The sequence below is a fragment of the Nelumbo nucifera genome, chromosome 2 (genome assembly GCF_055504915.1).
Source record: "Nelumbo nucifera cultivar China Antique chromosome 2, China Antique-T2T, whole genome shotgun sequence".
NCBI classification, from domain to species: Eukaryota; Viridiplantae; Streptophyta; class Magnoliopsida; order Proteales; family Nelumbonaceae; genus Nelumbo; species Nelumbo nucifera.
Window position 1 is genome coordinate 111,923,701 of NC_142650.1, and position 72,089 is coordinate 111,995,789.

At 34.8% G+C, this 72,089-nt stretch overlaps 1 protein-coding gene and 1 pseudogene across 6 annotated transcripts; one reads left to right on the plus strand and one right to left on the minus strand.

Annotated features, from left to right (window-relative positions):
* Positions 1-18,123: 18,123 nt before the first annotated feature.
* LOC148802818 (putative disease resistance RPP13-like protein 1) lies at positions 18,124-41,842 on the minus strand. Of its 6 annotated transcripts, none has more exons than XM_088899204.1 (8): positions 41,719-41,842; positions 31,967-31,999; positions 31,338-31,889; positions 24,369-24,531; positions 24,151-24,276; positions 21,257-24,062; positions 20,980-21,145; positions 18,124-18,727 (listed from the first exon to the last, which is right to left on the minus strand). In XM_088899204.1, exon 6 carries the CDS (start codon positions 23,952-23,954, stop codon positions 22,914-22,916), a length of 1,041 nt encoding a protein of 346 aa, XP_088755330.1. In that variant the 5' UTR covers positions 23,955-24,062; positions 24,151-24,276; positions 24,369-24,531; positions 31,338-31,889; positions 31,967-31,999; positions 41,719-41,842; the 3' UTR covers positions 18,124-18,727; positions 20,980-21,145; positions 21,257-22,913. The 6 variants fall into 6 exon arrangements, with proteins under 6 accessions (XP_088755330.1, XP_088755329.1, XP_088755326.1 ...); XM_088899203.1 differs by lacking the exon at positions 41,719-41,842 and adding an exon at positions 33,890-34,587 and having other exon boundaries at positions 20,980-21,139; XM_088899200.1 differs by lacking the exon at positions 41,719-41,842 and adding an exon at positions 33,890-34,587.
* LOC148802819 (ABC transporter G family member 26-like) lies at positions 28,011-31,827 on the plus strand (annotated as a pseudogene).
* Positions 41,843-72,089: the final 30,247 nt, after the last annotated feature.

Genomic DNA, 72,089 nt, shown 5'->3' on the forward strand with positions numbered 1-72,089 from the left:
GCCCGGTTGCTACAATGACCAGGCTTGCTTAACACAATCCATATCGTGCTGGGTCATACTAGCCCACGGGTGGCACAGCCCACTTTAATTGGTATTTGCCACAGATGAATATTTGGGAAGTTAAGTGTTACTACCACTAGGGTACATAGTGGCGATCTGTAATTTATCCACGTATAAATGATCCATAGGATATGTGACACTACACCATATACCACACATCTCAATTTGGCATGCACAAGTGGCATCAAAGTCCAAACACAACCCCCCCTACGGAAAGAAAATAAAATTTAAGTTAAAGTGAATTAATCTTGCCAAACAAGAAAAGAAAAAGTAGGGCTGAAACGGATTGGATCGGATTCGGCAAAGGGTATATTTGATCCGATCCAATGAGAAATCTGAATGATCCAATTCCGGTAACAATCCATAGGATTTTCAAGAACATGATTCGAATTCGGAATTGGATACCTTATCAGATATCCAATTCGAATCCGATCTGATTAGAATTGTAATAAAAAATTTTGTGATATAATATGAATACTATATTATAATATATATATATATATATAATTATATAAATAATATGTAAAATATATATGTCATATACATATAATATATAATATTTTATAACTAACAGATTGGATCAGGGTATATCTGAATTCGATCTGTTAACTAAATAAATCAAATTTTCCAGTCTGATCTGATTTGTTAGGATCAATGGACGTATCCAAATTCGGCTCTTATTGGATCAGATTCAGATTCAAATTGGATCTGATCCGACTTATTTGCTTTCCTACATATATATATATATATATATATGTAGGGCTGCAAGTCGGTCTAGGTTAGGTCAGGTCAGGTTGGGGCCAACCCTAGCCTAACCCTAAGTTCTAAATCCCAACCCAAACCCTAATCCAACCCGATATATCTAACCCTAACCCTAACTAAGTTCCTTCAACCCTAATCCAACCCAACCCAAAATTCAGCTTGGGTTGGCTCGGGTTGGGCCCAACCCAACCTTCTTTCCATTTCTTAAAATCTTGTAGAACTTGTCAATCGCATATTTTAACTCAAATTTCACTACATATATTGATCTATGTTTTATTAGTGTTTGTTTGTTGATGTTTTTATTAGTTCTTTTAGTAAAAAAAAAAAAAAAAACAGAAAAGTAAGCATTTGAAATGACTAGTTTATTATGAGTTATGACTTATAGGTGGCAAAGGGCTGAGAGGAGAGGAAGAATAAAATATGTTATTAGGGTTTTAGTCTTTTGGATTGGGATTAAGTTAAGTGATTATCTTTAAGACATGATAGTATGTGATGGGGCTAAACAACTATTATGCATCTAAGCAAATCTGTGTATGGTATATCATATATAATATATGTATCTATATATGACATGTATTATAGAGTTTGGTTCAGGTTGCCCAAGGGGTCAACCCTAATTCAACTCAAAGTAAAGTTGGGTTCATGAATTTCAACCCTAGCCCTAACCCGAACATCAGCCTGGCTCAAATCAACCTGACTTCTAAGTTGCAGCCTTATATATGTGTTGTATGGGATAAAATTCTAAAACATAATATTGTATTTGGTTTGATAAAAGAAAGAAAGAAATAGAAATTTGAAGTAAAGATCATAAGAATTTTGTGAAAGTTTTAACCTCCATGTTCTGTTTTTCTCTTATTTCCTATCAAACCAAACATAATCTAAAGGCTTATATAGCGAAAAGCAATGGATAAAACAGAAATTCTTATTAAAATACATATAATCCTCCAACACCCAGTCCCATAGTACCGGTAGATTTTATCTCGGTATTCCAACTCTCCATTTTACTTCAAACAGTTCAACAGTAAAAAAAAATAGATTGGAAACCTTCAAAAAATAATTTAATATCACACACATAGAAACCAACCCTTCCGGAAGAAGAAAACCCTACCTGGAGGGAAATCTCTCTCCTCCCCCACGCCTCCCAACAGAGAGAAAAGTGAACCGATCACTCAAAAAACATAATAAAATTTGGACTCACATAACTACTGTGGTCCCCAACTCCTATCTAACAACTAACATAAAACATCTACTCAGAAAATATCATAAAACTAATTGATCTTCAACAGTTTTCAATAGTTATTGGAATAATATTTTTGTTGAAAATTGTATTAATTTTAAAAAGTATTTCTTAAAATTTAATAACTTATATTTTATTGTCCACTAAAAGTTAATCACAATTCATTTTCTTTTATTTTCAAATATAAATTAATCAATAATTTTCTAAAAATGTTATACTTTATCAAGAATTTTATGAAAGTGAAATAGTTTATCTTTTTTTTCAACAATTTTCTAAAAATGTAATAATTTTTTGACAACTGAATTATTGATATTTTATTTTTCAATATAAATTAATGAATAAATTAGTCAAAAAAATAATTATGTTTTAATTTTTGGTAAATTATTAATTTGTCATAATTAATCAATATTAATTTACAGAAATTATTTTTAATTAAATTGATAAAATTAATAATTTTCAATAAATTGTAATAATTAACCAATATTAATTTACCAAAATTAATCTTTTTGGTAAATTACAATTTTTTATTAATTAAATTTTTGTTAAATTAATTTTACAGAATTACCGAAACTAATCTACAAACTTTAGTTACCAAGTTTACCTTGAATAGTATTTCTAAATTAGTTACGAAACTGAAAAAAAAGAGCTTACCACAATTAATTACAAACCTATCAAAATTAATTTTTCCAAATTCACCAATATTAATTTTGTAAATTAACAAAATTGTATTATATTTGTTTTCTCTAAGATTACCAAAATTAATAAAATAATGGTTTTACAAAACTATCAAATTTATTGATAATAAGATCTTGAACGCCTTCCCCATCCATTACTTCTAACTTGGTCAAAGAACACCGATAATTAAGGACCAAAGTTTGAACCTTTCAGTTCAGGTGTGTTTGGTTTGTTATAGAGTTCTGTTTTCTTAGCATCTATCCATTGCAAAGAATCAACAAATTATCTCTCTCTCTCTCTCTCTCTCTCTCTCCTCAATCGACGCATCAAGCCTTAAGGCCCTTAACACCAAAGGTAGGGAACCATTGAAATTTCTCACCACGATTCCACTCTCATCTTTCATGTCCATTCATCGTAGGTAAGGCCAAAAGCTCTAGGTCCATCCTATCTTTCTTTACCAACTAAATTCTATTGTTCTACTATTACTATTTTTCCTTTATGTATGAATTGCAAATTCTATAATGTATTATTTTAATGTGCTTTTGCTATTATTCTAAACTAATATATTGTTTGCAACTCTGTCTAGACTTTTTTGTTCATAAAGCTAAATTTAGATGATTCATGTCATGAATATGAAGCAATTACTCTTCTTGATGCACTTTAAGTTATATTTGGTTTGATAGGTAATAAGAAGGAAACAAAAAACTGAGAGACATCATAAGCATTCAATCACTAGAGAGAGAGAGAAAAAAAAGCCGATGCAAATAAATATTTTATGGATTTTTAATAATAAATTTGTCATTCTCAATATAGATCTTTCTTCCCATCCTCACACAGACACCATCATCATGGCACCACACAAAAATCTATCTATGTATCTATTCCAAAATTTATGATAGCTGAAAGACAAGGTATTGAATATGCTTCGACCAATCAAATTGTCCCCTTTAACATTAATCTACATGAGACTCCAAAATCCTCATTGTAATTTTAATATTTATTTTATTTTATTATTTTAATTCCCTAATTAACGATACCATCTCATTGAATCACTCGTAAAACCTGGCCCTTTCCTAAAATTTCTCTTATACTATCTCTTCCACATATTTTTTTTCTAAAGCATCTCTTAAATATTATCTTACATCCCCAATGGACTATCTAACCTCTCTCTCTCTCTCAATCTCTTTCCACTAGGGATTCGAGCTAACCCAAGTCGAATATCTGGCTATTCGAGCTCAGCTCGGTCATAAATTATCAGGCTGAAGCTTGGTTAGAACTAGCGACTTGAGCTCGAGCTTGGCTCGAGTCAAAAGGTAGGAAGTTCAAGCTCGAGCTCGGTTGCCTCTGATTGTAAAGCCGAGGTGTTGATATGAGCTGCCAAGCCGAGGTCTCCCACAGCTGATGAGGTACCGAGCCGAGGTCTCCCTTAGTTGTCGAGGTACCAAGCCGAGGTCTCCCTTAGTTTTTGAGGTACTGAGCTGAGGTCTCCCGGAGTTGCCAAGGTGCCGAACCGAGGTCTCCCATAGTAGCTGAGGTGCCGAGCTGAGGTCTCTCCTTCAGTAGCTGAGCCGAGGTGACACCTTATGTACATGTACTCGACTAGGCTCACGAGCCTTACGAGCCGAGCTATATTAAGCTCGAGCTCGGCTCGATTAGCAAACAAGCCCATATGGTAGGCTCGAATTCAGCTTGAAGCTCGGTTTAGACCAAGCTCAGCAAATCTTTTCATGAGCCGAGCTCGAACAGCTCGTGAACAGCTCGGCTCGTGGCCACCCCTACTTTCCACCTTCCCAGTACAGTGTATAATTTAAACTATAAAAATTTAAATAAGATAAATCAAACATATCTTATATGCTAATAAGAAAAAGTAGATAATAAAATAAGATAGATCATAAAAGCAAAGTAATTAATTAAAATAGCGGTAAAAGGCTTAAACGTAATAGGTCTTTTATCCTTCATTTTCTTCCAAATTTTCAAAATATACCTTATGTAAATCGGTAATTTACCCAGGTAAAAGTTAGTAATTGATTATAAAATCTTATTATAATTAAAATAGCGGTAAAAGGCTTAAACGTAATAGGTCTTTTATCCTTCATTTTCTTCCAAATTTTCAAAATATACCTTGAAAACTCATGTGGATTATTAGCATACTAGTAAAAAATGCCGAACAAAATTTCTAATCTAGCTCAATCTTATTAATGGCAACGGGTGATGGACTACAAAGAGTAAAGGTATATAAGACTAGGGGTGTAAATGGATCGGATCACGATTTGATCCGATCCAAAATCTGATCTTATTTTGATGGATTGAGATATACCTTGAAAACTCATGTGGATTATTAGCATACTAGTAAAAAATGCCGAACAAAATTTCTAATCTAGCTCAATCTTATTAATGGCAACGGGTGATGGACTACAAAGAGTAAAGGCATATAAGACTAGGGGTGTAAATGGATCGGATCACGATTTGATCCGATCCAAAATCTGATCTTATTTTGATGGATTGAGATATACCCTCATTGGATTTTCAAATCAGAATTGCCCCCATCCAATCCAAATAGATTCAAATCTGATCTTATTTTGCAAAAGCAAAAGCCAAGAAGAAAGACAAGAAATTAGCACATGTTTCTCACTCATTGTCCAAAGATGAAGTTTTTGAAGGACCTAGAAATGGAAGACCTGATACCAGTCTAGACCATCTAATGTGAGTTCTTGTACCAATGAACTTATTCGTGCAAAACAAATTGCCATTAAGAGATTTAAAGCACAATGTGAGATGGTCATTGACAGTCTTCATTGGCTGATTACTGCATGGGAAGAATGGAAAGAATTAGTAGTTGTTGTGGGTGTTCACTTAAGCCTCAACTTTGTAGTGAGTAGATATCATTGGAAATAAATAACCCTTCCCTCATCTCTCACTATTTACCATCATACTTGTATTAAACTAAGATTCAATAACTCTTATTCTACTTATTCAATGACTTAAACATTAAACATAAACACACTATAACTAGACAAATTAGACCCTACCATTGGACTCCATAGGAAAATACAAGCATATCCCCAATGCCCAAAAATACAAAAACACAAAATTTCACAAAATCCCAATTCTGACTCTTCAGCTTCTACATTAGACCAACTCCTTTGGTACAAACTGATAGGACTGGTCATTTTTTATTTGTTTAAAAGAAATATAAAGTAGAATTTGATTAAATCTGAATCCGATCTAGTTTTGCATGATCTGAACCTAAGCAGATAACCTATATCTGATTGGCTGGATTCAAATTTCAATTTATGTGGCTGGACCCAATTTGAATCTGACCCGATAAAACCATAGACCCAAGTATAAGTCTATGAAGAATGAACTAATGATGGGATAGGAAAAGTTTAAGGAATATTTTAGGACTACAAAAAGTGTTAAGAGGGGTTAGAAAGGTTTTTGTGTGAAAATAAAAGAGATCTAAAACAAATTGACAGAAACCAAACGTCAGTTCTTGGTGGTGGCTTTCTTCTCCCATTGATGGGTCCAATGTCTAATCCTTTTCCTTGGAAGATAATTTGAATAGAGCCTAGGTTCCATCTAAGATCTCCTTTTTCTTGTAGACTGTGATTTCTGGCAGGATTCTAATGATTGACCATCTCATTCATAGAGGGATGGCTATTGATTATGTTTGTTTGCTATGCAACCAAGCAGGGAAGTCAATCAACCACATATTCATACAAAATGATCCATCTTGGGGTGCATGGGTGTACATTCTAAGTCTTTTTAGTAGGGTTTGGGTGATCCTAGAAGATTACATATGCTTTTATCTTGTAGGTAGGTGAAAGGTTTCAGTGTGAAGCGAAATCTTTTGGAAATCAGAAAGTACTCCCTTTTGCTATATGCTGGTCATTCCAGGAGAGTGGAGGGTCTTTAAACATAAGGTTTTAGGTCTCATTGGATAGATTATTGAATAACCTATAAAGACACTAAAATAACACAAAATAATTTTGAAAATAGGATGAAAAAAAATGTAACATAGTTACAATGGGCCCCTACAAGTGGTTTTAGGCCTTTATGTGCTTGTAGTAAACTATTATGATTATTAATTCTTTAGAGTGGTTTAAGGAGTGTATTAGTAAATTCTTGAGGTTGAATCTATAGCCATTTCATTCTCATTCTATTATGTATTTTTAGGTGATAACTATGATCCCATCCTATTATTTTGTGATTGAAGATGCACTGAGATCAAGGTCAAGATTGTTATATGGTCAGGTTCAACTTCTATTTGAAGCAATTCACAGAATGTGGCAATTGCATTTTGGGAATTTTTGCTCTCGACATGCACAACCATCATAGTATTCCACATAGAAATGTTGCTCTTATGGAATAACTCACCCAGCTATTAAAGTATTCAATGAAACCACTTTCCTTATTGCCATCTTATGGAATAACTCAAGGGAAGAAGAAAATTGTTCACAATCACAATAGCAAGTTAATAGTGAATTTAATATATTATTTAATTATTTCTTTTACAAAAAGATCCCCATTTCCTATTCAACCAAAGGTGTTAACATTTCACAGGCCTTCCTCCCTCCAACTTAGCTATTGTTAGATTTTAGAGAAGACTAATAAAACATTGCATTGTTTGAACATTGTAATTACATCATATTTATAGACTAAAATAGACCAAACCTATTCAAACTCATACTTAAACTCTTAGACTCCACATAGGACTCTATGTAGTCTATCTCAATCCATCTCAAACTCTATCATAACATAACAAACCCAATCCATATCCTTAATAATCCCCCTCAAACACATGGGGATCAATGATCATCATGTGTTTGACCAAAAAATATTGTAAGTTGATGATGATGGCTTCCAACCCTTCAAGTCTTGATGTAATTCAAAGGATGTTTAAAATACAACATTATTTCAACCTTGCTGCAATGATGATGATGTGTTTGCATCTCCCAACTATAATATGATGTGGTAAGGAGCTGATGATGTGCATATATTCAAAATTTGAAGTTGTAGTGATGACAATGTGGAAAGCGGTCCAGTTGTGAAAATGGTGTGGCAAGTAATGGATGACTGGTTATGACAATCGCATATCATAATGACAAAAACCTATTGCTTCTTCAAAATGAAAAGAGCCTCTATGGGATTGTATTGGTATGAAATTGGGACAATATAGGCCAGATTGAAGTTAGGCCAAAACAAGCTACCAATAGACCTCATTGGGTCAACTAAGATGCCTCAACAAGTTGGCTTTTGGAGTGTATCTAAAATGGGCCAACAATGGCCATATATGAATAGAAATAGAGAGGTAGACAAGTATAAGTGAGAGAAGAGAGAGGTAAAGAAGGTAAATTATGTAGAAAGAAGTCCAATAAGAGAGTAGATAAGAGGTATATACACGAGGATGAATCATCAATGAAACAGTAGGAGTGTAAGAAAGGGCAGGAGAAGGGGTAAATCTATTTTTGAGGATGATATGATTGAAGATCCCAGTAGCAAAGAGTCGATGAGGGTAATATCAGATGCAGAAGGTGTCCGAACCAATAAGATCTAAAGTTATGTTGGAATAAGGGCTTGAAATCTGATAAGTGAGTTTGTCTTTAAAGTCTATAAATGGAAAGATGGGAGAAACTGAAAGTAAAACTAAAAATAGAACTAGAAGAATAAGGATAGCAACAATATTAAGAATAAAGGAAACTAAAAAAAGTGACTGAATGGGAAACATAACAAGTAAACAGAGAGAGTAGACCTGGAGGGTGGCTAAGATTCCGACCACCCACCGGAAACATAGGATGCATGGTGGGAGGCCTCTAGGTTCAGACCTTTGTTTTTGATACCATGTTAGACTTCAGAGAAGACCAATAAAATATTGCATTGTTTGAATGTAGTAATTACATCATATTTATAGACTAAAACAGACCAAACCTATTCAAACTCATACTTAAACTCTACCTACAACTCTATGTATTCTATCTCAATCCATCTCAAACTCTATCACAACATAACAAACCCAATTCATATCCTTAATAGCTACAAATGACCACCGTCTCCTGTAAGGTTACACTAGTCTGGTTAGTTGTCCTTCCCCCATATCCCTCTCATCTTCCTTTTCTTTCTCTTCTCCCCTTTTTTTTCTCTTCTTCCACTCCCTCTTCTTTCTCTCCCTCTTCCTCCTCCCTTCTCTTCTTTCTTCCCTTCATCATCATCATCATCATCATCATGTTCTTCTTCTTCTTCTTCTTCTTCTTCTTATTCTTCTTCTTCTAATAATAATAATAATAATAATAAGGGCAAAATTATAAATTTTGACTGACTCCAAATCCTGCTTCTAGTTGAACCAAACAATAATCCAATTCTGATTCTTAGTAGAACCAAACAAGCTTCAAGAATAGGTGATTCTACTTTTGATTGTGGGGATTTTGATTCCAATCATAGGCACAAACCAAATAGACCTGTAGGACTGCAGTCAAGTCAATTATTTTAACTTCAGATAAGTCCACGAGGAAAGGTCTATTATTCAAAGTTGAAAGTGATGCTAAAGTAATAGTAGACCATGATAATTAATGTGTAGAAAATAACTTGAATAACGGGTAGTATTGGATTCAACCATTTTTCTTTGGAATGGGTCCATGTGGAATTGCTAATGGGGATCAGAATTATAATTTGGGGTTTTCCTCCATCTCATAAATTCTTATTGGTGTGTATGGTTGTAAACAGTGTTAGGTGAGGAAATGTATCACAAAAGGGAGTAGTGGGGGTTTAGGATAATGCATTCAAAAATCAATAAAAAATTATAAGTGGGAGCAAATCATAAATTTCTCTTATAAATTTTGAGAGGGGTCATATGACCATTAATAAACACCAATAAACCAGATCGATATTGCTGAATTTAGCTTCTATCAGGGCAAGTCGGTGCTCGCACCCTTCGAGCAGCCCCTTGCAACCTTGCATCGAGAATATTTCCCATGAAAAAAATCACATAACTATGGAGACATTCCCAATGCAAGGCTATAAAGGCTGTTGGAACGGGCTTTGCTCTGACTGAAGCTAGTCTCGAAATTGCTTCTTTATTATTTACCTTCTTATGATCACTTGTTCTAAAAAATCCTAGAGTTTTATTTCATAATTTCATCCAAACAATCCATATAATGTCTCTGTTTTTGGTAAATAATAGATGATATAATATCAAGTCCCTCTAATGTACAAACCTTGAAAAAACTCCTTAATTGTGCATCAGATAAATTAAAAAAAAATGGTAACTTGTAGATTGCCACCCAATATTAGGCTTATGTTCGGTCCTCAAAATTTATTTTGCAGCTAGACCCCTTTGGACTTATGGATTTCTGCACATTGCCCACTATCGGTGAATGGTGAGGTTGTAGGAAAGATAAAATTACTAAATTTCCCATCCATGATTGAATAGGCTGAGATTAAAAGCTATCAAAATGATGAAAATGGGCATTTTTTTGGTAAAAAATGGACATGCTCAAAAAAAAAGTTGTAATTCCAAACCTTTGTCAATGATTTCAGCACTATGCTTCCAAACCCTTGTTAATGAAGAAATAGAATTTAAGATCAAGGGTTTAAAAGCACAGCAACCAAATTCAAAAGAAATATGGTGCTTTAGCATGCCCATTTTCATCATTTTATAGTTTTTCTGTCAGTCCATCAAGGCAATTTCATACATTGACATTCCATGATTCCATCAAACCAGTTAATGGAGTAGGGGCATCTGCTGAAATCCAAAATCTCAAGCTTGTCGCTAAGCAAGGTTCGGAGTGCTAAGTTTCAACAGCCCCAAAGTCAAGGGTTACAGTCTTTAATTTACCTAAAAAAAAATCCTTAATACTACAGGGACATTGCACACAAAGGTAGTAACCTAAATTTATATCACTTCTCCATTTGTTACGGTTGTGTTTGATTTGAAGGAAAAGGTAGGGAAAGGAAGGGAAAGGTAAGGAACCTATACAAGTTTTGTAAAGGTTTTCCTACCTTTCCCTACATTTTCCTTCAAACCAAGCACAACCTACAAGAAAAATAATATTTTTTCCTGACTGTCATGGCCTACTGGTATATGCATTCCAAAATTTAGCCAACATAACCTAAACTAGCCAACATAGTCCTCAGCCTTTATATTAAAGACTAAATTTCATTAAATAAAAGCTAAACACCAGATTATAAAAAGATAAGTATGTTTAACAACGAAAGAGTACAAGGGTAAACTAGGATTATTGTTTCCAGAGAAAGGCTCAAAGCTAATAATCTTGGATGACCAGATGGAGGCAAAAGCAAGTAAATATGGGTAGGTGGGCCAAAATATGTGAGCTTTAAATGGATATTGTGGGGAGGAAAACCATTCACCTTTCAAGCAGTTAGTCATAGCTAAAAAGTTGGCTATTGTATTAGTTTAGCTTCCTTGTCAAATGAGAGAAATAAAACAGAAATGGTTGTTTCTCACTTAAGATATCATTCTTCTACTCGTTGTGGTATTATTATTTTGGAAGAAAACTCCAAGTTCTTTAAAGGGGTTTCATGTTCTAGTCTCCAAACTCAGAGATCAGCTATCTTTTCAGAAGTTCAAGCTCTTCTCATGGGGATACATCTAGGAAAAAAGATGAGTGAGAATCAAATTATAGTGAAATCTGATTATGTGCAGCTAGTAAACATGAAACCACTACACACAAGTAGATATTATCGCAATTTTATCTTTTCATGTAATTTTACATGTTAGATTGATCATATCACACCATATGATTTACATGAGGTTACAATACAATAAACCCAACTTTATTGCTACGATTAACCCTGGCATGTATGGTGGATTCAAGCTGTCATGGTGGCAAGATGCTGCAGCCATGAGAATCACATTGTATTGTGAACTTTTAGATCTGTAATGGAGGGTATGAGGTTCTAGACCTCATGCAAATCAGGCCCAACTCAATTAAGGTTATAACATGATAGGCCTATCTTAAGTTGTCCATGTTTTGGGCTGAATTGCATTTTGCAATTGGGCTCAACTCAACACATGGGATGGCATTAAGTCATAAGAATGTTATGTCACTAAGTTATTTATTGGGCCCATTGTGTTATAGTGGTAATTAAGTCGAGCCCATTTACTTTTATGATATGTTATGTTGTTTAATTTGTTAAACTTGCTGAATATGTTGAATTTGTGACATGGGCCATAAGCAATTGACTATGTCAAGACTTAATGTGATTATCCTATGTATCATGGATGGATGTACATCTTTACCATGATAATTTTAAGATAATTGAATGATATCCCATGATGAATTGGCCTTTTATTAGATTCCTCCCCAAGAGGGATCCTCTCATTGCCACTTACCTTTTGAACCAATCGGAAATCTAATTGGGAGTCACTAAGGCTAACTGAACCCTAGATCCACTTAGGATTGAATTAAGTTCCATCATATGTTTATTAGACTATCTTTGAAGGCCTTTCATCAATAGTTTAAAGGTGAATTGATGTGGTAAATGGAGATGCACCTTAAAATGTGGCTATCTACTTGATCATCAATGCTCTTTGATCACTTCATTGGATGATAGGGATGTTATAGACTATTCGAAGTGGCCTACATAAAATGGAAAACACTCTCACAAAACCTTGCATCACCGATTTGATAGATTACACTTACTATTGGAAAGGTTCAACCAATAAATGGCAATGGATCTTTTCTGATAGAAGCCAAAGAGGGTATCTATTACATAAATGGATAACAAGTATTCTTCATAAAAATTGATGGGATTATGCAGTTGAAACAATTGGCCCCATGGACCTATGTGACTTTTCACATTTTAAGGTGTGAAAACACCTCTATCTCTAGATCTAAGGGAATTTTCAAAGATGAACAAATGTAAATAGAATATAGATGAAAACTCTTCTATGTAGAGACACATGAAATAATGTTGTGGGATAACTAATGCAATTTGGAATTATAGAAAACACAAATGAATCTTTTGCCAAACTTCTCAACTATAACAAGCTTAAAGGGCATAATTATGTTGATTGGAGACTGTTACCTCAAAATCGTTCTCACATTTAAGAAATTGGATAAGTTCACTTAGAATACACTAGAAGCACTTAGGAATTGAAACTTTAAAGAATAAATAAGAGAACATAATGATTGATAGGATAAGAATTCTCTTGCCAAATGTTATATTCTTTCTTCCCTACACAACTCCATCCAAAAACAGTATGAAAATGTCTACCTATAAAGAAATTATAGAATGATTGAAGTCTTTATATGAAGAACAAAATCATTCTTGTTGGATGAGTTATAAATCAGATTAGATATGGCCGAACTAAATCTATTGGCTTGCCAAAATTTTAAATATTTTCTAACCAAACCTAGGAACCGATTTCTTGATGATTTTGAAATTAAAAATTTCGAGATGGATCTTGTAGTAAACCCGACCAGATTTGAAATCTAAATTTAAATTTGATTATACCTGATATGGAATCCACAAGTGAAGTCGATTTAGCAATGTAGTTTCTACACTTTGAACTTCTAATCTTCTTGGGACTGATGTAATAGTGTGAGCCTTCTTAGGATTGATTTTTTTTCTAAAAACACAATTAGGAATAGAGGAAAAATATCCCTACTAGGGCTAGAATGGACTAGGCTTTTATGGGAGAAAGGGAGGTAAGAGAGAGAAAGAGAGCTGGAAAGAACTTATGATAGAATGGTTTGCCCATCCCTCTCTTCACCTATATAGAGCACTCTTCTAGTCCTACTAGGAGCTGAATTCAAATTAAATTTGGATTAAGGTTTATCATTATGGATAAACTCTATCTTATTAAAATAATGGGTGCTCCATACCAATATCCATAACTTAAATTCACCCCATGTCACATTAAGTTGTCATGTGCCTATTTAATTAATCACATTAGTAATGGGCCCATTTTTAATGGATCACTTTCCTATGAATTGCAGGGCCATGTAGACCTGAACAATGTATGGTGTGGGACCTACAAAGGTTTCAAGAAAGTCCATAGGGGTTCGATTGGGCTCAGTTGCGCCCAACATTTACATATAAATGATCATTGGATTCAACCACCCTATAAAGACCTAAGGACAATGGAGCTATGTAAGATGAAGCCCATCACCCTGTAATGGCCTCTTACACCTAACCTCATAACCCATGATAATCATAAAACTACTCACAAGGAAAGATCTTTCCCTTGACTGCAAAATGCAGTGTCACACTCTCTGCGTGTGTGGATATCACGAAGTGGAGGCAGACTTTTGAGAGATTGTAATGGGGACCTCTTATTGACTTTTGCAAGGGGAAATTTCCAACACAAGGGTTGAGGCACAGGCATGGCAATTCTTTATGGAGCTCAGATCTATTACCTAGGAATGGCAATAGGTAGGGTACCCGTGCAAATTGCCCTATCCATTCTCAAACCCACCAATGTATCCCTGATTTCAAACCCGTCTAACTTTTCCTCTCAATTTCCCAAACATGTCTAACTGCACATCCCCACCTTGTATTAGAAACATTTTCTATTAAAAAAAGTTTCTTAATGCTTATAGTGTGACTTGAACCCGAATTAATTAATGATATCATCAAATCCCTTAGCACTATTTTAAGCTACTAAGCCATCTTGCCTTTTTATGCTATTTAATGAAATAAAATAGATTTTATTAACTTTTGTGTTCATCAAAACAATAGATCCATATATATGATTAACAATTCCAACTAAAAAATAAAAGAAATAATATTTAAAATTAGCATTTTATAACTAAATAAAAAAAAAAAAATCTATCAAATGATGATTTTAATCCCAAAAATTTATACAAATAAAATATTAATAATAGAATAATTATCTTACTACTTAAAATTTATAAATTTGTGCATGATATATAATATAATAGGTTCATATTTATGCATCCCAGGAATCGGGTATCAAATACCCTAAACTCAAAACCCAAACCCTATTGGGTTTTAATTTAAAATCCCAAACCTTATAGGGCTTTAATCTAAAACCCCAAACCCTATATGGTTTTAATCAAAAATCCCAAACCCTATAAGGTTTCGATAAACAAGTCCTATTAAGGTCAGGACAGGTTAGATACCTGGAAATTCCCACGAAATTTCCATCCCTACTCAAATCCCAAGCTATTCCCACATCTCTACCCATGACACATTACAGCTATGCATTGAGAATATCTTCCTTGTCAATCATTCAAGGGGAGATGTTACCAATTTCACGTTTTGGCCAAGTGATCTAATTCCTAATGAGATGAAGATCGGGCCAAGAGAAGATAAAGTCGGCATTCAAAGTTTAGGTAGATATAGAAACAAAGAAAAAAAGAACAAAAAAAGCATGTCACTACTCATTATTTATAGAGAAAGGCAGAACCTGTGTAGGTACATAGGTGGTATTTGGTTTGTTTGGAGGGCAGTAGGGTATATGTTTCTCATTAATTAATTACCTATTCAATGCTTATGTATTTTGAGAGGGAAAGTAGCGAGTTCACATCTGCGCCCCAAAATGCCTCACAGCACATCCCCACCTTGTATTGGGAACATCTCCCAATAACAAGTATGGGAGATGATAGGACATCATTAGGGGATGTTCCTAATACAAGGTGGGGATGTGCTGTGGGACATAGTGGGGTGCGCCCTTCTGGGGCGCAGATGTGACGAGTCTTCAGAGTAGTTTTTTGTCGGGAAATGTTCACAGTGCAAGGTGGGGATGTGATGTGGGGCATTTTGGAGTGCGCCTTTGTGGGGCGCAGATGTTAACGAGTGTTCAGAGTAGTTTTTGTCATTCCGCTGTTTCACCCCATTTGTCATGGACCTTGAACCTCTGTTGGACTGTGTTGCCTTTCTCTTCTACCAAGTCCAAAAAGTATCTATGTGATCTGCACAGCTGAAATCAATGAGCGAACCACTCAGATAAACTGTAAAATCTATTACCCTTGTAGCTTTCTGGGTTGAACTCTGGTTCTGACAATGATAAAATTTCATCTCATGTAGATGAAGTATCCAAATATGTAAAAATGGAGTTCAGGCATTTTATTGTATTAATTTATGTATCCTTCATAATGACAGTCAAAACACATGAATGATTCATTGATTCCACACACATGTGAGGGATTGAGGTTTTGTTTTAAATATTTGGTTCAGCTCATTTGCAGAATTAACCCGTAATAGAAATTATGTTGTTAGCCAATTGTTTGGGACTTTGGGTGTTGCATTATATTATACGTAACACCATAAACTTGGCACTCTGTCCGTCTGGAGGACGTGATATTATGAGAAATGACAAATTCAATCAATATTTCTACCTATTTGGAGGACTTGTTAGTAGTGAATAAGAAAAGTTGAAAAGGAAAATTCTCTAATACATAAGTAGATTCTAGAAAAGTCGAAGGAAATTAGGTCGATTGGGATCAAGTGCAGGCCACCCAAGAAAGGGCATACGAATTTGGACAGAATCTGGTCTTTAGAACGCTGGCCATTCAGGTTCTCAGGCTCTGCAGGCCTGTCTTGGACATAAAACTAGGAAACAAGAAAACAAGAAAAGGAAACCAGCTCTAATTCCAATTTTCATTTTACAAAACATTTGGATCTAACTAACAATGCCTAATTCTTGGCAATCCCGATCTAACTAACAATGCTTCATGAGGGGGTTTGCGTTGATTGTAAAATACAATTTTCCATCCTCTTACGTCAATGTTTGCTAGAATATCCACAATTTGGTTGCCCTCTGTATATATGGCCAATCCCCACTTGGCCCTGTTACACATGAAAAGATACAGAAGGAACAAACAGCACAATACAAATACATTACATTGGTTGTTAAGAGAAGAAATGAATATGCTGCTGCCATGTGCCTATGGAATTTACTTTGCATGGTTCTATTTATAGAGGTCAACCTTGTCAATTTTTTTGTTTGTACCCTTTTCAAATTGAGACTAGCAGTTATTGATCTAATGTTGAAATAATAAAATCTGTTCACATGATAACATTTCTACACTATAAACAACAATGAGGTTTCAGAACTTTCTAAAACAATAGAGAGAAAAGCAAGTAAAGTGGACAAAATGAAGCCATTCACAAAATTAGATGATATATGAAGCTAGCACTTATGAGGAGTACAAATAAATGCTCATGTGCAGACCCAAAAAAACAAGCACAGAACTTGCATGTTGAATAACTTCCTACCATCATATTTATTAGAGTATTGACACAAGGAAAAACATTTCCAAAAGAGGGGAATGTAGAAGCTCAATGCAGGACTCATTATCATGCAATTCAAGCAGCAAACATGCTGAATATTTAGCTATTCTTAATCTGTTCAGACTTTCAATAATTAGGTATATTTTGAATGAGGCTGGAGAAATGTGTTGGACTGCTAGTGCATTAATGGAACACAAACAAGACTTAGAAGGGTGTTTGATTTAGTTGAAGTTTCTTATGGAAATATAGACTACAGTGAACTCATTCTGTAGCTACAATAACAGACTTCAAATGTGCCTATGACACTAAAATAAGCCCTATTTGTGGTTGCCTGGTCGGATAACTCCTTCTGGTAATTGATTGTAGTTTATAGTCCATTTAATTTGTTACAACAATTATACAAGAAGGGACAAAAAACCAAAATGCATCATAAAGTTTGAGAAGAAGGTCAACGAAATATTCTAGTTGATTAGTCAATGTAAATAGGTTTTACACATATTAACACCTTTGTTGCTTTATTGATAAAAGCAATACTCAATAGAGCAAAGAGAAGATTCATCTAATAAGCTGTTATTGAAGTTACTTAGGATATGAACCAATGAATTATATTCCATAGTATCATTTTTTTTTTCTCCTGACCCTGTTTCTTGGGTAAAACTGTAAGGTAAATTGTTAACATCCCCATAAAAGACAATAAAGAGTATAGGAATTAATAAATAATTAATTAACCAATGTTTAATTTGGTGTTCTTCTTTTGCTAGGATTGAAAAAGAAAGCAAACAGAATACAACTTGACTCATAAATTTCATACCATGAAATTATGAGCAATATGTGGCTGCATTCAATAAACCACTTGGCAAACTTGGGGTCATCAGATTTCGGCTTTACCTCCTTGCCTATGATGAATCCTAGCTTATCCCTTCCTCCCCTTCCTCCAATGGTAAGCTTCTCTGTTTGAGACCATTCTAAATAGTTTGTCCCATCAAATTTTACAGTGGCTATTATACCACTAGAAGCATGAACATTGGTCGAGAGCATCCCGGAAACAATTTATACCACAACACCTATCCCCTTAACCACCCCCCCCCCCCCAGCGGCCCTAGTCTCTGCTACAATAAGTCAGAGATCCTACGAACACCATTAGTTGGTACGAACAGGTAATTGTGAGATTATTTTATAAGAAAATGATTTCTAGTATTCCATTTCAAAATACAAAAGTAATAATCAAAGCATTTCTAGTATCATGTAATTCCCACATGTAAGCAAATCAAAACATCTATCTGGCTCACAAGCTTTTTTAAAAGAAAAGACTAGATTAGAAAAGGTTTCAAGGAGACCCAAATTCCTCCTAGACAGATTGCAAGTTTGCAACCAGACATAGGGGATTTGTACCTCCCCTGCCCATCTTCCAACCAAGAGCCAAGGCCAACTGGAGAAGGCTTAACAGGGACTCCACTTGAGGAGCCACTCCTAAATAACCCCTCCAACTGACCATGAACCTCCCCTTACCCCTTAACAATGAACAACCAGAAAACAAGAAAAAGGAAACCAGCTCTAGTTCCGATTTTTATTTCACAAAACATTTGGATCTAGTAAACAATGCCTAATTCTAGTTAGGCAATCTCAATAATCTTCTTTAACTGCAACACATGCCTCATGAGGGAGGTCTTGCATTGATTGCAAAATATAATCTCCATCCTCTCACATCAAAGCTTGCAAGAATATCCACAATTTGTGGTTGCCCTCTCTGTATTCGTGGAGAATTTCCACTTGGTCCTGTTACACATGAAAAGATACAGAAAGAGCAAAGAATATAAAATAAGTATATTGAATTGGTTAAGAGAAGAAATGAATTTAATCTATAATGTACCTGAATATGCTACTGCCATGATCCTATGAATGAACTTGACTCTATCTTATTTTCATCTGAAACATGCAAACTCATTTAATAGCTTGGTTTCTAAATTCTAAGTGGTCCACAGGAGTTCTGCAATTTTTAATGGGACTGAACCATGGTGTCAAGACAAAAATAAAAGGTATACCACATAAGAATAACTGCTGCTGCTATCCAGAATGCTGGTCCCTACATGATATAGACCTAACCTTTGGCAAATTTGCACAAGGTGGCTGCTCTCATATTTGAACCCATAGCCCATATTTCTCAACATGGGATTTTATCATTAAACGATGGTCCCTACATGATTCTTTAGATGTACAAGAAAGAATGTTACAGGCAAGATGTTCATCTCACACTAGTCAAATTTTGCCTTAACCTTACTTTATATATCTTTATAAGTTTATATATATATATATAGGGAAAATTCCCGATCAGTACCCTTTACTTTGGCTGAAGTGACAATTAGGTCTCCAAACTTCAAAATGCGACAATCTAGTACCCAAACTTTCAAAATGTGACAATCCAGTACTTTCCATTAACCAGTCCGCTAATCAGCTGTTAGGTGACATTTGAAAACTCAAAATTGCCCTAAGAATGCCATCTAATTTTCTTTATCAACCATCCAAAAATTGACAACAAAATGAACAGTCCCAAATTCTAGATTCTTCTAAACAGTCACCAACTTTGTTAAACAGAAGAGGCTAGGATTTGGGACTGTTCAGTTTTTTGTCAACATTTGGATGGTTGATAAAGAGAATTAGATCACATTTGAAGGGCATTTTTGACTTTTCAAATGCCACTTAACGGCTGATTAATGGACTGGTTAAAGGAAGGTACTAGATCATCACATTTTGAAAGTTTGGGTACTGGATTGTCGCATTTTAAAGTTCAGGGACCAAATTGTCACTCGAGCCAAAGTACAGGGTATTGATCGGGAATTTTCCCATATATATCTACATATCTACATATATATATCTACATATATATATATATATAGATAGATAGATAGATAGATAGATAGATAGATAGATAGATAGATAGATAGATAGATAGATAGATAGATATAGATATAGATATGTATGTGTGTGTGTGTGTGCATTGTTAGAAACCCAATGGTATAAACCCACCATGCATAAAATTTCAAAAATGAAAGTAGAATAGAAGACTGAAGATCCATAAAGGTCGACCTTGTCAGTTTTTTCTTTTTCCTTAGTACTCTTATCACATTAAGAACATCAGTAATTGATATAATTTTGAGATTCCGAAACCTATATTCATAATAACATTTCTACACTAAACAATGTGATGATAAAATTTTCTGAAACAATAAAGAGGGAAAATTGAATGGACAAAAAGAAGCTATGCAACAAACACAAAAAATAACACTTACAAGGAGTACAAAATAAATGTCCATATACAAACACAAATCACAAGCACAGAACTCATAAATTGAATAATTTCCTGCCATCATATTCATTCAAGTATTGGAGCAGAACAAAAAATTCCAACAGAGAGGAGTGTAAAAGCTCAATGCAAGGCTCTTCACTGTGCATTTCAAGCAGCAAACAGGCTTAATATTTTGCTATTATTTATCTGTTTGGACTTTTAATAATAAGGAAGCTTTTTGAAAAAGACTATACTGTTCCCACTTATTCTGTAGCTACGAATACAGACTTCAGATGTGTGCCTCTGACAATGACACCAAGATAGGCCCCATGTTTGGTTACCTGGTTAGATAACTCCTTCATTTAGTTGATGATGATCTATATTCCTTTTACTTTGCTATGACGTTTATAAGAGAAGAGGAAAAAAGCAAAATGCATCATCTAAGTCAGAACATTAAGGTTAACAAAATTCTAGTTGACTTTTCAATGTAATCGGATATTATAGCTGCTGTAATTCTTCAAATTACATAGGATACACACTAAAGAATTGTGTTGCATTACCCAAAAAATAATAATTAATTAATGTAACTTGGTGCTCCTCTTTTTGCCAAGAATGAAAACAAAAGCAAAAGACAGAATATATCCTTATTAATAAATTACATAGCACGAACCATTTATAAACAAGAGAAATTAATGAATAGAGCAATTAGTTTTTTTTTATAAGTATAGAGCAATTATTTTATTACCATGAAATATATCATCTGTTGTCACTTGATCTGCAAGGAATAAACTTGTTCAACTGGAACAAAGTGCAGTTGAACCCTAAAAGGTATTGCCCACAGAGTGGTTGAAATGAAATCACATAATTCTGAATTGGTAATAATAATGAGTGCACCTTGATTGAACCTGAAGCTACAGATAATACAAAAAAAAAAAAAAGAAGGCGTTAACATCAAGTCCAAAAATGAAGATAAAATAAGCCCATGGAATTGGCTATAAAGATGGAGTGAAATGATTACAAACCTGAAGAAATGGGTTGGCGTCAAGCTCAAGGACGTTGTGGATGGAACAGTGGTAAGGGATGATGACAGAATATGATGTTGAAAGTATGGGAATGTGAAAGTTGAGACTGTGTTTCCTTAATTAATTCTCTGTAGATCAGTAACACAACCATATATGAATATCTGGGACATGAGATATCTTAGCCCAATCTTCACCTGTATTGATTGAGCATCTTTCCTCTAATTGAGGACATTGCATAATTTGTAGATTTTGTAGTTCTGTTAGGTGCTGCATACCATCAGGTAAAGATGACACATTAGGACACCACCAAATAAGAAGCTGCCTAAGGGATTTGAGGTATCCCAGCTCCTCTGGCAGCCCAACCAACATCGGAACATGGTTAACCTCCAAATTTTCAAGGGATATAAGACCTCCAATGCCCTCCAATGAATGTAACCCTGTACAATATTCAATACATAGCGTAGACAGTTTTGTTAGACGATTCATCCCTTCAGGTAGAGATGACAGATTGGGACATGTAGATATATGAAGCTTTTCAAGGGATATGAGGTCTCCCAACTCCTCTGGCAGTCCAACTAATTATGGCATATCATCAATCTCCAAAACTTTTAGAGCGATAAGACCTCCAATGCCCTCCAACGAATGTAACTCTGGACAATTTACAAGTTGTAGTATTTGTAGTCCTGTTAGATTCCACATACCTTTAGGTAGAGATGACAGATTGGGACACTGCCGAATTTGAAAATCGCGAAGGGAATTGAGGTCTCCTAGCTCCTCTGGCAGCCCAACCAATTTCGGCATATCGTCAATCTTTAAAATGTTTAGGGCTATAAGACCTCTGATCCCCTCCAATGAATGTAATTCTGGACAATCTGCAATCTGAAGTGTCTGTAGTTCTGTTAGACACTGCATACCTTCAGGTAGAGATGACAGATTGGGACATTGCTGAATTTGAAGTTCTTGAAGGGAATTGAGGTCTGCCAACTCCTCTGGCAGCCCAACCAATTTTGGCATATTTCTAATCTTCAAAATTTTTAGTGCCATAAGGCTTCCAATTCCCTTCAATGAATGCAACTCTAGACAATCTGCAATCTGTAGTTTCTGTAGTTCTGTTAGACACTGCACACCTTTAGGTAGAGATGACAGATTGGAACACTGACTAAGACAAAGCTTCTGAAGTGATTTGAGCTCTCCCAGCTCCTCTGGTAGCTCAACTAACTTTGGCATACCTTCAATCTTCAAAACTTTTAGCATTACAAGGCCTCCAATGCCCTCCAATGAATGAAACTCTGGACAGTCCTTGATTTTTAGTTTCTCAAGATCAGTAAGGCACTGCATCACTGCTTGAGGACACAATGATGTCAAACTTACACTTTGAAATTTCTAAAATCCGGATACAACTCAAGCCATTCATCGCCTCCTCTGCAAAAGACTTTAGGTCTTCGCAGTGGGTAATTTGCAAAAGTGATCTCCTTACTTCAGGGCAAAAAGAAGTAGAAGAGGAATTTGTAATTGTTGCCGTTGGGATTTGATCTACTGTCCTGTTCTTCAGTATTAACTCTAATAGTTTGGCACTATAACCATCTAGTTTCACTTGTTCACCAGCTGGCATACCCCAAGGCTCTGCTGCATCATCATCATCATCTATTAATATTGATCAATTCTCCAAATTAGGCATGTCCATGAGTTGGAGATGCTTCAGGGATGGGAGGAATCCTTCTCCTTTTCTCAATTTACTGATAATATTCTTGAGGTTTTCCAATTTATCTAGCAATAGAACCTGGAGAAATGGGAATGGACCTAATAATTCAAGACATTCACACCTCAAACAGTCCTTTAACTCAACTTTCACTAAATTTGGGAGCAACGAGGATTTAATCATCCAAGAAGCATCTGGTTTCAGTTCTTGAACATTTGGGAGCGACAAAGATTTGATCATCCAAAAAGCATTCAGCTTCAGTTCTTCAACAGCAGGCATACCCCATGGAATACTTTCCAATTTAGGACAGTTTATTATGCTCCATTGCTTGGGAAGTAGAGGGAACAATGATAATGATTCTTGTGGCTCTGCTACACCATCATTAACATCATCTATTACTAATGACCAGTTCTCCAAATTAGGCATATGCATGAGTTCAAGATGCTGTAATGATGGGAAGAATGGTTCTCCTTTTCTCAATCTACTGATAATGTTCTTTAAGGATTCCAATCTAAATAGTCTTAGGACCTGGAGAAAAGGGAGTGGACCTGAGAAATCTAGAGATTTGCAGCTAGCACAATTCACTAAATCAACTTTCACTAGATTTGGGAGCAATGACGAATTAATCATCCAAGAAGCAAATTTCATCCCCCTATATCCCTCTATGATCAACTTCTTTATATTTTGATGTGGCTGCAATTGTTCCAATACATTTTCCTCCTCTATTGGTGCTACCTCATTATTCCCATACAAAACCCACAATGCTACCTCATCTGGAGCCACCGACGGTGTTATTACCCCATTATTCCAATCCGAGGGCCACCATGTTAATTTCAAGGATCGAAGATGTGGCTTATCCTTCAAGTTTGCTTCCTTGGAACCCATTCTATCTCTTACACGTCTAAGTCCCCAAATAGTAAACCCACCGATGAGTTGGTTCAGACCATGCAACTCCTTGATATGTTCCCCATGTAGCTCAAACCCACTGTCTGCTATCATCCTGATTATTGCAGTTACATTCACTTGGGAAGGATGGATCCTGAACAAAGAAATGGAAAAGAAAGCCACCCAAAAGCCCTGATCCGAATGTGCATATGTACCCTATTACTGCAATCATGAACATGTCAATTCATATGAGATAGTAGGCTTTAAGTACTCTTTACCATAAGATAAAATGGGTCAAGCGTAGTCAGACCTGCAGCAGTCTTAACTTTTGAAAAAGCCGTTGACACTAGAAAAGCCAAGGATATTTGCAAATTTACGAAGATGAAGAAGAAGGCAAACTGTATGCTGTAGTCATTGAGCGTGAAGAACTTTAACCCTGCGAGTTAAAGAAATCAGTACAACCTGAAAAGAAACCCAAGCAACAAATTAAAAATGAAAAAGGAAAATCCCCATCTGATTGCACTTTACCTATCAATGAACCAAAGATCACCAAACATAACATGTAAGCTGATGATATGAAAAGAAAATATGCATAAGAAATCATCCAATAGGGACCATCCCCAAGTCCATGCATTTTCATAATGATTCTTAGATTCAGTTCCTTCTTGTGAACAAGAGATGTCAATATTACCTACACCAAAAGGAAATCTTGAGAAGAAAATAACTTTTAAAAAACTTAAAAGGTTAAAAATAAACTGAAATGATGACAACTAATTTAGAATGAAAATACACCATAGAGTTTTAAAGTGTTGGAATTCACATATGGGTGGTGTATACTGATTGAAAGGGACTTGTATGCTGATTGGAATTCACATATTTGTAATCAGAAGATAAGCATTTTAATGTGTAACCCTACCTAGATTCAAATAGCAATCTAGACTAGATATGGAAAGTCAATCCATAATCCAACATGAATGGGAAATGATTGGATATCAATACACCCCCTGATCTGGATAGGATCTCAACCTGGATTCAACTAGGCTTTTTATATTTGGGTTTGGATACAGTTGCATCTGCTCAAGATCTAATCCATTTCATGTACTAGCAGCAATGCATATTTCTCAACCAAATTCAACAATTGTGATTATTTTTTGTACTGCAAATATGTACTGACCTCTCATAAATATATGTACTAACCACATATATTTAACATAAACATTTAATTCCTCACAGATCAGGACAGTTAAATAACCAATCAAGACAACAGTTGTACTAGGGGTGAAGTAAGATGTTTTAGACTTATCGATCAAAAATGGGAAAAAAAAAAGGCATACTTGAATATGGCAGGGGCTTCTCTATGTTTTCCCACCAGAATCCTGCTCATTATATGGGTGACATCAAGATAATCATCAGTCAGGGGCCCAATGTGAAGTTCACTGTTATCCTCTGAGGAGTAGACAAGGTAAGCCACACCGTCGTCATCTTTGAAAATCGTCCTGTCCCTTCTGTCAAAACCATGGGGCTGCATGCTGTAAAGGTACTCAAAAGGGCCTATTGGAGAATTGCTAACAGCAACACCCGCGGATGCTTTGGTGTAGTTGAGTGACTAAGTAATCATGCCCATATAAATCTCCACTCAAACCTTTCCCCAGATATCAGGCCACCGAGGCAAAATGAGGAACAGATTTCTCAGTTCAGCCCTCTGTGGCTTCTTATCTGTCCTTGTATTCTTCTCTGAACCCTCTCATCATCAACCACTTCCACCTCTCCCAAACCCAAGACTCCTGACTACCTACGCAGCTCTCCAGGCATGGAAACATGCAATTATGTCCGACCCAAAGAACTTCACTGCAAACTGGTGTGGTCCCCATGTCTACACCTACACCAGAGTGTACTGTGCACCGGCCCCAGATGACCCTCATCTATTCCTGCACTGGACTCATTTCAGACAATTATCCAACATTCCTTGCACTAAGAATGCACCCAGAGATCCAAACCTTCTTCTAATAACTAGCATTATATATGGTATTCAAAGGAAATAAGCACTTTACAAATCAAAATATAAGATAGAAGCATGAACAAAATCCCACAACATTTCTGCAAAAAGAAGCATGCTCTTCAGCTTCCTTAGTATTGGTCTTATGAGGGTCTGTAGATAAAATGTTCCAGAGATTTCAGTTTCGGGCATTCTGATATTCTTGTTTACTGCCTTTCTCTTTGACTGAGTCCATAGCCAAATTGGACATCCATGCTGTCATAAGAGAATATAAAGGAAAGTGTTCCAGTTGAAGGATGAGAGTTGGACATGAATGGTGTTTTTTATTACTGTTGATTTGATTAATTGTTTTAATCATCTTTCTTTTCTATTTATTCATTAGCAAGTACTGACAGTGGATGTGTAAAACAATTAGGAAAGTTGGTGGATGGTTGAGATGCTAGTGAGTAGCGACTGGCTTGAATTGCTGGCCTGCTTAGCAGGACTTGGTGGATGGGTTAATTTATCATGGCACAGGGATAAGGCCTCAACAAGTGTCTATAAACTGGTGATAAGGCTATTCCGTTCTAGGGTAGTAGACCAGACTCACCACCTATAGAAATTAGAACAAAACTTGTCAGTCTATAGTCAAACTATCAGCCTACAGAAATTGGTTCCTGTGTTCACTAGGGTCAGCAATGCTTAGTATATTTTCTATCTATGTTTAGCTGATATTAGCTATAATAAAAGTACTGATTTTTTAGATTGGTTAATATAAGTATATATTTGACTTGTGATTTTTTTCCTTTTAGCTAAAGGTGTACAATCCACTCAGAATTTAATCAATTATAATTATCCTTGAACACTAGAAATTTGTATTTGTGATAAAAGCTGGATTCTTGTTTTGATCAGCCACAATTAATTTTTTATATAATTATATATTGTATAACTATCATGTTCCAAGCACCCCTTGAGGGCAGATAGCCTTTTCTAGCCAAGCCACCACTAAGAATTACAAACTCCATCATTGGAGAATTAATCCTCAATACTTCTAAATTCTATTCACCCCTGCCTCAGTGAGGCTACTGGCATAACATGGTGTTCACTTGAACCAAGGGGACCAATTGGGAAAAAGGATCCATGTGGAAGAATGACAAAACTTCAGAAAGGGTACTGAGCTGACCTTGATGAGGACCATCATTTGGGGCTAGAACTAGCACCAATCCTATAGGGTGTATGCTTCACTAGTTCACTTCAGGTTTGAATTTCTGACACACCAACACTAATTCACGTTTGACTGGTTAGATATGCCTGACCACTGAGGCCTTTCTAGCCCAGCAGAGCTCAACTAGATTGGGGCCTCCTTGCCTCTATGTCCAGAGGCAAACAGGTGGAGTCTTTGCTATGTAACCTACTCCAGCCAATTTCCCAGTCAACTGACAACGACGACATTAGGCAAATATAACTTGTGATTCACAAATATTTACATAAAAGTACTGTTGTGATCAGGACTCAAGGGTCTTGATTCCAAATATATAACAAGGTGCCAAAAATGCTCAGACGGGCTATCCCATCAGTTGTCAGCAGTTGAGACTAATAGCTCTATACTTATTACACATAAAAATTTAGATGCAATTGTACGTTTTCAAATATTATTTCATGTCAATACTTCAAGTTGAAACTTGAAAGCTAAAACTCATTGCTTGTGTCGTGCCATGTGTGCTGCTATAATCGGCATACAAGTCAACTCAAATAATTGGCCTACTGTTGCATGAAAAGAAAAAAGCCATCGATGCAGAAGACTACTGAACCAGAAAATTGCTCAAACGCTTGCTTAGAAAACTATTCTCCATTTCTTTTTTCCTTAATGGATAAAAGAACAAAGTGATATTAGCTGTCCTTCTTATTTGATGGAGAGAGAGAGAGAGAGAGAAATCATACTTCAAATGGGGAAGTAATTTAATACCTAAATGTATTCACTTCATCTTACCTTATCAATATAACAAAATAAACAAAACTGGATGAAATACATACAAGTGAAATTTACAGAACCATTGGAAGACATAAAAATCAAAACTCCCCAAAGAAAAAGGTGATACAATATCATCCAGAAACCCTGTGAAGGCACACTTGAAGGTGTGGAATATAAGGTAAAAAACAGGCACACTTCCTCCAGAAACCCTGTGAAGGCTATGATGTCTCAGTTGAACTTGGTCCAAGAGAACTACAAGCACATTTTGAAGGGTGCAACAGGAAGCATAGGCCCTGGAGAAATCCTTGCTTTGATGTGACCTTCAGGTAGCGGAAAGACAACCTTCCATATAATCCGGCTCTTAAGAGGAGGTTAGCCAAATTAGAAATCTTGTCGCAGCTCAGGTCAATGATTTAATCTATTTTTCATGTGTATTAGTTTAATTCCAACCTTTGGGGTCTGTCCCAGATGAACTGATCCAGCTCAGCTATCAGCTTAGCTATATAATCACCATAATCTTTTATATGAAGACTGTATTTTATATAATACTGGAGAACACTTGAATTTACAGGATCGGATTTGTAACCCAAGATGATGTTGTCTTCCCTCAATTAAAAGTGGAAAAAACCTTGGTTTTTGCTGCATTTCTCAGACGTCCTAGCAACATGAGCCAACAACAGAAGTTTGCAAGAGTAGATATGATTGTGAAGGAACTAGGCCTTGAGAGGTTTGTATGAGGTTTCTAATGCAATTAGATCTAAATTTCTCCATTGAAAATTTGTGATGAACACTCATGTTATAAGGTCTAAGATTAATTAGATGAAAATGAGGCTTGAATGTGTATGAAGTGATTTACATGATTACAAGTTATAATGAGTAACTGTGATTGCCCTCTCTTTTTCATCATATATGTCGCCATGCAAGAATAGGAGGAGCATTTGTGAAAGGAATATCTGGAGGCGAAAGGAAAAGGACTAGTGTTGTTTATGAAATTCTTATGGATCCCTCATTGTTGTTGCTTGATGAACCCACTTCAGGCCTTGATTCCACCTCTGCAAATAAGCTTCTTCATATTCTTCAAGGAATTGCTAAGGTAACGTTTTCTCTTTTATACTTCCTAGAACTGAAGCTTGCTAGAGAGGAGGATGACTACTCTAATGGTTGCACTCAGTGGATCCATAGGCAGGAAAGACAATTATCATTACAATTCATCAACCTTCAAGTAGAATGTTCCACATGTTCAACAAGATTTTGCTCATATCAGAGGGATGTCCTCTGTATTATGGGAATGCTAGAGAATCCATGGAGTACTTCTCATCATTGAGGTTTGCACCTCAGATAGCCATGAACCCTGCAGAGTTCTTGCTAGACTTGGCAACTGGGCAAGTTAACGACATAAGTGTCCCAAAAGACTTGGTGACAATTTCTATAATATTTGGTTTTTCATTTCCATTTTATGAGTTACAACAGCAGTGACTAAAGGACATTAATGTTGCTTATCTTGTGATGAAATATCAATCTATCAGTATGTACAATTGAAGTACAAAGTCTGGGTGGAACCTAAAGAAAAAGCAGAGAACCAATGCCACGGAAAAGATACCACAGCACCTTCAGTTAGCTATTCAAGTTAAGGAGTGGACCATGAGTTGGTGGGAGCAGTTTATAATATTATCAAGGAGAACATTTAGAGAGAGATACAGAGGTTACTTTGATAAGCTAAGGTTTGTGCAGTCCCTTGCTTCTTCATGACAATATTCTCTCAGTACTATTGATTGTAGTATAACAAGCCAAGTAAGTAGAGAACCTACAAATAATTTAACTGGGTCGTCATCTGTCAAGTCAACAACTAATCTGATCTAATTCTGTACTTAGGGAGTAGGGGAACTCGTTGCTGATGCTGTTTTAAGCATCAAAAGAGCTCGGATGATTGCCTCTTTGGTCCTAATGTTGTTTCTCCTCACTGGAGGTTACTATGTCCAGGTACTCAATCATACTTGTATCAGCAACAGTAAATGAAAATTTCCTTAACAAAGAAATATAGAAAAACAGTGTTCCAGATAAGGAAATAAATACCTGGAGTTGACATTTTAGATTTTCACCAGCATTTCATTCAGACATTTTTTTTCTTTCTATTATTTATTTCATTTCTTTCTTCTGTGTCTTTTGATGCTTTTTATTTTGGTTAACAGTCACTCAAACCTATCATGTTTTTGGAAATATATGGACTAGGGAGAGGCTAGATAAATAATTTAAACCTGAATGAACTATATTCAATTACAACCCTGAATAAGAAGGAAATTAGAAAGGAAATAAATCTCTATAAAAGGTAAAGCTCTACCTCAGAAAGGCAAAATTTAGGTACAGCAGAATGGAAGAATAAAATTCAGGCTGCTGAACCCCGCTGATATAAGGAACCCAGACAACAATTACATTATGCCTTATAAGAGCTATAAATCTAGATCAAGTGCTTATTGAGAGGGTGTTCAACATCTAGGTCAGCTTTCAGTATTTTACTTCTAATAAAACAGGCCCACACATTCTTCAAAAACAGTGTTTTTTAAGGAAAGAGACATTTGGGAGAAACTAAGGCCATTTGGTAACTTTTACACTTTGCATTATACCAGCTTTTTTGTGAGGGAAAACTCTTTTCAATTTTTGAAAGATATCTTTATCATCTATGAGAAACTTCTCCAATGTGATCTTGTTTAACACTGCTTGTTCCAAGCCTCAAAGGAGGGGGGTTGTGTCAGCCTGTCGGGTTGAGGCTCATTCCAAAAGGTATATAAGGTAGTCTTGCCTTGAGTCTCAACTTTGAGGCTCATTCCGAAAAGTATAAATAACACACTTGCATCACTCTTTGGGGAACTGTTGAGAATGGCTAGACAGGGGTGTTTTGGTTTTGGGGGGTAAACAAGCCTTATACTAACAAGTAGTGATTTTCTTTTTCATGGAGTTACGAAATTCTCAATTCAATTTGGAATAAAAACTTCAACTCATATAAGAACAATTGCTTATGCAATTTGCATCATCATCTAGTGAAGTTTTTACTCCTGGTCCAAGGGTATTGCGACACTTGTCCTAGTGAAATCTCAATCATTCTAACATTTATCAATGACATACTAAAAATGATTGGTTAAGCACCAACTTTTACTTTTGTCACAAAAAACATGTTTGCTCTTCTACTCCAGGAATTAGACTCTTTAGGATGTTGTGGTTCTCAACATGGGATCCTAGTTAATGTAGCTCTATTGATGCCACAAGAAGTTGAATGAAAGCGGAAACCCCACACTTCAGCCCAAGTTCACAATTTGTTGGTATTTCAAAGGATCTTTAAAGATATGAGACAATGAAAGATACTCATAGTTATAATTATTTATATGGAAGAAATAGAGTTAAAATATTAATTATTAGTATAGATAAACAATGCATTGGTTCAGCGGAGTGCAAAAACTCTCGCAGGATTTTGGCAAAGGCTAAAATTAGATATCTAATTCAGGACTTCATATTCAAAGTTTAATCAAGATCAGGATTCTGCATTCGCGAAATTTACCTCGGGCCTGGTGGTGCTGACACCTCCAATTGCAAAGCTGGAGCTTGGATTCAGAGGTGACAAGCATCTTTGGCCGTGAGATGCATTATGTTACTTTGCAAATGCATCATACAAGAAATAAGGCTATAAAACACATCCACTCCAATTGTTTGTAGTAAAATCAAACTAAAACAATCAGCATTTAAGGTAAAGAGTTAGAAAATTATTGAGTGGAGTTCTCCACTCACTAAAACATTTTCTTATATAAAACTGCAACTCCAAATACCACCACACATGAAACAGTGATTACAGTTTTCACCATCGTCTTCCTCATCTCTTTTATCTCTTCGAGTATTTCTCTCATCAAATCCTTCAGTTCCCTAATTTCTCTCTTCACTTCCCCAATTTCTCTCTTCACTTCCCTGAGCAAATCCTCGTTTCCCTCCTTTATTTTGTTTTCAATGTACTCCATTTCTTTCATCGATGTTTTCCATGCAGCATATTGTCTCTTCTCAGCTTCTTCAACTGATTCTTTGACTTCCTCTGTTTTGTCATCGATTTTCCTCCCCAAATCTGCAACTCCAGATAAACAATAAAATAAGAGAAAGAAACCTAAGTCAAATGAAAGAAATAGAATATATTAGTATTACCTCCCTTTGCTCCAGTGGCTCCCTCTCCTGCTTCTGTTGCCATGAAAAAAAAAATGTAAGAGAAAAAAAAAAGCTTGAAAAGAAAGAAACGTAGAGAGAAATAGAGCTTAATGAAATGAGAGAATGGTAAGGTAGACATAATAGAAGGACTCATTTTATAAGTAGTTGTGGGCTCTTGTTTGAAAACAGATCGGTTCGTTACGTTTAATTTAGTTTTGCCAACCGAACTGGTACCACCAATTTGTCTATTTTATTAACTGAATCTGATTGAGATGCATATAAAACTAATGTTTTAAAAAATGATTCGGAACCAGAGTCGTTCTAGCCACCATTTTCTAGGTCGACAGCTGTGAGTAGAGGTGTAAAGTGGTCCACACTTTGTGCAGGTCGTGTCGTGCTGGCCCGCAGGTCGTCACGGGTCGTGCTGCCCTCCCCGATGAAAATTTTGGGGGTTGGCCCGACACGGCCCGTGGGTCGTGCCAGGCCGTGCATCGGGCCAAAGCTATTTATTTAAAACAAATTGACAAAAAAACTTAAAATTTTAATTTTATATGAATTTTGTGTATAAAATTGCTTATATATGTAATAATTAAATAAATTAGTATAATAAAATTAAAAAAAATATTTATTTTATTAATATACTATGTACTATATATTATTATATAATTATAATTTATATAATATTATATAACTATATATAGAATATATAAAATACATACATATATATATATATGGGTGATGCTGGGTTGGGATATGAGTTAGGTTGTGTCGGCCCGCAGGCAACACGGCCGGCTCAGTCGTGTCGTGCCGTGCCGTGCATGGCCGAGCCGCGGGCGACATGGCCCGATTTACACCTCTAGCTGTGAGCATTAGGAAAACGGCTCACCTAGGTTGGAAATAGAGTCACCATCCATTAGATATGAAAATGGAGGTGATGGGACCTCCAAGAATGATTTTCAAAACCGTTTGGTTCTAACAGTGACTCCAAAACCAGTTCGAGTAAGACTCGGATGGGAGAGGAAAGAAGTTAGGCACCCCTCTCCCGAGTCCAATTGGTGGGGCCCACATGGGATTTCGCAATAAGCACAAATTAGAGCAAACAAACCATTGACCAAGAACAATTAATAGACAATGAAGCTAAACAAACTCATGAACAAACTATCACAAAAAAAAAAAAAAAAATCCTCTACTTAAATATGTCTTTATTTAATTTCCTTTTTCTTTTTAATTGAATTTTTATCATTTGCTTATGTTGTTTTGTTATAGAAACCTATTTTTATTTTTATTCATTTTTTATTTTCTATATATATATAGAATCTTTTAATATTTTTATTTTTATTTTTATTGATTTATTTATATATTTATTTTATTATCTTTTTTAATTATATTTAAATTTTTACTTTATTTTTTATTCTTTTATTTTTATATCATTTTTTCTTCATTTCCTTTATCCTTCCCCTTTCGGTGACTTGTCCCCTCCTACCACCTAAACATGTCTAAATCTATACTAACCTCACCTTTCAACTTTGATCTAATTTAATTAATATTTTTTTTTCCTTTTTTTCTTACCTTGTCATTTGTTCCCTCTTGTCATCTTTGCTCTCACCTTCCCCTTATTCATTGAATTAATTTTATTTACAAATATTTCATCTGAGATGAATGACCCTCCGGTGACTGAACGTGATAGCCACCTCCGACCATATCTCCCTATTACCCAATAACTCAGTGAATTCGACATCTCTTACTTTAATTTTAGTTTCAAGAGGTAGAATAGTTAGATATTAAATCAATATAATATCAACAGGGATTTGTAATCAATATAATTTTAGTTTCAAGAGGTAGAATAGTTAGATATTAAATCAAATCTTGGCAATATAGTAAGAGGAAAAACAGTTTGTGAAGAGAACCTTGGGAGTAAGTTACCTGACAGCATTTTGGCCCGAGATGATCGTGTAGTTCCTAAACTCTGGTGCTAATCTGATTTAAAATGGGGAGAGGAATGACTCTAGCTGCCGCTTCTAATGATCTTGGTTGATCGATGACAATGGAGAACAGAGGACCTTTGACTAATTTTGGGAACCGAAAGGATGAAGGGAACTGATGTTGTTGTTGGGGAATAGGAATGATCTGATAAAAACGGTGAGAAATCACCGAAATTTTGATGAAAACAAAATAAATTTCACAGTTAAGAGGTTTTCCCCGTGATTGGTTCTACTTCAGAGAGAGATTGAAGACGACCTGAAAGTGATGCCGGTCAGGGAAAAGGAAGAAAGCAAGTGAAGGGAGAAGAAAAGGGAAGAAAGAAGAAGAAGAGAGAGAGAGGGAGAAAAGAAGAGAGAGAGAGGAAAGAGGGGCCCAAAAAAGATTGAAACGAATTTCGCCGCTGGTTCAGCATCCAGAGGTAGAAGAAGGTGAACAGTGCCTCTCTTCGAATTGGAAAAAAATGGAAGAAGAAGAAGAAGAAAAAGGAGAAGGAGAGAGCGAGAGAGAGGGAGAGAGAGAGAAGAGATCGATGGCCGGTGATAATGCAGCCGCCGCTCAGGTACTGTTTGAACAAGAGTGACGATGAACAGTGTATCCCTCGATTAGGGCGAGCGTTGGATTTCTAGAGGGGGCGATGGCAGCTTCGTAATTTTTAGGGGATCCAGGGGTATTTTTTGATAATTTCGCAGTATCGGATTCTCGGGTAAAAGTCGGTTCAGGGGGTTCAAACCAGGTCCAATAATGAGGGGTTTGGGTTAAGAGTTAAAATGTAGAGGTTCGAGGTGCGTCCGACCGCATTGAGGGTTTTGTGTGTACGAGCTGGTGTTATTGGCTGAAACGGAATATTTTGAGTGAATGGGTAAATTGAGGAACTTTTGACTAAAAATTGGAAGGATGAGATTTTGGACATTTTGAGTTAATTGAAAATATCGGATTGGTCCAACTCAATCCAACTCGACCCAGATTTGGCAGATTTGGAAGAGTAGTGGTTCATTCAATCTAGAGCCTTAAAATGGAGCCTAGGTGTGATAAATGGACGAAAAAAGGTATTTTGGGCTGAAATTTTATAGGTCGGTATTTTAGAGTATCTAAGATTTGGTGGTAATGTCTGATCAATTTAGGAGTGTCGAAATGGTAGGAATTTAAGTCATTTATAAGATCCAAAACAGAATATTGGTTTGATGCAAGAGTAAACGAGGGAATTTTCAATTAAAGCTTTGTGGGCAGGTGTTTTTGTGCATCTACATTTTAATGATATGGTCTGATTAGTTTGTATGTGTTAGGATTGAGGGGATTTGGGTTATGAGGGTATAGGCTGATAAGAGGGCTTGGAATAGAATCTTTGTTTGATGAAAGGGTAAATGAAGGAATCTTGATATGAAATTTGTGGGTAGGTACTTTAGGTTTTCTAGGATTTAATGGTGGCGTCTAAACTGAGAATTGAGGTGCAAATGGGTGTTGATTGGAGTCATCAGATTGGTTTCAAAAAGATTTAATGGTGGATCTAAGGGTTTTTGAGTTGAAACTCGAGTTCTTTGTATTTTTCGATGAGTGACCGGAAGGGTTTGATCGGGTGTTCAAGGTGAATCAGAGGGTTCAGGGGGTGGGCCGCGTTGGTTCAAAAACCTTGTATAATGTCGGTTCAAAAATCAGGTGTTAATAACGGCAGTTCAAAAACCTTGTATAAAACCATAAAACTAATTTTAAATGCATTTCAGTCGATTTAATCGTTTAACCAAACTAAAATCATTCTTTCTTGAGGGAACTCCTTCATGTCTCCTGCGTGCTCACTAATATTCCACCATGCCTACTGTATTCTTTAGATCAGTGAAGGAGAAGGGGAAAAAAGTAAATGAAGAAGAGAAATGGAGTGGATTATGGCAATTAGACTTGTTCATTGGCCGCGTCGGACCGGGTTCGGGCCAGGCTTTGCCTTTATATTAGAAGAATATACTCAGGCCTGAACCCAAGCCCGGCTTAACCATCAGGCCTAGGTCTTGAGCCCGAGCCCGGACAAAAAATTAGAAAAATATTTTTTCTTTTTTATTCAATTAAAAACTATTTTATTTATATAAAAAGATCTCAAAACCTAAAAAACAATGAAAGATTTTACTATTACTTGAAAAAATAAAGAAAAAATATGTTATATATATTTGTTTATTATATAAAATATATTCTTATTATATAATATATTATCAAGTCGGGCTTGGGCTCGGGCTAGGCTTTTTTGAGAAATCCCGAACCTAGCCCAAAGAAAGGTCAGACCCAATGTTTTAGACTCGAGCCTGTAGGCCTGAAATCTTGTCCAAGGTTAACTTAAATCGAGCTGGGCCAAGCCGGTCCATTAATAGGTCTAATGGCAATAGCAAAAGGAGAGGATGATAATGAACAAAATAAGAAAGGAGAAAAGGGAAAGAAATGACATGAAAAGATAGAAAACTATTATGTAGAAATAGAAAAAGAAAAGAACGAAACAGAGAGACCGGTTGCAACTATCTAACTGACCTAAGGTGGAGATAAGAAGAAGATGATGAAAGGGGTGGGAAAGAGGAGAAGATGAGATGAAATGAAATAAAATAACAATGGAGAGAGGAAAGAAGAAAAAATAATAGAAAATGTTGTTACTTGAGAGTGTCAATCTAATTGTTGCTCCTTAGCCGTTTTATGTTATTTTAAATGATTTTCAATAATTATTAATTGATACAAGTAAAATAATATTTTTAATAGTTAATAAACTATATATATATATATATATATATTTTTTAATTATTACATATTTTTGTTATTTGGAAGCTTTAATACCTCCACATTATTTAATTTAACCTATTTTTCATTTTTCAGTAATGTTTAAAAATTTTAAATTATTTATATTTTATATTCTTATCATCAAGGATTATTAAGCCTATTATAATTATTTTTGTGATTTTGATAGTTTTTTAAAGCTATTACATAATTTCGTTATTCAATTTACTTTTTATATTTTTTAATAATATTTAAACCATGATTTCGTTATTGAAGTTTTTTGTTTAAGAAATTTTTTAAATTTAATACATAACTTTGTTATTTTAGATATTGAAAATTTAGTTATGTAAAATATTTTGTTATTTAAAATTTAAATAATATTTTATTGAAATTTGTAAAAGAATATTTAGTTATGAAATTGAATAATCTGTAAATTATAATTTATATTGTAATTATGCAATTTCGTTATGAATTTTATAAAAATATCAAATTATTAATAATCTGAACATTATTAAATATATTATAATTATTTTTGTGTCTTTAATAAATATTTTAAAGTTATTACATAACTTCATTATAGTATTTAAGTATTTATTAAAATTTTTCACTTCAAACTTTGTTAAGTGAAAGGTAAATAATAGAAATACTAGACAATTGTTTTATATATTAACTTTTTAAATAATTAATAATTCTTTAGACTTTATATATTATTTTTCACATTTTTTGTAATAAAAATAACAATAATTAATTTCAACTAAGGTCACTCATCAAATCGATGAAACCAACCAACCCGAAAAGGGATAGGTAAGCTAAGCCAAACGAACTCTAAGAATTAAATGGACCCCATGTCTTTGTTTGTGTGCAAGCCCAAAGCTTATCCAAGCCCATTTTAACCTCGACTTGTGCCATAATTTTTTGCATGTATTATATTTTATTTTATTTATAAATGAAATAATTAGATTTTTATTATTGATGTCATAGGCCAGACTCATTACTCATTAGGCCTAAAAAAACCATAAGCCTAGCCTGGGCATGTGTAGGTCTAAGATTGGGTTTGCAATCTAGGCCCGAGGTGTGGGTTGGGTTGGGTTGGGCTTAGGTTAATGCACTTACCATTAGTACTAAAATCAGCCCAGCCTAGCCCGACACATTATCACCCCTAATGACTTAGAATGGTTTGAACCATTTGACTTGAATGGTTGAACCGGTGACATGCAACCCAGTGGCAAAAGTGGGTTAGTCTCTGAATCAGTTTTTAAAACATTAATCGATATAACTCAAGTTGTCCAGTTTCACTAATGGTCAGTTAGTTTCAAGTGACCAACTCCCCAGCTCAACCAAGTCAGTTTGGTTGGCCAAATAATTATAATCAAATCGAACTAACAAGTGAACTCTTTTAATTTCAAATAAATTAGTAGTATAATCAATAATTATTGAAAATTTGTAGATAAAATACATAGTTAGTAAAAATAAATTTATAATGAAAATACAATAAATAAATAATAAAAATATATTAAATACAATAATTACAAGAATACAATAAATACTAAAAATGTATTAGATTAGATAATAAATAGTGTAATATTCAACAATATTTTAATCTCTATTAAATATTAATTAATTATAAAGAAAATACATAATTACTAAAAATAAATTTCTAATAATGATACAGTAAATCTAATAAGTACAACAAGTTAAAGTTAAAAATAAATAAATAACAACAATTTAGTATTCAATAATTATTGAGAACTTTCTATTAAATAAGAAAACAAAAATAGATTTATACATAATTATTGAAAATACAATAAATAATATTTTTAGTACATATGAATATATAATAAATATTGCTAAAGATTTTACAATTATTATTCATAAAAGTTATTTTATAGAATTATTAATTGATATGAGTGAAATAACATTACTATTATTAGTTCATTATTAATTGTAATTAATATTCTATTTTTAATATCTATTAAAATTATTTTTTTGAAATTTATTACATAAATTTGTTATTTGGAAGATTCAATACCTCTAAATTATTCAATCTATTTTCATTATTTCAATAATATTTAAAATTTTAATTTACTTATATTTTATATTCTCATTGTTGAATATTATTAAATCTATTATAATTAATGTTGTGTTCAAGGTTCAAAGTATCTGAAATGCTATGCGTATTGGAAAGGCAAATTTAAGAGACATCAGGATACACCTTGGATACGCATGGATATGCACGAAAAATTAAGATACGCAAGAAAACACATGGAAATGCTATAAATACTCTAATAAATCATAAATAAACATTAATGTGACTAAATATAAGACATAAATGAACTATTTATGCATAAAAATAACATGTTTTAGTGGGTTTTTTTGAAAAAAAAACATATTATAATCAATAAACGGGAAGTCGGGAACGAAAACATACTATCTAATTGTGGACATTATAGATCAAGTAATTTTTTTTCATGTTTTATTCTATTTTTTTAAAAACTAAACAATTATTTATTTTTATTCAAATAATTATTTTGCATGTTTTATTATAAAAATTAAATTAAAATTAAGAAAAGTAAAGATGTAACAAAAAAATGAATGGATTTATGGACATAATAGGTGAAATAATTATTTTGCATATTTTATTCTAAAAATTAAAAATAAATAAATATCAATGTTTTAAAACATGGGGGCATTCCACTACCTAGAGACATGAAGCATAGTTCAAAATGCAAGAGGCGTAAGCCTCTTCGAACACAAAGAGGTCTTTAATAAAAATCTTTTATAATAAGAAAAATAAAAATGCATAACAGTTGTAAAAACGGGGGGGGGGGGGGGTCTTGTCGAAGTGGAGGCGAGTGAGCGAAGTGGAGCGGGACCCCCTTAACTCAAAAAAATAAATTGGGCTACATCAAAAAGGGGGATTGGGGGCTGGAGGGCGAAGCCCCCCAACCGAAGGGACAGGGGCAAACCACTTTCTTTCTCCTTATCTTTTCTAACATTGGCTTAAAATGTAAAAGAAATTTGAAAAAATATATTTATTTTCACTCCTTTTTTCACAACCTTGAAAAACTTATTAAATCTTACAAATTTATAGATCCTTTGACAAATTTTTACAAGATTTGTGTATTTAGAAAGGCTAAAAACCTTTTTGAAGGGTATGGGAAAGAAAGAGGGCTTCTGAAATGGGTTTAAAAGCCCTCTTTCGAAGGGAGTTTTATTTGCGATTCCGCCATAGTAAAATTGTACTATATCGGTTGATCGGTAGCGTATCGACCGATACGGTGCCGAAACGCACCGATACTCAACGATATGGGCATGATACAGCATGTGGTAGTATCTCTAAGACAAAACTATTTATAATTTATGGCCACTTTTTGTAATTCATTTATCCAAAAATTAATTAAGGTATTAAGTGGGTAGTTTCTGAACAGTTATAATTCATGGTTTCAACACGGTATTAATTTTTTAATAGTTATAAGTGGGCAATGTCTGAAGTGAGAGTAAAGGACATATATGCCCCTTTTATACCCATTGTTTGCTTAGCTAAAAGGGTAAAAATGTCTAATGAAAAATCTATAAAGAAGGGTGGGGGAGAGGATAAATAGGGAATAGAGATAATTTCGTAGATAAACTAGAATAAGAGATAATTTAAGAGAAAATAGGGATAGTGGTGTTGTATGGTTAGAGATCAGAAAAACAAATCTCCCTTTCTTTATCCATTAGTTGTTTGGGAAAATGGCATGGAATAAAATAAAATAAAAAATTTAAAAAATGAGAAAAAAAGATATACTTCCTTAGTGTGTGTGTGTGTGTGTAATGAGACGATAAGCGGGGATGGGGAATTTTCATATAATGATATGATAATTTTTATATTAGGTCCTTCTAAGTAGGAATGGAGAATTTTCATGATGTTTTTATGAGGTATTAAATGACCTACACCATTTGATATGAATAGGACGTACAGTAGTTACACTAGTGGCAATAAAAATGGAGTGATATATAAAGTTCTAGCTTTCTTCTCAAAGAGTTTGAGACTAAAAAGTATGAAATCTCACAATTCTTATCTTATTGCCAATGGAGTTGGCCAAAATGCAAAGAACATTTGTGCCTAGTGGACTATTTTGTTGAGAAATTTAACTACTTTACCACTACATTAGTTGTGGGCTAAAACTTTGAATCACAACCCTCAATGTATTAATTTTTATTACTTTACTTTTATGATTTATCTTATTTAAATTTTTAAAGTTTAATTTATACAATGTATTCAGAAGGTGGAGAGAGAGATAAAGGGTTAGATAGTCCATTGGGGATGTGAGATAATATTTAAGAGATGCTTTAGGAAAAATTACATGGAGGAGATAGTTTAAGAGGAATTTTAGGAAAGGGTAGGTTTTAGGAGTTATTCAATGAGATAACATAATTAATTAGGGAATTAAAAATATTAAAATGAAAAAATGAAAAAAAAATACAATGAGGATTTGGAGTCTAATGTGGATTAAAGTTAAAGGGGATAACTTGATTGGTCGAAGCCTGTCCAATACAATGTCTTTTAGGTATCATAACTTTTGGATAAATAGATATATAGATAAATTTATTTGTGTGGAACCATGATGATTATGTGTGTTTGGGGATGGGGAACAAATATCTATATTGAGAATGACACACTTATTATTAAAAATCCATACATCGGCTTTGGTTTTTCTTTACCTCTCTCTAATGACTCTCAGCTTTCAATTTCCTTCTTATTTCCTATCAAACCAAATATATCTTAAATTGCATTAAGAAGATTAATTGCTTCATATTCATGACATGAATAATGAATTATCTAAATTTATAACAAAAAAGTCTAGATGTAGAGTTGCAAATGATATATTAGTTTAGAATAATAACAAAAGCACATTAAAATATTCATTATAAAATTTGCAATTCATACATATAAATGAATCTTAAAAAGGAAAAATAGTAACAATAGAACAATGAAATGTAGTTGGAAAAGAAAAATGGGATGGGTCCAAAGTCTTTGGCCTTACCTACAATGAACGAACATGAGAGGAGAGTTCAGTTGTGGTGAAAAATTTCAATGATTCCTCTACCTTTGGTGTTTAGGCTTGACGCATGCTTCAATTCAGTCTTGAGAGAGAGAGAGAGAGAGAGAGAGAGAGAGAGAGAGAGAGAGAGAGAGAGATCCAAACAGTGAGGTCTGTCTATTTACTTCATATATAATATTTGTTGACTGTTTACAATGAATAGGTGCTAAGAAAATGGAACTAAATAACAAACTAAATACACTTGAAATGAGAGATTCAAAATTTTGGTCCTTAATGGTCGGTGTTTTTGAACGGGTTAGAAGTAACGGAAGGGGAATGGGTTCAAGATCTTATTACCAATAAATTTGATAATTTTGTAAAATTATTATTTTATCAATTATGGTAATTTTAGAGAAATTTAGTATAGCACAATTTTATTAGCTTACAAAATTAATATTGGTGAATTTGGACAAATTAGTTTTGATAATTTTGGTAAACTATTTCTGTTCAATTTCGTAATTAATTTAGATATACTATTTTTGATAAATTTGGTAACTAATGTTTGTAGATTGGTTTTGGTAATTTTGTAAAATTCATTTGCCAAAAATATTAATTAATAAAAATTTTGTAATTTACCAAAAAGATTAATTTTTAGTAAATTAATATTGGTTAACTATGAAAAGTTAATAATTTATCGAAATTAATTTTTGAAAATAAAATATAACTAATTTGTGAACAAATTTATTGAATAATTTATATTGAAAAATAAAATATCAATAATTGAATTGACAAAAAATATTTAAAATTATTGCAATAATTGTTGAAAAAAAAATTATTTCATTTTCAGAAAATTCTTGATAAAGTTTTACATTTTTCGGAAATCATTGATTAATTTATATTAGAAATATTAAAAGCTAAAGAATTTTGATCAATTTTTATTGTAAAATAAAGGATAAGTTATTATTAGTTCAGAAAATTTTTGAAAACAAAATATTGATAAATTATTACATGTTCAGAAAAATTATTAATTAATTTATATTGGAAAATAAAAGATAAATTATTATAATATGAAAAATAATTATAGAGTGATCGCAAAGTTTACTGGTCGTGACTACAATAACTGAACAGTGCTTATAATTCTCATGGCTACCCCTAATTGGACTAGACTCGGACCTTAATTTTTGTTGGACTAGACCCAGAGCTTAGATGCCAATCCCATGTCACAGATGGACCCCTTTTGTGATAAGAAACATAATTTTATAAAACAAATTTGCATATAAAAATTATATTTTTATAAAAACATAATTTTATTGATTTAAACATTATCATAATTAAGAAGATGTAAATAGGGATAGTTTTTGAAGCCCACATACGATTTTAAGATCCAAAGCTAGACCTATAGCCATGATCGATTCCTGGGTCAAACGGTCCAACCATCTAGTTTAAAGCCTATAAATGGTTTTAAGGTCCAAAACTAGACCCAGAGCCATGATTGAATCCTGGGTCAAACGATCTGATCATCCAATCCAAAGCCTACTTATGGTTTTAAGGATCAAAACCAAACCCAGAGCCATGAGCATTCGTGGGTCAAATGGTCTAACTGTCTAGTCTAAAACCCACATACGATTTTATGGTCCAAAACCAAACCCAAGCATAACAAATTCCTAGATCAAATGGATCGACCATGCAATCTAAAGCCAATATACAATTTTAACGTCCAAATAGAAGTAACTTCAAATAGTTGGGCAAGCAATGGATATAACACAAAAAGATTGGGTAAAATTTGTAGATGGACCCTTTTACTTGGAACGTTGTATTTTGATTTATCTATAGTACAACTAGGAATGGCAATGGGTGAGGCAGGTTCGTGTTTTGATTGCCCCAAACCCAATCCTAAATTCAAATTCACTGCTCCATCCTCGCCCTGATGGCTAAAAATCCTAATCTCGATGAGAGAGTACGGAGGATCTCGTAAAATCATAACGCTTTATTTTATTATTATTATTATTATTATTTTAATTTTGATAAATATAGCATTTTATTTCTAACTTTTTGCACATCCCCGATTTGTTCATGGCAACATGCCAATACCCCAATCCAACGTCTTCTCTGAGGTTTTTATGTCTGTCCCACTCCTACGTCCTTCCACTATCACTCTACCAGCCCATGTCATTGTCACATGCCCTTCCTTTTATTTCTCAGGAAACGAAACTGGAAACTGGAAACCAGTCAACCGGTTAACCGACTAACTTCAATTCAATTCCAATTACCGGTTTTCCAAAAACCAATATTACCGGTTTGATTCCCAAAAAAGGCCCACGGTTCGGTTGAACACCCTAGAGGCCTGGACAATGCCATTGCGAAACTGCCAATACGACCACCTATTAACTGACAGTGTCACGCAGCTGACCCTCTCCACTATCGCATCAAAAATCACTACTGACGACGCTATTACCATTCACGCCTTTATGCCAGTACTATTGGAATTGGGGGGAGTTCGGATCTTCTACCCAATCTAGGGGGGTTAGTGTGTTGTGGGTAGAGTTTGTGTGGGCAGGAGAATGGGTCTCAGGCTTCCCACTTTTGCCTTAATATCGGTGTTATTTGCATGTTTCAATAATTTAATAATTTATCTTATTATTTTAGTTAATTAATTTTCTACATATGTAATTGTTTTCAAATTTTTTGAAAGTTTGATAATTTATCTTTTATTTATCAATAAAAATTAATCAACAAATTAATTATCTTTTATTTTCCAATTTAACTAATTCAATAATGTTCTGAATATGTAATAATTAATTTTTTGAAAGTATAATAACTTTCAACAATTTAATGAAAATTTAATAAATTACTTTTATTTCCTTAAAAATGAATCATAAATTAATCGAAATTAATTACCTTCTTTCTTATAATATAAATTAATCAATAATTTTTTAAAAAATTCCATAATTTTGTATAATTATTTTTTTAAAAATACAATAATTTATCTTCTTTTTTTCCAATATAAATTCATTAATACTTTTTCTGAAGATGTATTAATTTATCAATATTTTTTTGTCAATGAAATAATTTATCTTTTGTTTTAGTAGGAATCTGTGGAATTAAAAAAAAAATATGAAAGAAAGTTGTTTCTCGAAGAGAGAAGGAAAAGTGAAGGAGGAGTTGAAGAAGAGAAGTTGAAAAGAAAAGATAATTAGTCAAAAAACTAATTATCTTTTAATTTTTGATAAATTATTAATTTGTCATAATTAATCAATATTAATTTACAGAAAATAATTTTTATTAAATTGATAAACTTAATAATTTTCAATAAATTGTTATAATTAACCAATATTAATTTACCAAAATTAATCTTTTTGGTAAATTAAAATATTTTATTAATTAAATTTTCGAAAAATTAATTTTGCAGAATTACTTGAACTAATCTACAAACTTTAGTTACCAAATTTACCTAGAATAATATTTCTAAGTTAGTTACGAGATTGAAAAAAAAATAGCTTATAGCTCCCATATATATATATAATGACTAAAAGTGCATTGTGAGTCCAATTACCATATTAATTAATAAAAGAAGATTTGCCAGCGCCATTAGGACCGAGCATACCAAAACATTCCCCTCGAGGCAAAGCAAGTGACAAATCTCTGACTGCAACCTTCTCCGAGTTCCCATCCTTCCCTGGATAAACCTTTTTGATGTTATGGCAGATGATAGCATGACTTGTATGTGGTTCACGTAGTAACTGTTCAACTTTCTCCCTCTGAAACAAAAGCAAGTAAGAATATTAATGATGGAATTAACATCCAAATAGAGAATGCACGAAATAGCTTTATAACAGCTGCATTGCAAAGGGAACTCAAAGCTCTGATTCAAAATGGGCATATATGAAGCTCTTATAAAGAGAACTATAGGGGTCCTTTTGGTTTGCAGTCAGAATTAATATTCTTCGGAATTGGAATCAGAGTGGCCTATTCTTATAGTTTGTTTGGTTCAGACAAGAATTAGAATCAAGTGGAATGTGATTTTATAGATAAGGGAAGGGGAAGGAATGGCCATTCCCTCAAATGGGGGAATACCATTCCACCAGAAATAGATATGAAACTCCGATTATACCCAATCAAACAGTTGGAATTGAAATGATCCATTCTGATTCTGATTCTGATTCCAAACCCTTATTCCCGCAAACCAGATAGGCTCTAAATTTTCAAACAACAACAGAACCAGTTAAGCAGATTATTGCAGTTACATTCACTTGGGAAGGATGGATCCTGAACAAAGAAATGGAAAAGAAAGCCACAGTAGGCTTTAAGTACTCTTTACCATAAGATAAAATGGGTCAAGCGTAGTTAGACCTGCAGCAGTCTTAACTTTTGAAAAAGCCGTTGACACTAGAAAAGCCAGGGATATTTGCAAATTTACGAAGATGAAGAAGAAGGCAAACTGTATGCTGTAGTCATTGAGCGTGAAGAACTTTAACCCTACGAGTTAAAGAAATCAGTAGAACCTGAAAAAAACCCAAGCAACAATTTAAAAATGAAAAAGGAAAATCCCCTTCTGATTGCACTTTACCAATCAATGAACCAAAGATCACCAAACATAACATGTAAGCTGATGATATGAAAAGAAAATATGCATAAGAAATCATCCAATAGGGACCATCCCCAAGTCCATGCATTTTCATCATGATTCCTTCTTGTAAACAAGAGATGTCAATATTACCTACACCAAAAGGAATTCTTGAGAAGAAAATAACTTTTAAAAAACATAAAAGGTTAAAAATAAACTGAAATTATGACATTTCATGTACTAGCAGCAATGCATATTTCTCAACCAAATTCAACAATTGTGATTTTTTTTTTGTACTACAAATATGTACTGACCTCTCATAAATATATGTACTGACCACATATATTTAACATAAACATTTAATTCCTCACAGATCAGGACAGTTAAATAACCAATCAAGACAACAGTTGTACTAGGGGTGAAGTAAGATGTTTTAGACTTATTGATCAAAAATGGGAAAAAAAAGGCATACTTGAATATGGCAGGGGCTTCTCTATGTTTCTTTTATATTTTTCAATTCAGCTGACTTCTACTACAACCATACAGAAGTTCCAGTAACCATATCATAGATTTCCTGGAATATTCTTTCTTGAGGAACAGAATCACAGATTAATCTTGGTGGAAAATAATTATGAATACCACACCAGATAAATGCATTCTATGGGTTAGCCTGTATTGTCATTTTTGGATGGAAGTCTAAAACACAGGACAGAGGGCAAAAGACTGCTTAAAGTCTTGAATTTTTTTGTCAATGCTATTCCAAGGAGCTCATTTGGCTAAGATTATGGGCAGCATCATTATATTTTTTCCTTACACTAGGAAACATCCAAGGTTAAAAGTATTTGTATAAATTCTACTAATGCATCAATGCACTAAATCCGATGCAAAGTGACTATAAAATAGGATATACTGGATTGATCACCACTCGGATTTATCATGGCAAAAAATGAAAAGAGGATTTTTCCAGAAGAACTTATATCACATTTTTTGTCTAGGATCAAATATCACAAACACTTCACAGCCAAAAGAACTCGTACACAAGGCCAAGGCAAGCAATAGAAATTACATAGAAAAGATAAGTGTTGTTAAAACTAGTCAGCAATAAAGGAAAGGATTACAACACACATTTGATATAAGAGTAGGAGAAGTATATTAACTCAAGGATGAATATGAGGTCCAATGTCAAAAACAGAGGAAAATATGGAAAAGCCACAACAAATCTATGCAATATTAATGAAATACCAGAACATGTATCGGCATCTACAAATTACAAATAAAATAGACAAATACTGGTATCATGAGCAAGAACATGGAACTTTAAATCAAAGCAAGACAAAATAAAACATGGGATTTGGTGCAAAGAGGCAAGAGTACAGGTGCGGCTCTAGCTTAATTTTCTGTCTTGTGATTTAAGAGCTCCACTATGAACTCAGCCTGCCATGTGTATATGTATTATTTGTGCTTAACATATGTGTGACAGTTGACCTTTATGGCAAAACCTGATATCTTACCCCAGATGTGTATTTTATAAGAACATTCCCTCAATTTTCCTTTTCTCTTATTTTCTATCAAACCAAATACAACCAAAGTATCCAAGTTTTAACAGGTTAAAGGAAACCTCTTTTTTTGTGTATGGCTGTACAAGTAGATAAGATTACCCTTTTGGATATTGGTCAATGTTGGGCTCAAGTTCTAGACCCTATTGGAGGATTTTGTTGGATCATGCATGAAGTGACCCACTTTCTTCCTCTGCAAGGGATCTGTTAGGATGAACTTGACCTTAAATTAAGTCACTAATCCTTTTTGGATTCGGAAAGCAAGAAAATGAAACAAGTGTATTACCAAGAGAACAAGCTGAAAATGGAAGATTATACCAAGAACTAAATACCTAAATTCTATCATTACAAGCAGTAAAATAGAAAAAAGAAAGGAAATACTAAAATGCATACCTTGTCATTGCCTAGAGAACCCATCAAAGAAATAAACATTCAAGGAACCACAAGGAAAAAAAAATCCATTAGGGAGTCTATCTCTCATGTTTCCTAAATATAATAATGGTTCCATTAAGGAATCAACTCTAACAAAAGTTGTAAGTCCTATACACAAATGTTCAAACACGGTGGTTCGAACATCTTAGGAAGGAAATGAAACCTTTTCTTGATTATGATTATGAATCCATGATATAAAAAATATAAATTTGTGTTACTTAAATATATTGCTTTAAATATTAATATGCCTAGTAAACAAGGACATACGTATGCTTTTGTGAGGTCCTTCAGAAATTTTGAATCCATGACTTGGTGACAAGAACACAAAGGTCACATTTCATGTAATATGTTAAGAACACAAGGATCATTTGTGCATGGGTGACAAATACTTGATGGTGTACTTGACCATGTCAAAGTGAGGTAAGTTTGCTCTTATTTACTTCTTCAGTGATTCTGATGAAGAAAGTGATTCAAAGGTAATTCTTCAAATGCCAACCTGACATACCAATGTTTCTGTTGCCCCGGGGATTCTGAATAAGATTATTTCATTGTTTACCCAACGCATCTCCCTGAAAGGATTTCTTAGTCTTAGCACTAATAGGCAAAAGAAATTAGCATGGACCTATGGATAGTGCTTTTATGTTTCAATACAACCAATAACTTTTATACTTGGATAGGCAAGAATTCAGATGCCTTAACACTAATTTTTTCTTTATTACTGGATATGAGCGAAATTTTAGATAGGATCATGGCAACAAATACAATTGATTCACAACCACAAAATGGTGATAGGTAATGATTTATCCAAACAAAACAGTATATCTAAACTTATTGTAGGTAGTTTTATCATTTCTGATTGCTTTTCTAAATTAGATTCCCGGGCTAATACAGGATGGATGCTGCAATCATTTTGTGCAACATCAAATCTAGAATGTGTAGAGGTAGCTCCCCCAGAATTTATTGAATGTTTGATGCATGAAGAAATCCCTGAAATTAATACCAAATATTTCTTTTCTACTAGATCTTGTAGTTGGTTGAGTAGGTTTTTGTCAAGTTAGTGGAGTGTTCATTTTGGTTTGGGAGTTGACCTGTTTTGAGGGGGTAGACAAGCCTTATACTGACAAGTAGTGATTTTCTTTTTCATGGAGTTCTCAATTAAATTTGGAATAAAAACTTCAACTCATAAGAACAATTGCTTATGCAATTTGCATCATCATCTAGTGAAGTTTTTACTCCAGGTCCAAGGGTATTGCGACACTTGTCCTAGTGAAATCTTAACCATTCTAACCTTTATCAATGACATACTAAAAATGATTGGTTAAGTACAATTGCAAAGCGGGCCTGGTGGTGCTGACACCTCCAATTGCAAAGCTGGCCAACTTAGGGCTAATTTGTATGGCATGTGATTCCACAATGACCTCACATAAATCCACATGGGTTCGGCCCAATGTGAAAAGCTTTGGCCAAATTCACTACTAAACGCAGTGAATTCCTAAGCACATCACTATGGGCTCAATATAGATCCAACATTTACACTTAAATGATCTTTGAATTCCCCATCCTATAAAGACCCAAAGATAATGAACTTAAGTAAGATAAAGCCCATTAGGTAGTCAGCCCTTAATGGTCTCTTATACTTAACCTCTCGGCCCATAATAATCACAACACTGCCCGATAGGAAAGGACCTCTACCCTGATTGCAAAGTATAGTGTCACACTCTTTGCTCGAATGGATCCGGGAATTAAAACCTTTTTGCAAACATTTTTCATAAAACACAATATGTATATCATATAAATATATTTTGCAAAACGAGATCTTAAACATAGGTGAAATCCACTACCAATGATTTAGGTTTCCATCAGAGAGAGTGTAAGCCCTATCATTCACTTTGTCCGACAAAGTGGTCGATCCTATCATTATGATCATTCACTCAAGTGAATTCTTATACTGTCCCAATATATCCAGGTTTTGATCCTCAATAGATTTCACTAATTGGAGACCTTCAAAAAATAATTTAATATCACGCACACAGAAACCAACCCTTCCGAAAGAAGAAAACCTTAGTTTGAGGGAAATTTCTCTCCTCCCCACGCCTTCCAGTAGAGAGAAAAGTGAATCGATCACTCCGTGAGACCTAGAAAATTTCAAAAACCAAACTGCCATCTTCAAAAGATCAAAAGAAAATTAACAATACTTGGGCGCCCAAGATCAGATAAAAAACAAAGAGTCCAATTTTTCTGGGACTCTTCCCTGTACTCTAGTTCTTCCTGATTTTGATGCCAAACAGTAGATCACCTTCCTGATGTCTAGATCCCACCGAAAATTCCAAGAACTGGGCAATCCATAGAAGATCGATCAGCCCTTTACTACTTCATCCAGTCGGCTAATCTAGGACTACATGAGAATGCTTCAAGAAACCCTAGCCGATGCTCTAATACCAAGTAGGAACTTGCTGAATTAAAAAAAATATATATGAAAGAAAGTAGTTTCTTGAAGAGAGAAGGAAGAGAGAACGAGAAGAAGAGCAGAAGAGAAGTTGAAAAGAAAAGAGAGCAATAATCTAGCCGCCCCTTCACTTATTATTTATACTAAAATAATAGAACAATACAAAGACAACTATGCTCTTATAGGGTAGCAAAACATAGAACAACATATATAACACTCAAAAAACATAATAAAATTTGGACTCACATAACTACTGTGGTCCCCACCTCCTATCTAACAATTAACATAAAACATCTACTCAGAAAAACATCATAAAACTAATTAATCTTCAACAGTTTTCAATGGTTATTGCTATAATGCTTTTTGAAAAATGTATTAATTTTAAATAGTATTTCTTAAAATTTAATAATTTATATTTTATTGTCCATTAAAATTTAATCACAATTCATTTTCTTTTATTTTCAAATATAAATTAATCAATAATTTTCTAAAAATGTAATACTTTATCAAGAATTTTATGAAAGTGAAATAGTTTATCTTTATTTTTCAACAATTTTATAAAAATGTAATAATTTTTTGACAACTAAATTATTGATATTTTATTTTTCAATATAAATTAGTCAAAAAACTAATTATCTTTTATTTTTTGGTAAATTATTAATTTGTCATAATTAAACAATATTAATTTACAGAAATTAATTTTTATTAAATTGTTAAAATTAATAATTTTCAATAAATTATCATAATTAACCAATATTAATTTACCGAAATTAATCTTTTTGGTAAATTACAATTTTTTATTAATTAAATTTTTGTTAAATTAATTTTACAGAATTACCAAAACTATTCTACAAACTTTAGTTACCAAATTTACATAGAATAATATTTCTAAATTAGTTATGAAACTGAAAAAAAAAAGAGCTTACCACAATTAATTACAAACCTATCAAAATTAATTTTTCCAAATTCACCAATATTAATTTTGTAAGTTAACAAAATTGAATTATATTAGTTTTATCTAAGATTACCAAAATTAATAAATAATGATTTACAAAACTATCAAACTTATTGATAATAAGATCTTGAACGCCTTCCCCTAGGATTACTTCTAACTTGTTCAAAAAACACCGATCATTAAGGACCAAAGTTTAAACCTTTCAGTTCAGGTGTGTTCGGTTTGTTATAGAGTTCTGTTTTCTTAGCATCTATCCATTGCAAAGAATCAACAAATTATCTCTCTCTCTCTCTCTCCCCCCTCAATCGACGCATCAAGCCTTAAGGCCCTTAACACCAAAGGTAGGGAGCCCTTGAAATTTCTCACCACGATTCCACTCTCATCTTTCATGTCCATTCGTCGTAGGTAAGGCGAAAAGCTCTAGGTCCATCTTATCTTTCTTTTCCATCTAAATTCTATTGTTCTTCTATTACTATTTTTCCTTTATGTATGAATTGCAAATTCTATAATGTATTATTTTAATGTGCTTTTGCTATCTGGCTATGCGAGCTCGGCTCGATCATAAATTATCAGGCTCAAGCTTGGTTCGAACTAGTGACTTGAGCTCGAGCTCGACTCGAGTCAAAAGCTAGGAAGTTCAAGCTCGGCTCAGCTCGAGCTCGGTTGCCTCTGATTGTAGGTCTCCTTAGCAGCCGAGGTGTTGAGCTAAGCTACCAAGCCGAGGTATTGAGCCAAGCTGCCAAGCCTAGGTCTCCCTCAGCTAATGAGGTGTCGAGCCAAGGTCTCCCTTAGTTGTCGAGGTACCAAGATGAGGTCTCCCTTAGTTGCCGAGGTACCGAGCCGAGGTCTCCCTCAGTTGCCAATGTGCCGAACCGAGGTCTCCCTTAGTAGCCGAGGTGCTGAGCCGAGGTGACACCTTATGTACATGTACTCGACTAGGCTCGCGAGCCTTACGAGCCGAGCTATATTAAGCTCAAGCTCGGCTCGATTGGCAAACAAGCCCATATGGTAGGCTCAAATTCGGCTTGAAGCTCGGTTTAGACCGAGCTGAGCCAATCTTTTCACGAGCTGAGCTCGAACAGCTCGTGAATAGCTTGGCTCGTGGCCACCCCTACTTTCCACCTTCCCAGTACATTGTATAATTTAAACTTTAAAAATTTAAATAAGATAAATCAAATATATCTTATATGCTAATAAGAAAAAGTAGATAATAAAATAAGATAAATTATAAAAGCAAAGTAATAAAAGTTAGTAATTGATTATAAAATCTTATTATAATTAAAATAGCGATAAAAGGACTAAACATAATAGGTCTTTTATCCTTCATTTTCTTCCAAATTTTCAAAACATACCTTGAAAACTCATGTGGATTATTAGCATACCAGTAAATAGGGTTGTTCATAAGAAGGCCCAACCCGACCAAACCGACAAACCCGGATCGACCCAACCCGAGTTGGCCTGGTTTTCATAAGCACCGGTCAGTTTTGGGTTGTACAAATTCATAAACCAATGGTTTGGGTATGAAAACCGAAACCGACCCAAACCGAACCGACTTAGTTCCTACTTAACTAAGTTGCCTCTATCCTAATTCCTAATTACAACCTAACCTAGTCTTCTAGTTCCTATTTAACTAAGTTGTCTCTATCCTAGTTTCTATAATCTTTTACACCAAATAGGCAACCAATTAGGTAATTACAATTAGAATTAGGTATCATTTTTTACTTAGATTAGAACTTAGAAAGTTTCTTCAAATATATAAATTTCAGCCTTCTTTCTATAAAACAGTTTGACTTTCTATTTTCTTGATAACTTTTGTCTTCTATTCTAATTCTAACTTTTTAAATATATTTCTAGAAAATATCTTAAAAACTTCAGTTTTCAGTTTTCAGTTTTTAGAATAGATATTTCCTTCTAAGCTTCTATGTCCTTTTTGTACAGAAGCAAAACCGAAACCGACCCAAACTGACCCAACCCGACTCAAACCGACCAGGTCAGTTTTTCTTAACACTGGGTCGATTTCGGTTTTCATCTCAGGTAACCCGACCAGGTCGGGTTGGTTGGGAAAACCCCAGTAAACCGACCCAACCCGACCCGTGAACAGTCCTACCAGTAAAAAACGCCGAAACACAATAGGTCTCTAACCCCAAAAATTTCTAATCTAGCACAATCTTATTAATGGCAACGGGTGATGGACTACACAAAGTAAAGGTATATAAGACTAGGGGTGTAAATGGATTGGATCACAATTTGATCCGATCCAAAATCTGATCTTATTTTGATGGATTCAGATATACCCTCATTGGATTTTCAAATCAGAATCGCCCCTATCCAATCCAAATAGATTCGAATCTGATCTTATTTTGCAAAAGCAAAAGCCAAGAAGAAAGACAAGAAATTAGCACATGTTTCTCACTCATTGTTCAAAGATGAAGTTTTTGAAGGACCTAGAAATGGAAGACCTGATACGAGTCTAGACCATCTGATGTGAGTTCTTGTACCAATGAACTTATTGGTGCAAAACAAATGGCCATTAAGAGATTCAAAGCACAAAGTGAGATGGTCATTGACAGTCTTCATTGGCAGATTACTGCATGGGAAGAATGGAAAGAATTAGTAGTTGTTGTGGGAGTTCACTTAAGCCTCAACTTTGTGGTGAGTAGATATCATTGAAAATAAATAATCCTTCCCTTGTCTCTCACTATTTACCATCATACTTGTATTAAACCAAGACCCAATAACTCTTATTCAATGACTTAAACATTAAACATAAACACACTATAACTAGACAAATTAGACCCTACCATTGGACTCTATAGGAAAATACAAACATATCCCTAATGTCCAAAAATACGAAAACACAAAATTTCACAAAATTCCAATTCTGACTCTTCAGCTTCTACATTAGACCAACTCCTTTGGTACAAATTGATAGGACTGGTCATTTTTTATTTGTTTAAAAGAAATATAAAGTAGAATTGATTAAATCTGAATCTGATCTAGTTTTGCATGATCTGAACCTAAGCAGATAACCTATATCTGATTGGCCGGATTCAAATTTCAATTTATGTGGTTGGACCCAATTTGAATTTGACCCGATAAAACCATAGACCCAAGTATAAGTCTATGAAGAATGAACTAATGATGGGATAGGAAAAGTTTAAGGAATATTTTAGGACTATAGAAAGTGTTAAGAGGGTTAGAAAGTTTTTAGTGTGAAAACAAAAGAGATCTAAAACAAATTGACAGAAACCAAACATCAGTTCTTGGTGGTGGCTTTCTTCTCCCATTGATGGGTCCAATGTCTAATCCTTTTCCTTGGATGATAATTTGACAGAAACCAAGCGGGAACCAAAGACGCGAGAGTGTTAGTACCAGTGGGCTCAATAAGAACGTCAGTGTTGGGCTGTGTAATGAACCGGGTCGCTGGAGAAGGCGGATGGGCCTGTGGAGGTGCGATGGGTGCGGGCACATCAGCGAACTGAATGGAGGTTGGATGGGCCTGTGAGGGTGCGGTGGTGCTAAACGCGTCAGTGAGATGGTGGGCAAGCTGATGGGCCTATGGATGCGCAATGTTGTCTGAATCTAGAGGAAGATTGGTGGGCTGAAGGCAAGGAGCCAATACCGGGGTGGGCCCAAGATGGAAGGAGAAGATGCTGGTGGAGCATCCTTAGGATGGGAGCTCTAAGAAGGCCCAACACTATAGGAGAAAGTATTTTCATTGAAGATCATCACATCATCCGAAATGTAGAGGCAACCCATGGGCTTGTGCAGGTAGCGATACCCCTTATGGTAAGGGCTGTAACCAAGAAAAGTGTAGCAAAGAGTGAGATAACCAAACTTCTACTTATTGTAAGGGCGCAAGTTGGGATAGTAGTCACACCCAAAAACTCTAAGGCAACTATAATTCGGGGGACGTCAAAATAGTAGCTCATAGGGAGACTTGTGGCCAAGCTTGGAGGCTGGAAGGCGATTAATCAGAAACACCAAAGTATCAAAAGCCTCATGCCAGAAGTTGTGAGGGAGGCGAGCATTATGAAGAAGTGTCAAGCCTGTATTGACAATGTGTTGTTGTTTTTGCTCAGCAACCCCATTTTGGGCATGTGTGTGAAGGCAGTTGAAACGATGTAGAATGCCATGTGTTTACAAATATGATTTGAATTTGCAGTATTCACCTCCTTCATCAGTGTGTAAAATTTTAATACACTAATTCAAATATTTTTCAATCATGGTGTGAAAATGAAAAATAGTAGGCAAGGCTCCAGACTTAGTGAATAAGGGAAATATCCATGTGAAGTGACTAAAAGCATCAATAAACTCAATAAAATAACGATGTCCACTAGTGGAGGGAACTGGAGAAGGCCCCCATAAATCAGAGTAAATAACATCTAGAGGAGAAGACACACTAGTTGATGAAGGAGGGTGAGGCAAATGGTGAGATTTGCTACAAGCGCATGAAGGACAAAAAATTGAGCTGGACTTGGAGGGAACTAGTAAGTTGTGTTGTTGGAGAATTTGCTGGACAACACACTGCTAAGGATGCCCAAGACGCTTGTGCCAGCCATCAACTGTAGTATGAACACCCAAAAGGACCACAAGTTCCTTATTTGAACTACTAGATGGAGAATTTAGAGTTGATAAAGATCGTCCTTAGTCGGCCTGGAAAGAAGAGGTGCCCCCCGATGTTTGTCCTTCACAATGAAACCAGAATCATCAAATTCAAAAATAACGCCATTATCACAACAAAATTGGCGAACTGACAACAGATTTTTGGTGATAGCAGGCACATATAGAACATTATTTAAATGCAATATACAAGAGGGAGTATGAAGAAATGTGTGACTAATATGTTTAATATCCAAACCTGCCTCATTACCCACAGCAATCTTGTCAGTGCCATTGTAGCCAGAGTGGAGGGAGAGGTTGCCACGGTTTGTTTTTAGGTGATTTGTGGCACCAGTGTCTGAATACCAATCACCATCTTAGGAGTCAAAGGTGTTAGCCGCAACATGAGCCTTAGATTGATTGGTATTTTTAGTGGCTTGAAAGCTGAGATCGAAAGGATGGAAGCAAGAGAGGGCAGAGTGACCAACTTTGCCACAGACTTGGCAAGTAACTTTCGGTTGTGACTGGGTGTTATCATTGTTACGACCCTTACCTTGGCCATGCGAAGGTGGTGTGCCACCACGATAAGAGTTCAGTGGTCGAGTTCCTAGTTTGGGCACTACTGAGTTGGCGGAGAGAGGTAAGTCTGAGAGAGCTATATGCTAGCAATCTAGCTTGCATTCGAACTGGAGTAAGAGATTGTGGAGTTCTTCAATGGATTGGGGATCATGTCAGGTTGTAATAGCTGTGACTAGAGGGTCGTAATCTGGGCTTAAACCCCCTGTGGTATGGAGAATGATGTCGTCGGAGCAAAGGCCGTGCCCAATAGCTTTAAGAGCATCGGTGAGTCCTTTGATTCGCTGGAGATATTCAGTCATTGTCTTCGATCCTTTGTGGAGGTGATGAATGTCATTCTTCAGCTGCATGATCCGGGCTTGAGAAAGAGAAACATACACTTAAATTAAAGTTGTCCAGGCTTCATGGGAGGTGCGGCATCCAACGACCTAAGCTAACGCACTCTTTGTCAGAGTCGCGAGAACCCAACTAAGTAGCAACTTGTCTTGAACTTGCCAAGAGGTGAACACCGGATTCACAGTTTTGATACTAGAGGTGTCTATGGTATCATCAAGGTACTATGGTAGGCATTTGTTGGAGCCATCAAGGTAGCCGAACAGTCCAAGGCCTTCGAGCATAGGTTGGTACTGAGCTTTCCATAATAGATAGTTCTATTTGTCTAGTTTGACAAAGATGAGGTTGGTAAGATTACCAAAAGGTGAAGGGAAGTGGGTGGGGGGAGAGGATGAGTTGTCGGCCATGGGTCTGATACCAAGTGAGAGAAAGTGAGAGAGGAGATTGAATTCAAGATGAATCAAAATGCTCAATATCATTATCTCGGATTATTATGATTTATATACAAGATACAAGATAAGGCTGTTAGTTAGGATAGAGATCATAGAGCTCTATCATTTGAGATAGAGTTCTAGATGTACAATACATTCAGACGGATAAACTATATCGTGCATGGCTGAAATAGCCATTGCATGAGTCACGTTGCGTGAATTACGGACATAACTCTAACATGAATAATCAATTAATCAAAAATAAATACACGTAACCATAAATAATCCGGTGTTGGATTATCATTGAAGCTAGTTTTGTTGGTTTCTATAGTGCACGTCAATGGGCATTAGGATGAGTAGGCGCCAAATTTGCGGCATCCCCGACTTTGAGAATTGTTGTTACACTTAGCGATTGGCTTTCACTGAAAAGGAAACATGGAATATCGGACTATTGAACTTCTCCATCAAAGAGTTCTGGTTTCCTTTCAGTTGCCAATTGGAATTGAAAAGAAACCCTAGTCTAACGTGTACATTTAGTAAGTGAAAAATATTTGACATACTTTTACCTCCCCTCTCTCCGAAGAATGACACTTCTCCCCCCATCCATGGCCAAGATAATGCTTTTTGATCGGTTGGTTGGATGTAATGTCATTTATACTTCGTACAAGATGGTTATAATGAAGCTATACTTAACATTATGGTTGAAGTTAAATTTTATTAAGGTTAATAAAAATTAGTAATAAATAGTAATAATTTATCTAAAAAACAATTAATACAAATTATTATTTAACATTCCATTTAAAAATAATATAAATTAACTAAAACCCATTTAAATTCCATTTGGAGATAACTAAGATTAATAAAAAAACTAGAAAAATTACTAAAGACCCAAAATTAACTAATTCTTATCTAACAATAATTAATAAAAATTATTAATTCATTAATTAAGAATTACAAAACATTCAATTTCCATCTAATAGTAACTTTTATTTACTAAGTTAAAAATGATAAATAATTAACTATAATCCATTTATATACGATTTAAAAATAATGCAATTTTAATTTATTATGTTAAAATAATGATGAATTACTTGAACTCGATCATTGTGCCCATGTATGCATTGTAAGGACCCAGTTAAGGGAATGCTATTGGGAATATATTTCATACATGTTTGTTAAATTCATGGGAAGATATTCCCAATGTACAACTAGATGCCAATGATTTCAGAGTGTGCAGAATTTTTTTGCTTCCAAGGAATTCTATGGTTACAAGAAAAGATGTATACTTTTGAATCACTCCGGATCTCCTACCCACAAATTTCTCTCACAAGCACTACCATCATATACTGGGAACATTTCGCCCTGAATGACAAGAGAGATATTCCTAATGTGCGCCTGTAGTGTCTTGTGGGTAAGAATGTGAGAAGAATTTGTTGGTAAGAGACCTGAACTTACTTTGAATGTGTATTTCTGAAACCAAGATAGGCCCACGAGTGTGGGTAATTAGACATCTCCTTTTAGAGGTCTAGGGATCCAGTAGATGAAGTAGATAAAATGTACACAGAAAAATGCATAAGGGTTGCAGCAAGAAAGTTAACAAAAGATTTTGGCTGATTATTCAATGTAAATAGATCTTATTTAACACATTTGTTACTTAATTTGTAAATGCAAGGAATGCTGAGCATAGCTGAGAAAATATTCATAACCATCCATATGAAGATGGAGTAGAACGACTACCAACCTGAGGTATTGGGTGGAACAAAGATAGAGATGATGAATGCCAACGCTGAGACTATATTCCCCAAATCAAATAATTCTCTATAGATCGCCAATTATATATAAATAAGTGGGACACGAGATATCTTATGCCAATTAATCTTCCCCTTTTTCCCTTGATCATCGTTCCTTTCATCGAGGACAGCCTATAATACGTAGCTCTGTAGTGCAGTTAAGCACTGCATACCTTGAGGGAGAGATGACAAATTCAGACACCTAAAAATAAGCAGTTCTCGCACTGATGGCAGGTTTCCTAGCTCCTTAGGCAGCTTCCTCATTTTTGGCATATCTATAATCTCCATGACTCTTAGGGCCGTAGGACTTCCGATTCTCTCCAAGGAATAGAACTCTAGACAACTCTCAATCCGTAGAACCTCAAAGACAGTCAATCCTTTCAATAGTTCATCTAGAAAAGCCTTTAGGTCATGGCACCAGGAAATTTCCAATTTCCTTAGATTGGCAAGAACAAGAGAAGTGGAGGAAGAACCCTTCTCCAAAAGGCATGTCTCTCGGAATCATTGTGTTGGTTGTACTCGTGGTTCTATCATCAACTCTCCAACATAGGCATGTCTCTCGGAGACTGAGAAGCTTTAGCGATGGGAAGAACCCTTCTCCTCTCCTCAATTTACTGATAATGTTCTTGAGGGCTTTTAAATTCCATAAAGTGAGATTCTCAAGGGAAGGGAGTGAGCCAGACAACTCAATAGATTCGCATTTTGAGCACTCACCATATAACTCGATTCTTACTAGATTTGGGAGAAGTGAGGATTTTATCATCCAGGAGGCAAATTTGATCCCTCCATACCACCTTATGATCAACTCTTTTAAATTTGGATGTGGTTGGAGTATTGCTCTCTTGTTGCTGCATCATTATTGTCGTAATAGTACTTGAAACCCCATGTTAATGTCAAGGATCGAAGGTATGGCTTCTCCTTCAAACTTGCTTCTTTGGCATCCGTGGCATCTCTCACATGTTCGAGCCCATCAATCCTTAACTCACCACTAAGCTGTCTCAGGCCTTGCAATTCCCTCAATCTAAGGTCTCTTAGTGTGTCCTTGCTAACAAAAAACTTTAGTTCCTTGATTGTTCTCAGTGCAGTCAGCTTTCAAAAATTTACTAGCAAACTTCTAAGTGTGCAGCCATGAAGAATCAGAGTATGCAAATTCTGTGGTTTTGAAATAGAAGTGGGGAGTGCTTGGACGTAGTGGTTTCGAGAGAGGTCAATATATCTTAAGCTCTTCATATTTCCAATAGCTTTGGGCAATTTTCTAACATTACATTCATGGAGTTTTAGGCCCCGTTCACTTTTTGGCAAGTTATTTACCTGGGTAAATACAATTATCTGGGCAAGTTTTTCCTTGGAAACACTTAACCAGGTAAGTGCATTTACCCATGTTCTTTTATTTCCCAAGTAAATAAGGCAATGACCATTTTAGCCATAGAATTTCATTAATAAAAGGGGCATTTTTGTCCCGTATAAGTGTTGGCAACTTTCCGATATAGGTGGGAAAGTTATTTATCCACCTAGGAAATGGGTATCACTAATTTTCTGGGTAAGTGATACCTAAGAAAATAAACTTTCCCTGGTTCCCATATAAAGCTAAAAAAAGAACATGGGATTCTTGGTCAATGGAAACCAAGATCTTATTGACCAACTTTCCCCCCTCTCCAAATCCAAAGAAAGAACGCCCCCTTGGGGTTTGCAAATTTTGCAGCTTGGTAATAGGTGCAGGGAGTACTGTCTCAGCAATTTTAGTGTGAGAGAGGTCAAGATACCTTAAGTGCTTTAGTTGAAAAATAGAACCTACCAACCCTCTGATACATATATTTTTTAAGTTTAACACACGTGAGCAATGGAAATTTGATGAACCAATGTTTATGTTGCAAGATGGTGATGATGATCTAGCAACCAAAGTCTCACGTTCATGCATAGTGTCCTCACCTTTTGAAGTTTCAAAAGGAATTGACTACTTCATAGCAAAACCAAGTTAAAATCAACAATGGTCAAGTGTCGAGCTCTTTCAAGAATATTTGCGGAGGATAATTGACCCATTTCATCAATCTGACAATTGTCACCCCCTGAAATTGACTGAGCAAGGTCATGTACAAGGTCGTGCATTTTACAGCTTATTATGTTCCCCTCTTCATCTTCTTCTACATTTTGAAATTGTTGGATGCACATGTGAGTAGGTGTATGGAATGAGAAATGAAAGAGAGTCTCACATTGGAAAGACACAAGAAGTGCAAGGGACTTATATACAAGAGTGGCCCATAACCCAATAGCTTAAGCTTTTGAGGCATAAGTGGTGTCCATCTCTTGTGTACAAGTTTACACACGTGTATGTGTACGAAGCCCTCGGTTTTGACTACTCCTCATGGTCTGTGACCCCCCTCGAGGCCCAACAAGTGGTATCAGAGCCAAAGGTTTGGCTGGGTGCAAGTGTTGATAGATGAACATGATGGTGGCTCCCATGGCTTTGCTTCCTTTCCCCATGGTCAAGTAGTTTGCATGCGATGGCTCTCATGGCTCTACTGGTTCCCCATGGTCAAATAGGTTGAGTGAGAGTAGTTGGTGATCGGTTTCCAAGAGCATGTACGTGGTTCCCATGATACCATCCATGGTTATGTGTGTTCGAATAGGTAGTAGGAGGTGGTAGGCTCTCTATGGTCATGAACAAAGGCTCTTGGTGTTGTGCATGCAGTGCAATATGGGTACATGTCAAGTTTGGTGATCAACTTCCGTTCGAGGGCAAGTGGTTAAAAAAACTCACATGTGAGGGGGAGATTGTTGGGGTGCACATGTGAGTAGGTGTATGGAATGAGGAATGAAAGAGAGTCCCACATTGTAAAGACACAAGAAGTGCAAGGGACTTATATACAAGAGTGGCCCATAACCCAATAGCTTAGGCTTTTGAATCGTTAGTGGTGTCTATCTCTTATGTACAAGTTTTACATGTGTGTACGTGTACGAAGCCCCTAGTTTTGGCAATTCCCCGTGGTCTGTGACTCCCCTCAAGGCCCAACAAAAACAAGCATCTCCATAATAAGTCGTTGAAATACTCTTCACCTATATCCTCTAAACTCCGATGACTCCCTTCAATTGATTGAATGAACCCTTGTGCCATCCATAATTGGATCAAGGTCTCCTTTTAAATTTTATGATCTTTGGAGAATAATGAGCAATAAGCAAAGCAATGTTTCAATTTGGATGGTATGTGATCATAGTTCTGCCTCAATGCAGGTAAAATTTTGTTTCCTTGAGTATCATCATCATCAAGTACTTCCTCTTCTATTCTCCATATTTCATTATTTTGCACATACAAAACCATTCACTTTCTTGGGTTTTAAAGCGCATTAGACTTCCTAGTGCTCTTGCTGCTAAGGGTACTCCCTTACATTTCTTCACAATTTCCTTTCCAATCTTCACAAGGTTTGGATGATTTCCTTCGTGCTCTTACTCATCAAATGCCCACTTTTTGAACAAAGACCAACACTCATCTTCGCTCAACCCCGCCAAATGGTATGCTTTGATACCAATTGCGCCCATGATTGATGCCACCTTTTTGCTTCGGGTTGTTACTAGATATTACTTCCCATAGAACCACCCATTAGCAATTCTTTAAGTTTAGACCACTTCTCTATTTTATCATTCCACACATTGTCTGACACAAGTAAATATCTCCGCCCATTCAATTCTTTTTGAAGGTCTGCCTACAATTGCTCCATTTCTTTGTTGGAACAATCTATATTGGCGTTGGCACATTTTACAATCTTTTGTGTTAGCTTTTTCACATCAAAGTCATTTGGCACGCATACCCACATTCTCAATAGAAAATAGTCTGCGACACTCTGCTCGTTGTAGGCCAATTGGGCAAGTGTGGTCTTCCCCATTCCCCTAATTCCAACTATGGGAATAATGGAAACCTGCTCTAGATGATCACCACCACCCGAGGTCAATAAAAAATCTATAATTTTCTTTTTATCCCAGTCTCGTCCGATAACATGATATGTACGTATGAAAGAGTGGGTTTCCTCCCTCTCTACCTTTGCAATTGGCCTAGTATCAAGCAATCTCTTCGTAAATTGGAATATATCTGATGCAATCGCATCAAGTCTCTTAGTTATCTGTTTTATTTGATGGCCCATTAGGCTCCGTTCGTTTTTCAGTAAGCTATTTATCCAAGTAAATGCAATTATCTAGGTAACTTTTTCCTAGGAAACATTTACCCGGGTAAGTGCATTTACCCATGTTCTTTTATTTCCTATGTAAATAAGGTAATGATTATTTTAACCATAAAAATCCATTATTAAAAAGGGCATTTTTGTCCCATTCAAGTGTTTGCAACTTTCCCCCTAAATGGAAAAGTTATTTATCCACCCAGAAAAATAAACTTTCCCTAATTACCACATAAATCTGAAAAATGAACATAAGATTCTTGGTCAATGGGAACCAAAATCCCATCGACCAAATTTCCCTCTCTGAAAATCCTAAAAAAGAACACCCCCTTAAAGTGAAATGCAATGGGATTTAAACATGAAAAGAAGTTGCATATACCTCCTTTCCAGGGATCTCCACTTGCCATCACAAAACTTCTGTTGCAAACTCATCTACCACATCATCTGCATCATGAACAACGTCCTTGAGCCTTCTCACCCAGTCTTTCACGGCTTTGTTCTTGGCTTGCTGCTCCTCTGCATCCAAAAGCACAGCTTTGATTGCTGATAGTTTGTCCTTGAGCTTTTCAAGATTTTCTTGGACATTCCATGCCAATTCAATCTCTAGAAGAGCGGGGGAGGTTAAATTCACCAATATTTTTCCTACAATGTCAAAAAGCACGCCTTCGGCCATCCTTTTGAAGCCATGGAGAAAACGAACTGAAAGTGCTGAGGAGGTTGAAGACTATAAAAAGGATTGTCTGTTGATGTTGCTGAAGGTCTAGTAGAGAGTCATATATAAAGCCTGAACAACTGCTGCGGTTCACGCAATCAAGCCTAAATGAGAGAAGGCAATGTGGACGGAGGAGTAGGTGGTCTTAATTTTATTATTATTTTCTAAGCATCTTTGGATTCGGAATGGGAATGGTCTATTCCTATAGTCTGTCTGGTTCAGACAAAAATGAAAATGAGAATTGAAATCAACAAGAATGGGATTTCATTCCAAAGAGAGGGACAGAGAATGGCCATTCCAATAGGAATGGGAATGGGATTCTAATTCCGCTCAACCAAATAATTGTAATCAGAATAACCCAATCCCATTCTGATTCCAGACCCCTATTCCTGTGAATCAAACGGGGCCTTATTAGTAAACTTACTGTATTAGTATTTTTGGAGATTTGGTCGTGATTCCACGCCAACTCTTGATTCTCCACCCCTTAATTAGTGACCTGGATGAGATGGTTATACACGTTGACAATTTTAGCATCATCGGCATCTATAAAGTTTGATTTACCTCTCCTCTCATTTGAACCCCTCTTGATCATTACACGAAAAAAAAAAAGAAATAAAAAGAGGAAGAAAAAAGAAACATCTAGATTGAAAAAGGTTTAATGGGAGAAAGATTTAATTACAAATATTAGATGCAATCAACAGCTTCTAAATAGGTACTACCATTTCCTTTTATTAAGCCCATCATCAATTAATTAGTTTTTCCTTGCAGTTATATTATTCTGTTTATTATTGTACTAGATGGGCCCCGTGCAATACAATTAAAGTGTTATTAAAAGAAATTAATTGTGGCAGGAGCCTTATCACATTATCAATTGGGCCAACTAGTACCAAGTCCAGTCCAAATTGTTAGATAAATTAGTATTAATTTTTATTATTTTTATTATATTTTACTAGTTTTATTACTCTTAAATGTGATGCACAAACTTTGTTAACTGAAAAATAGGCAGGAGTCTTAAGACATCTATAATTGGGCCAAGATGGACCTAATCCATCTTAGCATTATTCTTAGTTTATGTATTGTCTAATAAATTTAGAAAAAAACAAAAATCCAGAAAGGATTAGGAAGAGGGCGAGTTATATTTTTATTAAGTTAAATTTAAAATATATATATTTTTTAATTTTATTAAATTATGTTTTTATTAACGTGTATCAATTTTAACTAATCAAATAATTTTGTTAAATGTGTTATCAAATTTTTAATGTTTTTGTTATGTTAATTCTTGTTAATAGTTTAAACTTTAAATTTTATAATTTTTGTAGAATTAATTTTTTAATGAATAATTTACTTAATAAGTTAATCATGTCAAGCAAGTTGCTATTTTAAATTTTCCCTTATTTTTTGTTCCTTGTTGATTTTTTTAATATTTTCTTGATAGATATTAATTTTAATAAGTTACAAATTTTCTGTTATTTTTAGTGAAATTGTATCTTATTTTATCAATTAATTAAAAATTTAAGCTTTTCTAATTTCTGTTATTTTCTGAATTGTTTTCAGAAAATTTCCCTTATTTTATAATTTTTTATGTCTTAACAAAATTGTTAATAATTTTTTTGTTATCTTCCCTTTTCTGGGTTTTTAGTTATTTTCTAATTAACAACATTAATTTTTTTTTAGTAAAAAATTCCCTTATTTGTTCTTTCTATTTTCAAAATTGCATAGTTAAGTCAAATCGATCAAACAACATTGTTCAAGTTCAATATGAACTGGTAATTGAAGCTAATGGTGGGCAGATTTTAGGTATTCAAATTACCCTAATCTACACTCTTTGTTTTGAAAATTGCATAAACCGGCCAAACCGATCAAACCAGATTTGATCCAATTCAGTATGAATTGGTAATTGAAATTATCAAGTTAAGTAGTTTTCGGGTTTTCAAATAACCTAACCCATTAAATTCATCTTCTTGATGCATATCGATTTTTAGGGCCCTGTTCATTTCTTCTCGTGCTTTCTTTTTCTCCTCGGAAACAAAAAAATTGGGGAAACAACCTCATCCATTTGATCTACCACTCAATGCTTCAAAAAATTAAGTTTCATCATAATGGAGCTATAAGACAAAGTTGACAATTCATGTTTACTGAAAAATATTTTTAGAAAATTAGCAATGAAAATTTCACATAATTTACAAAAAAAAATAGTAACTTTTTAACAAAAAAAATATTTTATTGAAAATGTAATTAATGGTGAAATTAATATTTTAACAAAAACAATTAGTCAATAGTGTTTCTAATATTTCTTTTCAAGATATATTTTCTAAAAATTTGTATAACATATTTGGCAAACCAAACTGAATTAATCAAGATCTATTCAAATCGATAACCAAAATAAATTAGGCAGATAACTTTTGGGTTATATAATGATCCAATCCATCAGAGTCATTGTCTTGACCCATCTTCTTGTTACAGGGTAACATTTCAACATCAACAAAAATTGTGATGTGTGCGCCCCAAAATGTCCCATGGAGAGAGAGAGAGGAAATTTTATAATTACAATATTAATATTATTTATACTTGTAATAAGATTTTTTATTAATTATTAAATTTATTACTTTACTTTTATTATTTGACTTATTGTATTATTTATTTTTTTCTTATTTTAGATACTTTCACTCATACTATTTCAATATTTAAGTGTTAATTTAAACATTAATGTTTTATTACATTGATGAAAAATTAAACGCATGTATATGGAATGAGGAGAGAGAAAGAGAGAAATAGATAGATAGAAAGATAGGGAATGGGAAAGAGAGTTAGAATTAAATTGTTTATTGGGTATATGAGATAGATTAGGAGGTGTTTTGGGTGGATGCTTTAGGCAAGAGAGATAGTTTAAGAGAAATTTTAAGAGGAGAGATGGCTATTAGGTGATTTAAAACATGTGTGTGTGTGTGTGTGAGAGAGAGAGAGAGAGAGAGAGAGAGTGAAGGGGAGAGGAGTGCCACTTGGCTACATGGGAGGGCTGGGAAGGGGGAATTGAGGAATGAGAGAGAGAGAGAGTTGGAGTGGGACTCTAGTGAAGGAGAGAGGAGTGCCACTTGGCAACATGGGAGGGATGGAAAGGGGGAATTGAGGAAGGAGGGATCGAGAGAGAGAGAGAGAGAGAGAGAGAGGAAGCAAGAAAGGACCAAGGGGAATGGAGAAAAGAGGAGTTCGGATCAGCTACAAATTACACTTGGTGCCAACAATGTACCAACCAGCCATTGCAGTTGTACATTGGGAACATCCCCATCTCCCCATGAATGACAAAGGAGATGTTCCCAATGTGTGACTGCAATGGCCTGTTGGGTAGTGTTGGGAGTGTTTGTTGGTACATATCCCTATCCAAAAAGAAGATGAAGGGTGGTATGAACAACCTTGCTTTATATGTATAGTATAGATTACTATTACTATTTTCATTCAATTTTATTGTTCAGTTCTTTGCAAATCTGCATAATACATGGGGAGTAAAAGGCCATTAACCATTGTTGGCCCCAACTATAAGAGTCTTCGAAGGGTAGATTTGATATGAAGTAACCTCCAGCATTTTCTTTTTCTTTTCTACAAAATTGGTCTCTATAAGAAAGTAGCCCTACTAATCGCTGCTATTAATCAAAGCTGCAAAAAGAACTATATCCTCAACTAGAGGAGAAAATCATTTATCAAAAAAAACAAAAAATAAAAATAAAAACTAGGATCTCTCACCCTCCATTCATAGCCTATCGAACATTCCCTTTGTCCTTCTAAACTCCATCACTCAAACCACACTTCTTCATGTCCATGTCTTTACCTCTCACCAACTTTTTCACTTTCCTTCAGCCTTTTAAGGGAAAACTGAATCAAACTCAATCTTTTTTTTTTTTTTTATTTCATCATTTATTCTTTAATTTCCACCCGCCCATTTTACAACTCTTCCTTGAACAAGCCAAAACTCTTAGTAAATTCCTTGCCAAGGTTCTCTTAGCCTAGACCCTCTTAAACCCTAAGACTGCCCTCAACTATGCATTTGAATTGAGACTAAAGCTTACAATTTTTACATGGGCCCAGCCCAACAGCAACTTGAAGAGGCCTAACCATTACCAAACTCTCATAGACCTAGTTTTTGTCATTTTTTTCCCTCAAATTAATTTCTCTCAAATTTAAACCTACGTTCCCATGCTTGTTTGCAAAGGATTTTATTGATATTATATTAATTTCTCTCAACTCCAATAATATTTAATTATATTTACTTATGTCTAAATAAAATGAATACATACAAGCTAGCATGTTTTAAGATTTTCATTTTATTTATCAATGGTTTATCCAATAGAATATTCTATCATGGATGGGCTATAAATCAATTATTATAAAAAAATGTAATTACAAGGAAGCTGCTTAAAGTCTTAAACATCCTTATAGTTGATTACTAAGGTTTGTCTGCTCAATAAAAAATGTGGACCCCTTTTTTTGTAACTGACCCCATCCACCTAGAGTGAGTTTATGGGTAGGGGACATAAGTCAAGCTGTATTAGTAGGGGGTATCAATGGATTGGGGCTTTTGAATGGGTTGGACAGTCGAATAAAACATATTGAATAGGATCAGTTTAGACTTGATGGTCTAAAGTATTTATTAGATTAGATTAGACTTCTTACATCTGTGATGGATTTCTATTGAATTAGGTGAGGGAGCAACAACCTGTGTTAGAACACCAATGGGAGAGACTTTAGATTTTATAATTATAAGGATCTTTAGCACTTGACACTTATCTCTTTGCATTAATTAAAGATGAATTGACAAAACATACTCAGGGGGAAGTTCCATGGTGCATGTTGTTTGTGGATGACATAGTTTTAATTGATGAAACTAATGAAGGATTAAATGCAAAATTAAGATTATGAACAAATGCCATAGAAACAAAAGATTTTAAAATAAGTAGGACTAAACCAAAGTATATGACATGCAAATTTAGTAATAATAGGAGTGTAAATCAAAATACACTTAGGATAGGAGACCAAGAGATAACTCAATGTGACCATTTTCTCATACCTTGGTTCAATAATTCATAGCAAAGGAGTGATTAAGGAGGATGTCACCCAAAGAATTAGAGCAAGATGGGCAAAATGGAGGGATGCATCTGGACTTACATGATAGGCGAATACCACTTAGATTAAAAGGAAAGTTATATAAAATAGTTGTGAAGCCAACTATATTGTATGGAGCGAAGTATTGGGCAATCAAGAAATAACATGTCTAAAAAATCAATGTGGTAGAAGTGTGAATGCTAAGATGGATGAGTGGAAAAACTAAAAAGGATAAGATTAGGGACGAAATTATTTATAAGAACCTAGGAGTATCTCCAATGGATGATAAAATGAGAGAGAGTAAACTAAAATTGTTTGGACACGTGCATAAAATACTGCCAATTGCACCAGTTTTCAACACCCAATTTTTGCTTGGTCCCCTCTTCGACCCACTTCTCACACTCTGGATGCTCAGTCATACCACACCATTCTTTCTAGAACATGTCAAAACCCTAAGAAACTAAATCACGATTCAAATACCCTTATATCTATCGTTAAATCTATAAGAATCCTTTCCGATAGTTATGGTTGTGCTACATTACCACACCTGTCACATGGTCAAACTTCATCACATGAAACAAAACCTTTAAACAACTAATCACACCAAATTTCAACTTTAAATTCCTCTAAATCCCTTCAAAACAAGTAAGATTCCATTTTGGGCATTCTCAAAGCCTTGATCCGAACCAAATCTTTCAATCCATGCCTTTGATTAAAAATCCAACATTCTCATCAAATTCAAGATGACTAAAATGCCCACACATCAAACTTTATCCCAAAATTCCCTAGTTTGACCCACCACTAAATAATGCTTATATTTCATCTTATAAGATATAGATCTCCATCATCCCAACTCTATTTGACAAATCAGACATCACCATTGTGTTCAAAAACAAAAAAAAATCCAATACATGAAATTTCATGACCAAACTCCCCCATTTAACCATTAAATAAATGAGATTCTATGTTAAGCTTTTTCATTAATTAATGCCAAAACCTTGATTTGAACCAAATCTTTCAATCCATGCCTTTAACCAATGATCCAACTTTTCTATCAAATTCAAGGCATTTAATAATGCCTACCAACCAAATTTCATATAAAAAAATCCTCATTTGACCCTCAATCAAGCAAAGATTCAGTTTCAACAAAATTGTTAATCAAAGCTTATCAGGCATAAATCTTCATTATCCCAACCTTATTTGACCAATTAGACCTCACCGCTGTAATTAGAAACCCTAGTATGCCAATTTTCATAACATAAGTCACATATTTGACTATTAAAGTAGAAAGATTATATTTCAACAACTTCATCATTTAACCAATCAGACCTCACCACTTGTGATTAGAGACCCAAAAAACCCCAATATGCCAATTTTCACAACCTAAGTCACATGTTTAACTATTAAACTAGAAAGGTTATATTTCAAAGCACTAAATTAAATCGCCCCTTCTTATGTCCCAACCTAAGACCTCAAAAGAGTTAGGACTAATTTCAAACCTTCACTTAATCCCCCCTGGCCCATTATACCAATTATGACAAACCAAGTAAACCAAAAGAGCCAAAAAAAACCCAAAGTCAGACCTCTTAAACCTAGAAATCGAAATGAAGGCCATTATGTGTAGTTCAAATTTACATTTTCTGACATTGAAATGTCATATTTGAACCTGACATGAACAAATTCAAAAAGAACACCATTGGGAATGAGAAAACTGAGAAAATTGTTAAAACCTCATGTTAACTGATTAAACCCCTTGAGATCTTTTAAAAACGCATACTAGATTGAGTCTTTTGGGTTTTCTTGCATGCTCATATCTTAAATCTTGGACATGTGGTGAGTTTGTCTAAAACCTGCTCCAACCTTCCCTCTCTATAAAAAGAATGGGTTTTGAGCTTTGAGGCCTGACTTTTCCTATATCCACACCTTAACCTTCAAGAAAGACAGTCTTATGCAAATATTCACTCTTTTGTATCAAGGAGTGATTTCAACTCATCCTCTCAGCCTAAGTACTCAAAAAACAACATTCTTGGGTTCTGAGATTAATTGCTATTGTCAAACTTAAACAAATTCATAATCAAAGAGGTAAGTTTCTTAACCTATCTTGTAGTTCCTCTTAGTTAACTATTGGTTATTTGGTTGTTCTTTATCATGTATTTTGGTAGTTCAAATTTGGATTGATTGAGATTGGAGCTTTAAATCTATAAAGGTTTTTCTTCAAGTTTCTTGTAATCTTGGAATTAAAAGGAGAGAGGTGAGAGATTTACAAGGCTTGTAAAGGTTTCCCTACCTTTCCCTTCCTTTCCCTACCTTTTCCTTCAAACCAAACATAGCCTTAGGGAAAATCAGTACTTATATCATGATAACATCCCCTTAAAACTAAGATTAAGATATTAGAAGAGATTCAGTTCACAAATTTTAGAATTCCATTTCATTAATTCAAATTTTGCAAAGTTGAGAACCTAAGCAACCCCTACATCGAACTGTCGTTTACAACTTGGAGAGAGGGGTGCCTAACACCTTTCCTCTCCCAATCTTATTAAATTTGGAATCTCATAGTTGAGCACCTTTTGGATGGAGAATGGAATCACTATTCTTTCAAAACAAAATCAAATTTCAAACTTTATAGAGGACCTATTTCATTGTAAGTTAAATGGGTGGCTACTCCTTTGTTTGAGTCAGCCATGAGTTTCCCAAAGTTCACACCAGTTAGAAGAAGTGAT

Bases quoted from the DNA above. Each gene is read 5' to 3' on its own strand.
- LOC148802818 (XM_088899204.1), bottom strand. From the start codon at position 23,954: ATGATAGCAGACAGTGGGTTTGAGCTACATGGGGAACATATCAAGGAG.